The 72,089-nt window shown below is 38.2% G+C and overlaps 4 protein-coding genes and 1 pseudogene across 4 annotated transcripts; 1 reads left to right on the top strand and 4 right to left on the bottom strand.

The window, feature by feature from the left end:
* The first annotated feature begins 11,060 nt into the window (after window positions 1-11,060).
* Window positions 11,061-12,944, top strand: LOC147565178 (uncharacterized). The gene is made up of 2 exons (XM_086666603.1): window positions 11,061-11,159; window positions 11,915-12,944. The coding sequence occupies exon 2, from the start codon at window positions 11,954-11,956 to the stop codon at window positions 12,731-12,733; it is 780 nt and encodes a 259-aa protein (XP_086522729.1). The 5' UTR covers window positions 11,061-11,159; window positions 11,915-11,953; the 3' UTR covers window positions 12,734-12,944.
* Window positions 12,945-18,663: 5,719 nt separating this feature from the next.
* On the bottom strand, window positions 18,664-20,659 carry LOC147565177 (purine permease 3-like). The gene is made up of 2 exons (XM_086651673.1): window positions 19,785-20,659; window positions 18,664-19,437 (listed from the first exon to the last, which is right to left on the bottom strand). The coding sequence occupies exons 1-2, from the start codon at window positions 20,607-20,609 to the stop codon at window positions 19,021-19,023; spliced, it is 1,242 nt and encodes a 413-aa protein (XP_086507799.1). The 5' UTR covers window positions 20,610-20,659; the 3' UTR covers window positions 18,664-19,020.
* An 11,380-nt stretch (window positions 20,660-32,039) lies between these two features.
* Window positions 32,040-49,076, bottom strand: LOC147565176 (purine permease 3-like). Its single transcript, XM_086651671.1, has 2 exons — window positions 45,735-49,076; window positions 32,040-32,649 (listed from the first exon to the last, which is right to left on the bottom strand). Exons 1-2 carry the CDS (start codon window positions 46,512-46,514, stop codon window positions 32,404-32,406), a joined length of 1,026 nt encoding a protein of 341 aa, XP_086507797.1. The 5' UTR covers window positions 46,515-49,076; the 3' UTR covers window positions 32,040-32,403.
* A 12,961-nt stretch (window positions 49,077-62,037) lies between these two features.
* Window positions 62,038-64,637, bottom strand: LOC147565175 (purine permease 3-like). Its single transcript, XM_086651672.1, has 2 exons — window positions 63,477-64,637; window positions 62,038-62,685 (listed from the first exon to the last, which is right to left on the bottom strand). Exons 1-2 carry the CDS (start codon window positions 64,290-64,292, stop codon window positions 62,293-62,295), a joined length of 1,209 nt encoding a protein of 402 aa, XP_086507798.1. The 5' UTR covers window positions 64,293-64,637; the 3' UTR covers window positions 62,038-62,292.
* A 3,270-nt stretch (window positions 64,638-67,907) lies between these two features.
* The window catches only part of LOC147565174 (suppressor of disruption of TFIIS-like), a 6,740-nt pseudogene continuing 2,558 nt past the window's right edge, over window positions 67,908-72,089 (bottom strand).

Here is a 72,089-nt window from a genome sequence, read left to right as displayed (position 1 = left end):
TCGGACATCGGACGGTCTCGGTCCGGATTTTCCCATTCAAATTTTGCAGAAACTTATAAATCATTTTCGTTACCAAACAAAAGTATATTAATAAATAAGTAAACTGTTTGTGATGGATTGTTATTTAAAATAAGTATATCTACATAGGTGACTATATGTTATAGTCGACTTTACATGAAATATTATTTGTCCAACTAGTTACATAAGCCGGCAAATGATAATAATCCTAAAGACTTGTCAACTTTTATTTATACTAGGGTATATCCCGTGCCCTAGGGCACGGACACTTATATCAATCAAATGTTACAAAATTTATTTTATATTTTACTGAGAGAGAGAGAGAGAGATTTTTGTTAGTTATCATTTTTTGGTATTATTTTTTTGTTTCTTTTCTCTTAAATTAGTTATTATTTTATTGAGAGAGAGAGAGATTTTAATTTCTTTCTTTAACCCTTGAAATTTATTTTGTTTCTTTTTTTCTTAAATTAGTTATTTTATTTCTAAGAAGGAAAGGATTATTGTTTTTTAAATAGGTAACTTTTATTCTACGAAGGACTATATTTTAAATATTGAGGAGGGCTTCTAGACAATATGCATAATTAAATAAGGATGTTTGTCCCAGTCATCGTTTTCCCTTCTGTTTTATATAATAGATTACTTGTCTACTGTAGATAATTCTGTATAGAATTATAGCATAGTTTTCTTAAAATAATTCGGTCGGTCATTCGATCATTTGAAACGGTCGGTCAGCGGATGGTCAGCCGACATAAAAATTTGATCATGACCGGCCCACCTAGTTCTCCGGGCCGGTCGGTTAGTGACCGTTTTGAACGTCGGGTGTCCACGGGTCTTTTTTTCCTCGAGCGAACGGATCGGTAGCGGTTTTACGGGTCTTTTTTCCACCCGTGAGCATAACCCCAGGTTGAATCATTATGGACATTTTTTTTTGTTGAAAGAATCATTATGCACTTTCAACAAAAAAAAAAAAAAAAAATCATTATGCACATGGGTGAAGAATAGTTATTTTATGTTAAATGGACAACTACTAAAAGATAAAAGAAACAAATGATTGATTGTTTATGGTGACATGCATGATTGGAGTTTCTATAGATACTTTGTTTCTTTCAGGTGGTCGTGGGTCATTAATTGGATTCTACTAGATTTCCAATTATTTTCATATCCCACGTGATTATGGTGTCAAGATTCCCAAATCCTCGTGCAATTCTGGAGTGAGATGACAGGATTTTCATTCTGCTTTCTCAATAAGACATTTATGTCCTCCCATGCTTAATTAACCAAAAATGAGTTCCTATCATGGTGGATGACAAGTGACAACATCATAAAATTTTGTTATGGTGCTTGTTTTAGCAATAGTAAGGGGGTAGTGGAGCGGGACTTTCACAGACTTTCATAGACAAAATGTCCCGTAGACATTTCAAGACATTTCAGATGAGTTATTATAGACAACATGTGTTCATAGACATTTTCAAGACATTGAGAGTTTGTAGACAAAATGTCTTTATAGACATTTCAAGACATTTGATCCATAGACAAAATGTCCTGGGGACATTTTAAGATCTTGAGTCCATTGACAAAATGTGTAATGCATATTATATTTGTGCTAATCAAAAATATATTTTTCGACTTTTGTAGACATCTGTGAATATTTGTGGACATTGATGGACATTTGGTAGACATTTATTATTTTAATATTATTATTATTATTTAATCACATGAAATAATATATTAATACTAACATTTCAAAAATATATTTTTCGACTTTCGTAAACATCTGTGAATATTTGTGGACATTGATGGACATTTGGTAGATATTTATTATTTTAATATTATTATTATTTTTTAATTACATGAAATAATATATTTATACTAACATTTCAAAAATATATTTTTCGACTTTCGTAGACATCTGTAAATATTGTGGACATTGATGGACATTTGGTAGACATTTACTATTTTAATATTATTATTATTGTTTAATCACATGAAATAATATGTTTATACTAACATTTCAAAAATATATTTTTCGACTTTCGTAGACATCTGTGAATATTTGTGGACATTGATGGACATTTGGTAGACATTTATTATTTTAATATTATTATTATTGTTTAATCACATGAAATAATATATTTATACTAACATTTCAAAAATATATTTTTCGACTTTCGTAAACATCTGTGAATATTTGTGGACATTGATGGACATTTGGTAGACATTTATTATTTTAATATTATTATTGTTGTTTGATCACATGATGGACTTCAAATGTCTCTTGTTTTTTGAAAGACATTTTGGCTTCCAAATTTGTCCCAAATCCTTCACAAATTCATCAAACTATGAAGTCCACCAAAGTCTGGGACATATTTTGTCTACAATCGAATGCCTCGGACTTTCATAGACTCTCAAATGTCTGGATTTGAATGCCTCAGACTTTCGTGGACTCTCAAATGTCTGGATTTGAATGCCTCAGACTTTCGTGGACTCTCAAATGTCTGGATTTGAATGCCTCAGACTTTCGCGGACTCTCAAGAGTCCGCGAAAGTCTTGCTCCACTACCCCCCCTAAATTTTTTATCTACCTATTTAACATTTTTTCCCACTTTCAAGAAAAAAAAAAATTTCAACAATCATCCCTCTTCCTTTTTTATTACTTCCAAAGCTTATAATACTCTAATTTTATCTGTTTGGGTATTTAGGTAACTAATTTTAATTTCTTGGGTAGTTGTTGATTTTGATTGTTTGGTTATTAATTTTGATTAATTCATTGTCTATTAATCTATTATTTAGGTCATCAACTTTGATTGTTTGAACTGTATATTATTTAGATCGTTTTGGTAATTGATTTTGATTGTGTGGATTTCTGATTTTGAATTTTGATTGTTTGGGTCAATTTTAGAGGAGTGAGAGTTCTTTAACAGTGCAAAATTATACTTTAACACCAAAATAATTATTTTTACATGTTAGTTTTTGCCATAATACATTTGCTACAATAACAAATTTGTTATCTAGCAACTTTAGACTAGTTTTTTTTGTTGAGAGAACTTTAGGCTGGTTACATATAGATTCAAGTCTTTTACTCTTCGGAGACTATTTTGGATGCTCTGACGCAACGAACAAACCCAGGACTGTTGTGACTATTAATAAATCCATTATTGTTTTTTCGTGGATGTAGGTCGATATTATGGGGGAAGATTCTCGACTGAACGACATTAAATAATCGTATCGACTATTTCAATTTACATTTTCAATTTTCAAATAATCATGAATTTAACATGGTATTATGAGCATGTTAATCATTCATGTTTCATCGAATTTTTTTTTTCTGCTTCTGTTAATTCCAAATTAAGATTCTCTTTAATCGTTGTGATTATTCACATTTCACTTGGGCATCTATATTGATCGAACTTTTTCTCTTCGATTTCACTTTTACAAGCCACGAGCAATTTCTGCAAGTTTCTATGTTGACGTAACAACTTCGACATCCCATTTAGTTACATCCAAAATTACGGGGTACAATGTGATTTATTAGTTCACAAGAACCGAAATGAGAAGGCAAAGTTCTTCTTATCTTTGGCACGTGTGAGGGTTATTATTTATGTCGTTTAAAAAAAAAAAAAAAAAACCATTACCAACCACGAGCAGGGACCTTCAACAAAAAAAAAAAAACCACCAGCAGGGCCGGCCCCACCACTTATGGGGCCCAAAGCCATTTACAATTTTGGGGCTCTCAAAGTATGTTCTTGTAACGACTTTATAAAAAATTGTTAAAAATATGAACTTGCGAGGACTCGAACCCTGGTCAGTTCTATAAGTATGACTGAATAGTGGGGTTGTATGTGTTAAGGTATATCACTAAGCCCAAGAATACACAAGCCCACCAACATCATGGGATGACCGGCCGACTAGCAAGAGGAAGCCCAACTGGCTATAATTAGGGTTTCCTAATTATTAATAGTTTCCTAACTATTAATTGTTATTTTATGTAATAACTTGTTAAAGGAAGTTTCCATGTTTCCTAGATTTACTTCTATATGTAACCTACATGTCAACCTATAAATACTCATGTAAACTAGATGAATAAACACACAGAGAATTCTTTCTTCCATCTCTCTCTCTCTCCCACACGATTTCTCTCTCTCTCTCTCTCTCTCTCTCTGTGTTCAGTTAATTATAATCTTCTATTATCAAGAGGTGATTTACCTCTTCACATTGTATCAGAGCCAATTTTTTTTGAAAATCAATATCTTCTATCATGACTACTACTGATATCGATTCTGGAGACTATACTCCAAACTCTCCACCTAATCCGATGTTTGATGTTCATCACTCTGATTCACCAACTACTATTCTCATCACTCCATTATTATCCGGAGATAATTATGCCTCTTGGTCAAGAGCCATGAAGATGGCTCTTCGAGCTAAAGATAAATTCGGGTTTGTAGATGGTTCTATTCCCAAACCCACTTCTCCAACTCAATTACACTCATGGGGAAGGTGTAATGATCTCGTTAGTAGTTGGATTATCAACTCTATTGCTCCGGATATTCGTTCTTTTGTTTTATATGATGAAAGTGCCGCCGATATTTGGCGTAATCTTTATGAAAGGTTCTTCCAAACCAATGCTCCCAAAATCTATCAATTAAAACGGGCAATTTCTTCCTTCAAACAAGAAGGACATGATGTATCTTCCTATTTTACTAAACTCAAAACTCTCCAAGATGAGTTACAATCTCTCATGGTGGTCGATCCATGTATCTGTGGTCAAGGAAAATCATTACTTGATCGTACCAATCAAGAACGCGCCATGGAATTCCTTCAAGGACTACATGATAGATTTTCGGCTATTCGAAGTCAAGTTTTGTTAATGGATCCTTTTCCTTCGATCTTGAAAATTCATTCTCTTGTTAAGCAAGAAGAGATCCAACAAAACATCATGGCTGCCACTTCAACTCCACCGGAAGCCGCCGCTCTTGCCACCTACAATGACCAACGACTACCTCGCATGGACAAATCAACCGGTCAACGTCCTAAGCGACCACGTCCGTTTTGCGATCATTGTCAACAACACGGTCATGTACGGGCTACCTGCTTCCAACTCCATGGATACCCGAACCGACAAGGCCAGCAACCTCGCCCACGGCAAAACCGACCAGCCGGTTCGGTGGCAGCCACCGTGACTGCCCCTGCCGATGCCGAGCTGAACACGGGTGTGCCTCTAGCCACCAGCCTCACCAATGAACAGTACCGTGGGCTGCTGTCCATGCTCGATTAGCACCAGAATTCTGCAGGCACCCACCGATCAGCACCTAGTCAAACCGAACCTGGAATTCATCTCACGGGTTCGGACATTAATCTCCCAGGTATTTCTTTTTCATCCTCCCCTTGGGTTATAGATTCCGGCGCTGCCAAACATATTTGTTGTCACTTATCTCGCTTCTCCTATTACACTAATGCCCCATCTAATTACTTTGTCCGTCTTCCGGATGGTTCACGCATTAAAATTCATCATATTGGAACGATTGTTTTCAATAAACAATTTTTACTTCATAATGTTTTACACATTCCAGAATTTAAAATCAATTTAATTTCTGTTTCTCAAATCACTACTTCTCTTCGATGTTTGGTAACATTCGATTCTGGTTCTTGTGTCTTTCAGGACAAATTGACGAAGGCGACGATTGGACTTGGTGATCTCCATGATGACCTTTATTTTCTTCGCACGGACCTTAAGATTTGTTCGTTTTCAGTTCCTAATACTAGTATTAATAAAGATGTTTCCGATATATGGCATTGGCGCCTAGGACATCCCTCTTTTACTTCTTTTAAGTATTTAGTTTCCAAAACTCCATGTATGAAGTTAATTTCTTTTAATAAAATCCCGTGCGAAATTTGTCCTTTGTCCAAATTTACACGTTTACCTTTTCCTTTAAGTCATACATCGACTTCTCGTTCTTTTGAACTCGTTCATGCCGATTTATGGGGACCATTCTCTGTCACCTCTCATTCCGGCTGTCGTTATTTTCTCACTTTAATAGACGACTTTACTCGTTGTACTTGGATATTTTTAATGTCCCACAAATCCGACACCTTTAGACTAATCAAGAATTTTTCCAATTATATATCTACTCAATTCAATTCGTCCATCTCTCAATTCAAATCCGGACAAGGAACGATCCCAGTTCCCAAAATTCAAACCATTCGCTCAGACAATGGTACCGAATTTATGAACAATGACATCCAATCATGGTTCCGCAAAAAGGGAATTCTCCATCAGACTAGTTGTCCTCATACTCCATAACAGAATGGAATCGTCGAGAGAAAACATCGACACATTCTAGAGGTGGCACGTTCTCTTCGCCTTCAGGCTCATCTTCCACTTTCCTTTTGGGGTGAGTGTGTTCTCACGGCAGTTTACCTCATTAATAAATTGCCTACACCCACTTTAAAAGGTCTTTCTCCTCATGAAAAGTTATTGGGATCTCCTCCCACATTTGATCATCTTCGGGTTTTCGGTTGTCTATGTTTTACTAGACGACCATTGGTCAAAACCAAATTCGATTCCCGTGCTTCTCCGGGTATTTTCGTTGGTTACCCCAACAGTCAAAAAGGTTATCGCGTTTTTTATCTCAATTCTCGAAAAATCATCACTTCTCGTGATGTTGTCTTCCATGAAAACAAATTTCCCATGATCACTACCGGTCGGGTCCCTCCTTTGGTTCACACACATCCGATGATCTCCATTTCGGATGATGGCTCATTCATCTTTCCTCCTTCTTCTCCTTCGGACTCAAGCGGTCTACCTATAGGCACACCAACTAGGATCAATGATTCAGCTCATGCCCTTTCCGGCACTCCCGATCCGCCCTCTCCTTCTCGCCCTACGAGCACTCCCGGGCCTCCTCGGTCTCGGTCATCAAGCCCACCATCTTTCGATGACCGGCCGGTCCCTCTAGAGGCACCATCGTCCCTACCTTTAGAGGCACCGTCATCTCCACCTCATTCCCTTCGGCCTTCACGCCTCCGTCGTCCCCCGGCGCACCTAGACGATTATGTTTGTCACTCCCATCCTTCTTCTACTGTTACTTATCCACTCACTAACTATCTTCACTTTAATCAATTTTCAGCCTCTCACCAGGTTTTCCTTAACTCTGTAATCTCTACAGTTGAGCCCACTTCATTCTCTCAGGCGGTCAAATCCCCTCACTGGCGTGAGGCAATGGAAAAAGAAATTGCAGCCTTAGAGGCTAATCAAACATGGACCATTACAGACCTCCCTTCCGGAAAAAGGGCAATTGGTTGTAAATGGGTTTACAAAATCAAATTCAAAGCTGATGGCTCTATTGAACGTTACAAAGCTCGTCTTGTCGCAAAGGGATATACTCAAATAGAGGGCCTTGATTTCCATGACACCTTTGCTCCTGTCGCCAAATTAGTTACAGTTCGCGTCCTGCTATCCATTGCAGCTGTTAAAAAATGGTCCCTACATCAATTAGATGTCAACAATGCCTTTCTCCAAGGCGACCTCGATGAAGAGGTCTTCATAAAACTACCTCCCGGTTTTTCTAAACAGGGGGAGTCTAAAGTTTGTCGTTTACAAAAGTCTCTATATGGCCTAAAACAGGCCTCCCGTCAATGGTTCTCTAAATTCTCTTCAGTCCTTATCAAAAAGGGCTTCACACAGTCCCTTTCCGACTATTCGTTATTTTCTCTCTGCACAGAATCTGTCCATCTCTACGTATTAGTTTATGTAGATGACATCGTTATTACTGGAAATGACGAAATCGCCATCTCTCAACTAAAATCTTTTCTTCACACCACCTTTTCTCTCAAAGATTTAGGTCCTCTTAAATACTTTCTAGGGATCGAGGTCTCTCGCTCCTCTCAAGACATCTTCTTGTGTCAGCGCAAATATGCCCTTGACATTATTACAGATTCAGGTCTTTCTGCCTGTCGTCCCTCTCCATTTCCAATGGAACAGAAACTTCGTCTAAGTCCTTCTGATGGTGACCCTCTTCCGGATCCCACCATCTATAGACGACTGATTGGTCGCCTCCTCTATCTCACTGTCACCCGACCTGACATCAGTTATGCAGTGAATAATCTTAGTCAATTTCTTCAAAAACCTAGCACCACTCATCTCGATGCTGCTCATCGTGTTCTACGATATCTCAAAGGATCTATTGGTCATGGTCTACTCCTATCTTCCACCAGTTCTTTACACATATCTGGATATTGTGACTCCGACTGGGCTGGCTGTCCGTCCACCCGTCGTTCTACAACGGGATATTTCACTATGTTGGGTTCTAGCCCACTCTCCTGGAAATCTAAAAAGCAACCTACCATTGCTAAGTCTTCCGCTGAAGCAGAATATCGTGCCCTAGCACATTTAACTAGTGAACTTCAATGGTTGAAATATCTACTTCGCGATCTTGGTATCGACCGCTCTTCTCCTATGTCAGTTTACTGTGATAATAAAGTAGCACTCCACATAGCTGATAACCCAGTTTTTCATGAACGTACAAAGCATATTGAGATTGATTGTCACTTCGTTCGGAAAAAGATTAAAACCAACGTCATTGCTCCCCGTTTTACACCTACTTCTGAGCAACTAGCGGATATTTTCACGAAGCCACTTGGAGCAGATGCGTTCAAACATATTATTGGCAAGTTGGGCATCACGTCCCTTTCAGCTCCAACTTGAGGGGGGGAGTGTTAAGGTATATCACCAGGCCCAAGAATACACAAGCCCACCAACATCATGGGATGACCGGCCAACTAGCAAGAGGAAGCCCAACTGGCTATAATTAGGGTTTCCTAATTATTAATAGTTTCCTAACTATTAATTGTTATTTTATGTAATAACTTGTTAAAGGAAGTTTCCATGTTTCCTAGATTTACTTCTATATGTAACCTACATGTAAACCTATAAATACTCATGTAAACTAGATGAATAAACACACAGAGAATTCTTTCTTCCATCTCTCTCTCTCCCCCACACGATTTCTCTCTCTCTCTGTGTTCAGTTAATTATAATCTTCTATTATCAAGAGGTGATTTACCTCTTCACAGTATGTGTATCGAGTTGTGAACTTCGATGAGGAAAATCATATGGGTTGTTGAAGGTGTTGGTGGTAACGATAGGTGCTGGTGGTTGTGAAGTTTGATAATGGAGGGTCTGGTGGTCGGTGAAAGAGGTTGGTGGGGTTGATGTTTGTTGGATGGTGAACGGTTGTGGTGTGGGTATAGGAGGAGAAGATTTTTGACTCATACCTTCGAGTTTGAGGTTGAAATATCTGATTGTGTCATTGATTTGACTAAGTTGGCAATCGATGCGGTAAAATTTTTCGGTGTTCTCTCTCTTGTATTCGAAAAACGATTCTTCTAACTTTGAAACCGAGGATAAACCTTCTTTAATGTTGTCCCATTCGAAAACGAAAGTTGGAGTCTTCTCTTTGACGGGAGTAGTTGGAACAGTAAGGTTTACCATTGTAAACAATATATATATAAAAAATTATGGCTCTGAATACCACTTGATGTATACGCAGCGGAAAATAAAGAAGATAAATAACGAAAGCGAAGAACGACTAAAATAACTGAAATACTTAAACTTTGATTCGTTTTTCTCTTCAATATATCTTTAATACGGACAGACTGAACCTTCTTTTATAGGAGTTAAGACTCTTCTAGATAGACTCAAACTAGACTTTCCTAAATAACGAAAATACTTAAACAAATCAACTTCCTAAACCTAGATTCAATAAGAATCTTATTAAACTTGGACTATTTCTAAAACCCTAATAGTTTGGCCGAGTCGCCTAGGTGGTTGAGCCGGCTGTGAGGCCCATTGGCGATTTATCCGTCCCAGTCTTATTTGCATCAAAAGCGTTCTCGATCGAGTTGTTGTTACTTTCCATCCTGATCTGGTCCTTGTAGATAATAATGCAAAGCCACTCTGATTTGGTTAAAGTTATTAAGTTTGAACTTTTGTTAACTACAGTACAATTTATTGTCCTTGAGACCTCTATCGTCTAACTATAAGTCTAAAGGTTTGAATGGTTACTTATAAGTCAGAAAGCTAGGCCAAATGTTCTTACCAACCAATTGATTCTAACCCTTTGATTTTTTAAATTTCGAGAATGCTCAAGACCAATAAATTACTATGAAATGAATATAGATTAAACCTGAAGAAGAGGGTATTCTTGCCCTTGAATCAGGAGTTACAGATTAGTCGGTCGGCTTGGCGCGGTAGGTGATCAATGGGGTGCTGATGCTCAATGGACTTTAGATGGGTCTGCTCCAGCCATTCTTGTTGTTCCTGGTACAGAGGGGGTTGCAGCTCAAGATTGTTTCTTACTTGCCTATTTGCATTTATCTTATTTATATTTTGTTTTTTGTTTATTTATTTATTTATTTATATTTTGTTAATATGTACTTGGTAAATCCCGGGTGAATGGCCCTATTTGTTTTTTGTTTCCAGCTTAAATGGTTTTGGCTCAAAATAGGCGAAAGAAGAGAGGTTAATACAGAAATTTATACAATTCCTTACTCAAACGAAATTTAGGTTGTTTTGATTTCACCTATTTCTATAAAAATAAATGAATTTCCGTGCAAATAGATATTTCCGCCGTTTGTTACAAAGTATATTTCCATAATTTTAATTTTTTAGAGAATCTATTTTCATGAAATACTCTATTTTTATTAATTCCTATCTCCTCTTTACGAATTAGCTTTCATGGAAAGTCAAAAACTAAATAAATAATACTTTTATACATTCAAATACTTGATATATAAGCTACCATCGAAGTGAAAAAAAGGGTTTTTTTGAGGAGAGAGAACGAGAGGAGTGACGTCAGCGACGATATCTCTTCTCCCCCCTCCTTTTTCTCAACCCTAACCCTAAATTCCATAGAGAGAACGTTCATCTAGATGATTAAAACCTTTTCATATCCCACATGCAAATAGGAAAGTGAAATATTAGCTATCACTTATCTCTAGATCCAATAAATTTCGCCCAGAGACTACCCAATCGGCTAGAAATAGAACATTCAAAGAAGGCCAGAAGTCGAAGAGTTTCAACCAATAATCCAAGCCAACTACTTTCGAGAAGAATTATCAAGGCTCAGAAGGTGGAGTATCCAAGTAAGTATATTCTTTAATTTCTAGTTTATCGAGTTTTTTTGTGCATTGCATACATGTGTCATGAGTAATTAAGGGTAGATTAGGCTGTTCATTTCCCGGAGTGAGGCATGCACCGGATATTATTGCTTCCGTTCCCCTTGGTGTTCGTGGATTGGGCTCTAAAGGTTTGAGCAACAGGTGGTGGTCTTGTTCTGGTATCTCGCTCCTTCCCTAGAGCTGAAGAATCTACTATCCATCAAGTGCTATCTTTTTCCAGATTTAGACTCAACCAGTGGAGCTTAATGTATTCTTATCTTCTTAACCCTCTCCTTCATTTACTCATTTCTAGACTCTCGTCCCCCCCATTCATATACCACTACCCCTCCTTTCTTCTCATCTTCTTCTTTCAGAGCTGGTTCATGTCGACCCATTCCCATCATCATAGCATTGAGAGCCTCACCCAACAGATGTCTATCCAAATGAATATATCCGAGTATGGGAATCTTACCATCACCTATCCCAAGCCTTCTGTTAGCAAGGATCTCCAAGAGATATCTTCGGGTTTTATTGCTAGGCTTTGCTGCCCCTATGACTTTGGTATTGGTTTCATTAGGAAACATTTGTCTGGTCAATCTCAGTTCTTCCGAGAATGTGCGATCAACAAAGCTCTTACTGGTCCAAATCACTTTGTTATCAAGCCAAGAAGTCAGATTGTTTTGAATGAGATAAATCAGGGTAGGCCATGGATCATCAGAGGTTGGTTAGTTATCATGCAGGAAGTGGACTTTCCACTAGGAGACGAGGTCCCGGAGTTAATGTCGGAGCCAATGTGGTGCAGTTTTGCAGGGTTACCCTCAGCCATCCAGAACACAAAGGATTTGGAAACTATTTTCTCTTGCATGGGTTATATCATGCAGATACAACCCAAAAACTTTAGTATGGTTCCAAATACTTTGATCAGGATCCAGTTCATGTACGATGTGCGTACCCCTCTCCTGGCTACTTTGAATTCAATTTTCACAGATGGAGGGAAGCCGATAAACTTTAGCTACCTCAGGTTTCCAAAGGCTATTTGTCATAGATGCCGTATCATCGAACATCCTGCTACCCCATGCATCAAGCCGAATAGAAGAGCTTCTGTCTCCCCTTTGAATGCAACTGTGCCTGCTCCCATCTCGCCAGGTAATTGGGCCATCTCAGTCGTACCCTCTCTTACTCATCAAGCAGCTTCCACTAGTTTAGTGGATTCAAATAAGAATAAAGGAAAGAGGAAAGAGGGAGAACGTCTGATGGAAGTCAAAATAGAAGTGGGAGAGTTTGGTCAACAAGGGTTTAAGAAACAGAAGGATTTCAGCAAGGGTAGCAGTTCGTTAATGGAAAATTTGAGAGGTATTCCTTTTCCTGGTAATATGTTAGTGGCTTTGGACAATGAAGAATTCATCCCTCCCAGCTGGTACGTCCCACCTCCGGAATCTCTTGACAGTCCAGAGGAGAGAAGGAGACATCGATTATCAGACTCTTTCCTGGTTTCTCCCAGCCATTCTTCAGGAGCTCATGATGATGGAATGGATGAACAGCCTAATCTAGTAGATTAGATTAGTGGGGTCTCGGTCTTTTGGGTGTTTTTTGTTATTCAGGTGTTTTTATTAGGGTTAGTCTCATGTTTAGTTCTTCTTGTTACTTTTATGTTATGCTTGTTTAGTTTACTTCTTTTTTGGGTTATGTTATATGGTTTCATCTGGTTAGACAGATGAACAGATACTTTTGGGGTTGTTTAAGGTTATGTTAAGCTATGCTGTTAGTTCTTGTTTCTTCTTTCTATTCCTGCTGGTTATCCTCTTAGTCCAGGGTAGTATATTAGTTTGTATAATTCCTACTTCAATCTTCTGTGTGCTTGGTTTCTGTCCTTCTCTCTTTTCTGATTTTGCTTTGTCTTGGTGCTCGTAAGTTCAGTTCAAGGTTTCTCTCCCGGGCAGAGTCTGTTCTGACGCTTTGGCGGGAAGGTGAGTGCCCTTAGATTCTCGTAGTACTCTTGAGGCTTTCACCAGTCTCCTCTTCCCGTGGAGGGATGGCCCCTAACACACCTCATCTAGAGGCACCAGTTATCCTGAGTTGGAATGTGAGAGGTGTATCATCCTTCACCACAAAAAAACATTTAATGAATCTCATAAAAAAACACAACCCGGATATTATATTTCTTTCGGAAACGAAAAATACTTCGACTCAAATTAACAATCACCTCCATATTGGGAAACAATATGCTAGCCACTACATTGAACCTACAAACAAAGCGGGTGGTTTGGCAGTGTTCTGGCAACACCACATAAAAACGAACATCCTATACTCGGACAAAAATATAATTCACATGGAAACCTCGGACAATAACAGTGACAAGCACTATATCTTTACTGGTTTCTATGGTAGCCCTTACCAGAAGGATAAGGTTAAACCTTGGAAAAAGCTCACGGACTTAAATCCCGGGAAAGATATTCCTTGGGTTGTTTTAGGAGATTTAAATGTCATCCTTGACCCTAAAGAAAAGATAGGAGGAAATTCTTCCTCAAATTCGAGAATGCCGAAGATCATGAGTATCATCAATGATCTTGAACTCCTTGACATGGGGTTCAAGGGAAATCCCTTTACTTGGACTAATAAACAATTTGGTGCTAACCTTATACAAGAGAGGCTGGACAGGGCCTTGGCAAACCACCCCTGGCTTCAGAGCTTCAAAACTTCAGGTATTACCCATCTGGATTCAGTAGGCTCTGACCACTTACCGATCCTTCTTTCTAATCATGGAGGAAACAATAACCAAGCAAAACCTTTCAAATTCATCCGTACCTGGATGTCTCATCCGAATTGCCATGAATTTATAGCAAACAAATGGGCTACTCACGAGAGAGAAAATCCTAGACATGATATTCAAAATAACCTCAATAGCTTAAGTAAACATCTCACTAAGTGGAACAAAATAGTGTTCGGAAACATAGATAACAATGTGAATGATATCATCAAATCTATGCAGAGAAGTCAAACTCGGAAAGAGTACAATGATCTAAACATAAAGCTTGAAGAACTCTATAATATTCAAGAGAGTATGTGGAAGGAAAAATCCAGAAATAATTTTATTACTTTAGGCGACAAAAATACGAAATATTTCCACGCTCAGGCTATCCAGAGGAGCAGAACTAATCGCATTATGGCCATCAAAAATGATAAGAACGAGTGGATAGAAGATATTAATGATATTCAAGAAACATTCTCAAAACACATCCTACACATTAGTACCACTACGAATCCGTCAGACCAGGAGGATATAATGAAACACTTCCTCCCGAGCATCTCACAGGTCCAAAACAATTTGCTCATCAGGAATCCGACTCACGAAGAAATAGACAACGCTATCGGTTGGCTAAAGAAAGAGGCAGCTCCTGGGCCGGATGGATACCCGCATTTTTTCTTCCAATCCAACTGGGACACGGTAAGTGATGACATTTACAAGCTGGTTGAAAACTTTTTCCTTTCCGCAGAACTACCCAGCAATACCAACCTTACCCATATTTGTCTCATTCCGAAAACACCAACGCCAACGATTCCTGCAGATTTCCGACCTATTAGTCTGCTAAACACCACTTATAAGATCATTACGAAAATTTTAGCGGACAGGTTTAAATCAACGTTGGTTGATATTATTTCCCCTTTTCAAGCGGCATACGTCCCGGGCAGACAGATTACAGATAACATCATCATAGGTCAAGAGATTATCCACTCCTACAAAAAGATGAAAGGAGGAAAAAGTTACTTCGGACTCAAACTAGACATGTCTAAAGCTTTCGACAGAATAGAATGGTCTTTCATTACCAATATTATGCGGAATCTGGGCTACTCGGATCACTGGATCAACATGATTCAGACTTGTTTGTCGACTTCTTCCATGGCGGTGTTAGTGAACGGTTATCCTGGTAAGACTTTCTACCCCTCTCGGGGTCTTAGACAGGGGGACCCTCTGTCCCCGTTTCTCTTCACACTAGCTATGGAAGGTCTGAGAAGACTTATAAATTCTGATTTTGCAAATGGAAAATTTAAAGGTTTCCCTAGCCATGGAAACATTCTTGAGATAAATCATCTTTTGTTTGCGGACGACTGTATCATCTTCGGTCAGAACTCTCTTGACAATATCGATAGGCTACAACTGATTCTCAATACCTTCGGGAAGGCTTCAGGTCAGGTAATTAATTATTCGAAATCGAATATATTCTATTCAAAAAACTCCCACCCAAAATTCAAGCGAATTATTATGAGGGCTCTTAAAGTTAAATATGCCTCAACTTCGGAGAAATACCTGGGTGCCCAACTTTTCATTGGACCGAATAAAACTAGAGTTTTCAATGATCTGGTCGATAGAACCAGCCAAAAACTCTCGAAATGGAATAATGCGTTCCTCTCTCAGGCCGGGCGAACAGTGGTCATCACTGCGATCGCAGCAGCCGTACCCCGATATCAGATGCAATGTTTCGCCATTCCAAAGGGCGTGAGCAAACGCATTATGACTATTCAAAAGTCTTTCTGGTGGGGTAAGTCAAAAGGAATCTGTACTAAATCGTGGAAGTCGATCTGCCTCCCAAAAGATATGGGAGGACTGGGCATTCATAGTCCTCATATTGATAATATAGCTATGTTGAGCAAACAAGCCTGGAGAATAAAGACTAACCCAGAAGCTGCTTGGGTAAAATTCTTGAATGCTAAATACTATCCAAATACAGTACATCCTGGCACCGCAAAGAATCAGCATTCCTGGATTTGGAAAACTTTATGCAAATCGCTAAACCAAATAAACCCTCTGGGCATATGGGAGGTAAAGAATGGAGAAAGTATAAATATCTGGGAGGATATTTGGATCCCAAATACAAATAGACCTATCACTAACCACCAAAACTCACAACTTACAAAAGTTTCTCAACTTATAGAAAACAACAGATGGAGCGAGAATATAATACGAGACAATTTTGATGAAGTCACCAAAAACCTGATACAAACTATTCCGATCAACCTCGAAGGTAGAGATGAACTGAAATGGAGTTTAACTGAATCTGGAAACTTTACAGTAAAATCGTTATACAATCATCTGAGAAGAGAAAACATGGACCCGACCTCCGACCTTACTGATTGGAAATTTCTTTGGAGCCTTCCTGTCGTGCCCAGAATTAAAATTTTTCTTTGGAAAATTTGTAACGAGGCGCTGCCGGTTAAAGGCAGAATAGGTAAATACATAGGAAACAATATGAACTGCCATATATGCAATGAAACAGAGACTCCGGAACACGCACTTCTTCATAGTCCGATTGCCAGGAATATATGGTTCCACTTCAACATCATTTCAAAAAACATAGTCTCCATCAAAGATTGGATTTTCTCTTGGAATAATTCTACCTATAGATGCAACAATCCAAACCGAACACAATTTGCGACTATACTTTGGATTCTTTGGAAAACTAGATGCAATAGTTGTTTTCAGGGTACAAAAACCGAGACTGGCAGCATCATAAATGCTATACTCTACTACCCGGCTGATACTATCGAGATCATAAAGGAAAAAACTACAGACACGGGAAGATGGTCCCCACCGTCAGCACCATTATTGAAAATCAATGTGGATGCTTCCTTCAAGTCGATCGAACAAATCATAGGCACAGGGCTAATTATCCACGATCACAATGCAAACTTCATTGAAGCAGCGGCTGAATGCAATAGAGCTAGAAACAGTGAAGAGAGTGAAGCTATAGCCATTTGCAAAGGTATGGAATGGGCAATACAAAGAGAGTACAAGCACATTATCATCGAAAGCGACTGCTACAATCTCATTCAACACATAAAAGACAGGAAGCATTCGATTAGATGGCAATCAAGAACTCACATCAAGAACATTACAGAGATGACTAGAAGCTTTGAAGAGATTTCATTCCTATACACAAAAAGATCGTTGAACTCTCAAGCAGACTCTCTAGCAAAGTGGGCAAGGACGAAGAAAACGGGAAAGACATGGAAGCACGTGCCTTATTTTCTTATTAAAAAGTACTGTAAGAATATTTTACTCTAGTAATATATAGCATCCTATTTCAACAAAAAAAAAATACTTGATATAAGTATTTTTACTATTATATGGTCCGAATGACAACAGTGTAAAAATGTCATTTCGTGACATAAAGGTGAAAATTGTTATTTTGACAACATAAGAGTAACATGTCATTTGGTAGCATAAGAGTAACAAAGTCGAAAATTTGACCATACAGGTAACCATCCCCCATGGCAAGCTTTACGATTGGTTCGTGAAATTAAAGATTTATGGGCACAATTCGAAAATTGCAACATTATGCATGTGTACCGTGAGACGAATCAAGCTGCAGACTACCTTTTAAAGATGCGGCAACATATGGGTACATCTGAAATGCTACCGGTAGATTTCCCAGAGGACCTACTCAAAATTGCGAGGGAATACAGACGAGGTGTAATTAGAGTTCGGTATACTTAGGAGAGCTCTTAATGTCGGGTGCTAACCCGCTGACTATTCAAAATAAAAAAGGAGATTTAGTTAGACTCCCATTTATTTAGCGATATTAGGACTGTACCCCTAAAATCATTATCGTTTAGGTGCTAAATCCCAAATGGCAGTTTGTCCTCAAATGTGAGTTATATGAAGAGCATGCGACCCACACATTTTTTTTCTTTGACGAAATTGCCCCTTCTTAATCTCATGGTCATAAAATAACACCCAAAATCAATGGCCCAGACATGTCTTTAGGTTATTGAAATCCCTTCCCAACAAATTGAGTGATTCTATGAAGACCCAACAACTTTGTTTAAGAACAATAACTCAAAAGAGGTTCTAGAGGCTTTACTAAGTTTCTGGTTAATGGGATTTCATCAATGAAAGGGGAAGGTGGAGGGGGTGGTGGAGTTTCAGCAGGGCTATAGCTTAAACACTTAATACCTTCCTCAGCAGTAGAGTTGATAATTAGATGATTACTCAAATTCAATACTTTATAAATCAGGTTGGTAGGATAACCCAATTCCTCAAACCATAGCCAGAAAGCAATTAAGATTCAGATTAAAAAGGTGTACTGTATGGGCCATTGATTTGATGGTATTTTATGACCCTCAGATTAAAAAGGGGTACTTTTGTCCAAGTAGAGATGTGTGGGTCGCACGCCCTTCAGTTAACTTGCATTTAACAGAAAATTGGTCTGGGGGGTTAACGCTTGAACCAATATCATTTTCGGAATGTAGTCCTAATATCGATAAATAAATGGGGTCAATAACTAAATCTTCCAAAAAAAAAGTAACAAAGTCATTTTGACAATATAAGAGTTAAAATATCAATTTGACAACGTAAGAGTAAAATTGTCGTTACGTGTAAATAAAAGCTCTTAATTATACCCAATGTTAAAAATCCTAAACATAATATTATCATCGTGGAAATTTGTTGCCATCCAATTAACAAAATTGGGTAATTTCAAGAAATAACAAATGACAACCAAATAAAAAAATTCTTATTTCAACTGAATATATTCAGTGGGATATTCCATGAAGACTTTCTATGGAATTGTTTCTCTCATATCGACCACAACCTAAATTCCATGGAAGAATTCCTAATTTCACATCCGACTTGCAAAGGTAAATAATATGTAATTTCAGAATACAGGCCGATGCTTTAAAATCTGTGTGCATGATGCTAAAATGTACCTTTAGTATGCTAATAGTGTATGGTTTACCTCAATTACTTTTACAAAGTTGTCATAAATGGTAACAGATAGTACTGGAAACTAAGATTATTCTCATGGCGCATTTATTTATTGACCATATATTCATATTAGACATGCTTTTACTAATGGTTTAACACAGGAGTGAGTTCAATTGTGTTCTTGGAAGGTGAAGGGCACACGATCTCAACATTTACTAAATCACTCGAGGGAGTTGAGTCTGATGAATCTGTTTTGTTCTTCATATTATCCTTCTTACTCTTCCGGTAAACTCCATAAAAGTAAGAAGTAACACCCCAAAGGCACAAGACCAATGACAAACCTTTCTCTCCTGTAAATTTCTCTTTGAATAAGAGAGCACCGAAGACTTCAGTAATAGGCATCGTTGCTGTAGTAAGGATCCCACACAAGAGAGATGATGAACAAAAAATCACACCTAAGGATCCAAATGCAAGTACTTGAGACAGTATGGCACATGTTACAAGCACAATGTAGTACTTCACCTCTCCTAGCCCAAACTCTACAGCTTCTCCAGGCAAAGCCTGCATAATATACAAGGAAAAGATTTTGATTTAGGGCTTGGGAGAGAAATGAATTCAATTTTAGTGAAAGTTTGGGCTTGGTTCGTCGCCAATGGTATATGAGATGAAGACATGTCCAACTCTAAGGGTGGGGATGTGATAACTCGAGATCACTTGGGCAGAGTGACCAAAATGTGGCTATAAAAGAGAGGCCAAGCTTAGCAAGTGAGGTGACCCTTGGGCTAGTCGAGTCCTCAACAAAACCCGATGGACTTCAGACTTTTGGTCCTCGTCAACAAATTAAAACGAGGATAATTTTTTGTGACAACTGGGACTTATGTAATTTATTCTGAAATTTTCTACTTCACCTGAAAGTCGTGATTTATTAGCATCCCGATAATGCTTAATACTGTGGCAGAAAAATTAATTACAATCTGAAATTGGGCAACAATACTGAAGTTGATCTCTTGGCCGCCCTTAAGATAAGCAAGCTCAACCGAAGGTATATAAAACCCCAATAATGCAGCTCCCCCTAATGTCAAGATGAACCCGACTATGTATTGTGTGTCGTTAACATTTGGAGGCCGGTCACCGCCTTTAGCTACCCCTAAAAGGATTGCGCCAAGAATCATCAACAAGACAGCGTTGACTGAATAAGGTGTAAATTTCTGTTTCACTATAAGGAATGAAAATATGGCGGTGAAAGCAAGTTGAGTTGAAAATAAGATGGTAGAAGTTGATACAGGAAGGTAAGATACTCCAGCTGAGTACATAAAATTATCTGCACCGAAGATGAGTCCGATAACAACTGCGAAAGTCATAAGTTTAGGTTTTATAATGGCCATTTTAGGCCGCCCATTAGAACGGTTTCGGAAATGGGAAATAATCAATGGGATGAAAAAGAGAGGAAAAGCAACAGACAACAACAAAGTCGGTAACCATTTTCGACTTCCACTGTGCTTGTAATAAAGCCTCATTGTCAAAGGAACTCCCACTGAACCGACTGTTGTTGCGACACAACTTGCCAACAATATCCACCATTTGATTTGTTTTCTTGATTCTGAAAGGTGGTTTTTCTCCAGCTTTTGTAACTCAACAACTTCTTCCTCTTCAAGGACTACTACTTGGGTCTCTTCTTGTTGCCCCATGGTTTTAAAACTCTTCACAGGGTTTTGAGTGGAAGTGTTTATCATGGATTCTTTGTCGATCACGGAACTTACTTCTTCGGTCGAACTCTTGTAGAGATTATACCTTTTAAATAGAGAAGCTAGAAAATATTATTAGCTTACCAATTACTGAACTAAACAGTCCATCAAACTTCAAGAGAAAGAATGGTAGTTGAATTTTATATGTCATTAGAAAGCATATCACCTTGTCACAATCTGTATGATCTATATGGCCAGTTCGAGAAAGAACACGTTTTTAGTTCTTGTCATTGAATAGGATTTTTTCTTGTGAAACTAGTCAATGAATTAGCACATCCTAGCTAGCCTATGATAATAAGACTTAAATGTGATGAAGAAAGGATATTTCATTACCAACTTCTTTGAGGCATTTATAGGCTTACAAAGGATAAGATATATAATATATTAGAGTATTAAGATCGAGATGTGGATCGAGATATTAGCATTGAAGCATTATTGATCAAGATTACTTCCGTTGAAGAATTTCAAGTTTCGAAACCTATTCAAATTACCAAGCTGCCAATTGTTCGAAATTAAAAAAAAAAAAAATCAAGTTCAAGTTCAAGCTTTGATCCGATCGTATGCGAGCAACATTCACGTTTTCCAAGTTCAATCTTCAAGTTGGATATTTCACAAGTTTCGCATTCCAACTTAGGGGAGTTTTAGAGTATTAGGATCGAGATGGATCGAGATACGAAGATATCAAATATCAGCCGTCCAAGATATATGAAGATTTGGAAGATATTATTTAGTTATCTGTACTTATCCTAGATAGAGTCCTAGGAAACTAAGATACCCAAGTTATTCTATAAATAGTAGTGACTTCTATGTATTTTATTCATTGAGTTACATTGAGTCATCGAGTTGTAACCAATCAATCCCACGATTGTGGAGAATATATTACAACCATTAATGGCTTTCTCCGTGGATGTAGGTCGTGATCCTCCCACCGAACCATGTAAACTATTGTGTTCTTTATTTTAGTTTGTACTCGGGTATATCCCGTGCCCTAGGCCACGACAGTTGTATCAATCAAATGTGACGAAATTTTATTGTTATATTCTGGATACCCTCATTTTTTTTGTATTATTTTTTTTTGTTTCCTTTCCCTTAAATTAGTTATTATTTTATTGAGAGGGAGAGATTTTAATTTGTTTTTTAACTCTTGAAATTTATTTTGTTTCTTTTTTTTTCTTGAATTAGTTATTTTATTTCTAAGAAGGATACGGTTATTATTTTTTAAATATGTAACTTTATCTCTACGAAGGACTTCTAGACAATATCCTTTATTAAAAAAGGGTTTTTGTCTCAATCAGCGTTTTTCCTTATGTTTTATTAGATAGATCTTCCGATCTATCAACTAACATGAACTTTCACATATTACATTCTAAATATATTCTAAATTCCTAATATGTTGCTAATTCCTAATATGTTGCTAATTCCTAAATAACATATCATTCTTATTTTATGTTTAATACTTGATTTTGATATCCTGATTTCATGCGAATTAATTATTCATATGATTACAACCAATATTCCAGAATATGTTGTCATACCAACAATAAGTAGTTCTGTGACAAACCAAGCTTTAGGTACGAAGAAATTTAAGGGGTTAGACACAAAGAATATCGAGGTAATGAAAAGAGCAATGATAAGCAAATGGGTTTGGCGTATGGGACAGGAACCAAACAGTTTCTGGATACGGGTAATCGATGAAAAGTACTGTTAGTACTAAAAATTCGAGGAAGCTACCGAGTCTATCTTAGAAATTGATCCGGTTATGAAAATTAATCTAAAAGCTAAACCAAAACTAAATATGTAAACAGAATTAACGAGGTTTGGCTTAAAGCCTACGTCTTCGGGCGAACAAGAAAACTTTATTGAAGGATAGATGAAGACGACTCACACAACCCGCAAGTTCGTCCCAAGAGGGCACCGTATAAAAATTAACCTTCTATACTAGATCTTCGACGACCGAGAAATTAAACACCGCTCAGAACAATTAATAAAATTTCTCTCTCACTAGCTTTGATGTTCTGTGTTTTTGTGTTGTTACAAGCACAAGCATATCCCATATATAGGTGTTTTATCCACCGACTTCAAGTAGTAGAATTTAGAAACTGCCTATTTAGTTTTCTAAATTGAAACCGCCTCTTCAATTTAGAACCCAATTGAAACCACCCTCTTCAATTTAGAACCCAATTGAAACGCCTCTACCAATTGAAACCGCCTCTTACAATTCTCCACCTCGTACACAATTTGATACACTTCAAATTTTGGACGAACATCAAGATATTCCTTGTAAGATATATTTGATTCTTGTAACTTCATCCGACTGCACCATATGACCATGGCTGCCTTTGTACCCTTTTATAGGATCAAGCCTACCGTAGTTCTACCAACCCTTCACATAAAGTTTACCTTGTCGCCCTTTCGGGCAACTTAACACAAGCCGATTTGTAGCAGTTCCAGGCAATGCTGAAACTTGCTACACGTCACCACTTTAGTCAACATGTCCACGGGATTCTCATCTGTGTGAACCTTCATGAGAGAAACATCTCCTTCCTCTACGACATCTCGTACGAAGTGATACCTGACATCGATATACTTAGTACGAGCACGATGAACCTGATTCTTCGCCAAGTGGATCGCACTTTGACTATCACACCATACATTTACACACTCCTGCTTAATCCCTAGATCCAGAAGACCCCACAACTACAATGCTTCCTTCACACCCTCGGCCATAGCCATATACTCGACCTCTGTAGTAGATAACGCAACTAGAGATTGTAACATCATTCGCTAACTAACTGGAGCACCATGTACCCTAAATACATAACCAGTAGTAGATTGTCTTCTATCTAGATCGCCACCATAATCTGAGTCAATATAACCGCTTACTTGACATGTGTCTCCACCAAAGCACAAACCCGTATCAACAATACCCTTCAAGTACCTCAAGACCCACTTCACAGCTTGCCAATGTGTCTTCCCCGGGTTTACCATAAACCTACTAACCACACTGACCGCCTGTGAAATATCCGGACGAGTACACACCATAGCGTACATCAAACTGCCAACTGCACTAGCATACGGTACACGATCCATATGATCCTTCTCCACCGTAGTAGTGCCAGATTATCTTCCCGAGAGCTTGAAGTGTGGTGGCAAAGGTGTTCACACCGCCTTTGCATTCTTCATCCTGAATCGAGAGACTACTCGTTCGATGTAACCTTTCTGACTCAAGTATAGTTTCTTACTTGACCGCTCTATTTGAATCCCATTCCCTGTATCTTCTTTGCAGCGCTTATGTCTTTCATCTCAAACTCTTGACTGTGTTGAGATTTCAACTTATCTATATCCACCATGCTTCGAGAAGCAATAAGCATGTCATCCACATACAAAAGGAGATAAATAAAGTCACCTTCGCGAAGCTTCTTGATGTATGCACAACAATCATAGTCACTTCTGCGAAAACCATGCTTTAGCATGAAAAAATCAAATCGTTTGTACCATTGTCGAGGGGATTGTTTCAATCCGTAAAGAGACTTCCTCAAACGACATACTCGATTTTCTTTACCCTCAACCTTGTAACCCTCAGGTTGAGCTATATAAATTTCTTCTTCCAGACCTCCGTGCAAGAAGGCAGTTTTAACATCGAGTTGTTCCAGCTCAAGATCACTATGAGCAACAATACTCAATGGCACCCAAATAGAAGTATGTTTCACGACCGGGGAGAAAATCTCATTGTAGTCGACCCCTTCTTTCTATGAATAACCCTTGGCCACTAGTCTTGCCTTATACCTTGTACCCTTGATCTCGGAAGAATCTTCTTTCTTCTTGTACACCCATTTACAACCAATAACAGATTTACCTTCGGGCAATGGGACAACCTCCCTTGTCTTGTTCTTGTGAAGAGACTCTATCTCTTCTTGCATAGCAAACAACCAACTCTCTCTTTCCTCTGCGGTAATAGCTTGTTTGAAAGTAACCAGCTCGTCGTCTTCCACCGAGAGTGCATATTCAACCACATTTGCCTGCCCGTGATGCCTAAGAGGTTTGTCTGACCCTAACCTAGGGCTGGGAAAAAAGACCGTTGACCGTGAACCGCCCGGTGTCCGCCCGAGTCCGGAGAGGTCCCAGATCGCTCGAAATCCGGTCGGGTCAAGCCCGGACCGCACGAGTAGAGTTGTCGGGCCGGTCTCGGTTTAGAAGTTCTGACCGGATGTCATATTACCAAACCGGACCGCCCGAACCGATTTTCTTAGCAACCGTTAGATTAAAACAATTAGTCACATTACCAACCGTTGGATTAAGGGTTTTACCCCTGGGTATAAATAGATTTTTCATTGAAGAAACCTCATAAACCTAAATGCCTCTCTCTCCCATTTCTTGAACTCATCTCATCTCTCTGTCTCCCAGACTCCTCTCTCTGTCTCATCTATCTCTCGTATCCTCGACGCCTCTCTCTGTCTCATCTATCTTTCGTCTCCTCGAAACCTCTCTTTGTCTCATTTCTCTATCTCGTCTCCTTGACTGTCTTGAAGTTCAAGAAAAAGAAAAACGAACTTGAAGATGAACAATCTTGAAGAACGAAGAAGAATGAACAAGAACGAAGTTAAAGAACGGAGAAGAAAAATAACGAATAGATGACAAAGAAGAACAACTAACTTAGATGATGAAGATCTGTTTTTTTTTAGATCTGTGGTTTCTTCTTAAGATTCATGTTGTTTCTTCTTAAGATTTGGTTCTTATTGTGTTTTATTTAGTCTGTTTCTTCTTGTGAGACTCTTAGGAGATGATGAGGATCTATTTGATCTTGTTTTTATTCTCATCTTATTTTTTTTAAAGATGAAATGTTGTTATTCTTCAATTAGGGTTTCAGTTATACCAGATGCCTAAATCTAACCCCTAAACCTTAAATCTGTATTTTTAGATTTGCCCTAATTTGAACCTAAAATTTGCCCTAATTTGAACCTAAAATTTGCCCTAATTTGACTCTAGGACCCGGACCGGTACCCGGGTACCCGAAGAAAAAGACCGGTCTCAGACGGGCTTTGGGCAAGTCAATTTTGGATTTTGACCGGCCCGGACTGGACCAGAAATCCAATCGGACACTCTGTTGTGCGTCCCGGACCGCCCGAGCCCGATGAATTTGTCCCGCGGGCAAGACCGACCGGACCGATTCCCACCCCTACCCTAACCTCTATACCGGCTTATATAACCGTTTTAGCACAGTGTATACCGAAACATCCTGCTACTGTTGTTTTAAAACTTGTGTACCTTCTCCTTGAACTTCCTCATGATCGTGTTCATCAATTTCCTCATCCAGAGTACTATCCTGATGCTCCACCTGATCACGATGATTCCTAGAAACTCGTTGGTCTTCGGCTTCTGCTTCCACTACTTGAGCTTTAGTAGACCCAACATCACCACAACTAGGCACCGTAGCTTTCCCCATAGCTACGATAAATGACTCATCAAACACCACATCTCTGCTGATTACAAACTTCTTGTCTTCCTTACACCATAGCCGATAACCCTCGACTCCTGTAGCATATCATAAGAAAATTGCCTTCTTTGCTCTATTATTAAGTTTGTTACCTTTGACATGGTAATAGGCCGTACAACCGAAAATCCTAAGTCTTCCGTAATCTGCATGTTCACCTGACCACACCTCATAAGGTATGCCGCCATCTAAAGAAGAATGTGGAGACCTGTTCACAATATAACAAGCTGTAGCAACAGATTCTGCCCACCATTCTATGCCTAATCCCGAATTGGAGCGCATACATCTAGCCTTCTCAAGTAGTGTACTGTTCAATCTCTCTGCGACTCCATTCTGCTGAGGCGTGTTTACTACTGTCCAGTGCCTCACAATGCCTTCCTGATTACAAAACTCCTTGAAATGCCCCATCCGTGTACTCGGTCCCATTATCTGATCTTAAAGTCTTTAGCTTTTGACCAGTTTTGTTCTGAACCATTGCTTTCCACACCAGGAATGTGTTGAATAGCTCATTCTTATGCTTCAGAAAATAAAGCCAAACAAATCTCGAATGATCATGAACGAATGTAACAAAATACCTGGAACCACCCTTGGAAGCTAAATTTGCCGGTCTCCAGACATCGGTATGTACGTAGTCTAATACCTCTTTGCTCATGTGCTTGCTTGAAGAAAAGGTTACCCTGTGTGCATTCCCGAACACACAATGCTCACAAAACTCCATGCAAGGCTTCTTCATGTCCTTTAAGAAGCCTTTCCCGCACATCAAAGATAGACCCTTTTTCCGACATATGTCCAAGGCGCATACGCCAAAGCCTTGTACAAACCGTTGGATCCCTTCCTCTGATTCCTACTGCTACATCTCCCATAATTGTTGTCCCCAAAAGTTTGTATAAATTACCGTAACGAGTACCTCTCATCACCACCAAAGAACCCTTGACAATTTTTATGGAGCCATTCTCTATAATTATCTTACAGCCGTTTCGCTCTAACACACCGTGGGAAATCAAATTTTTCCGCAAATCGGGTATGTGTCTTACGTCCGTCAATGTTCTTACCACTCCATCGTGCATCTTGATACGTATTGTTTTGAGTCCCACAGTTTTACATATATTATCATTACCCATTATAACTGTACCACCATCTATCCTCCTATAGGTTGAAAACCACTTCGTATTAGGATACATGTGGTGTGACGCCCCTGAATCAAGCATCCACTTATCAGAGATCTCCTCAGACACCTCTGTCACCGAGAAATATTCGTCAGGGTCTTCTGACACACATCCCGCCTCTTGCATCTCTTGTTTCTCCTTGTAGCTTAGTTTTTTTGCTTCAACTTTCTCTTTGGACAAGCCGCTTTAAAGTGGTCAAACTCACCACAACTAAAACACGTTTTCTTGAAAGAGCCTTTAGATTTGGATATAGATTTCCCGCCATTTCCCTTTCCTCTTTCATTACTCCTCCCCCTCGTTGCAAACAACCCTTGTGCTTGATCATTGTCTACTCCACTCGACGTCATACTGCTAGTAGCAACCTTACGAAGGTCATCTGCTAATAACGAATTTTTCGTCTCTTCCATGCTTAGACTATCACCAACAAGCATCAAAGTTTGAATAAGGTTCTCATAGGATTTAGGCAATGAAAGTAACAATATGAGGGCTTGGTCCTCATCCTCAACCTTAACATCAATATCCTTCAAATCTGAGATAGTCCTGTCAAACCTGTTCACATATTCCTGAATAGAGGAACCCTCTTCCATTCTACACGTGAATAATTTGGATTTTAAGTAGACCCGATTCACTAAAGTTTTCGTCATGAAATTGCTTTCTAGCTTTAACCACACACTCGCCGCTGTTGTTTCTCCGTCTACTAGGAACGCCACGTCCCTCTCAAGACACAACATAATGGTTGCCCGTGCTTCGAGATCTAACTCTTCCCAATCCTCATCTGACATATCTCCTGGTTTCTTTCCCGTCAACGTCTTGTGTAATTTCTGCGAAATTAGCAGATTCTTCATCTGCAACCGCCAATAAAAAAATCATTTTCCCATTGAACTTTTCTATCTCATATTTCCCTGATTTGACCTTACCACTTCTCAGTCCCATCTTCTCTTCGTTCAATCTCAACAAGGCTCTGGTACCAATTGTTAGTACTAAAAATTCGCGGAAGCTATCGAACCTATCTTAGAAACTGATCCCGTTATGAAAATTAATCGAAAAGCTAAACCAAAACTAAATATGTAAACAAAATTAACGAGGTTCGGCTTAAAGCCTAAGTCCTCGGGCGAACAAGAAAACTTTATTGAAGGATAGATGAAGACGACTCACACAATCCGCAAGTTCGTCCCAAGATGGTACCCTATAGAAATTAACCTTCTATACTAGATCTTCGACGACCAAGAACTTAAACACCGCTCAGAACAATTAATAAAATTTCTCTCTTTTGTTGAATTGTTGATGTTGTGTGTTTTTGTGTTGTTACAAGCACAAGCATATCTTATATATAGGTGTTTTATGCACCGACTTCAAGTAGTAGAATTTAGAAACTGCCTATTTAGTTTTCTAAATTGAAACCGCCTCTTCAATTTAGAAACCAATTGAAACGGCCTCTACCAATTGAAACCGCCTCTTACAAGTACAAAAGCCGCCTTTCCTTCTAGTGGTTCCCTAAAGCCCAAAAGACATCAAAGAACTCATGCTCTTGGAAATCAATAACCAAAATTCACATGTATCAAAAAACTTACCAAGCTAGAGATTAGCAGACCTGAGCACCTGAGTTTTGACTTCCACCGTGCCTATAATAAAGGCTCATGGTCATAGGAGTTCCGACTTCCACCGTGCCTATTATAAAGCCTCATGGTCATAGGAGTTCCCACTGATCCGACTGCTACCGCGACACAACTTGCCAATAGTATCCACCATTTGATTTGTTTTCTTGATTCTGAAAGATCAACAACTTGTTCCTCTTCTAGGACTATTATTTGGATCTTTTCTTGTTGCAACATGGTTTGGATACTCTTGTCACTGTTTTGATTAGAAGTGTTTACGATGGATTCTTTGTCAATCACAGAACTTACTGTTAAGGGAATGTGAACCAGCTCTGGAGCACTCATTTATCACTCATGTCTTAATACCATCAATATCTGTTTTAGATGATTTTTTTTTCTCACAGCAACTCCTGCTCGTTGCGCATAATTTTTATAATAACAGTAAAGTTCTTCTACATCATTGAACCTCATCCCAACCTCAGGGTCATTCACATTTGTAATACTGTTCTTTCTGTCTCCGTTATCTAGTACAACCGTATTACTTCTTATTTCCTTATTTGAAAGCTCCCCTTCCATATCTGGATAATACAAAGAAAGTAATAGAAAAATAATACAATACGACAATGAGATTATAGCGTTATGTTACCCAAAAAAAATTTGTTTGTAAAATATGTAGTAGTTTAATATGTAATATACCATTTCTTATAAAAACACTAGGTAAAGAATTTGTAGTGGTTTATCAATCAATTTCTAACCTAATTTATGTAAAATTAGAAATAAGATAAACGACCCTTACCTGAAATTGGTATCAAGTTACAACTCCCTTGTCTCTTAATCAAGAAAAGAACTTAAAAGATCAATAAAATGAAATTTTCTTATATTTTTCTTCCCACTAAGATGAATACCAAGAGTTTCTTTTGTACAAAAGAGTTGTTATGAAGTAATCTTTGATTAAATAATAACAACATTTTCTTTGGCTTAAAACTTTATGTTGGGCAAGAAAACAGATTCATTTCTTATTTGGGATGACTAAAAGTCAATCACCATTAATTAATACAGTAATTAACTTTTCTTCCTTGTTTATGGTGTCAAAGGCAATTGTAGTTTTGGAAGGATTTCCAGTTGGGATGCCCTCTATATCTGGATTAAGATTTAAAGTTGTAAACGTAGCATTTCTCTGAAGAGAAAGAACGTTAGTTGATTTTTATTTCAAGTCATTAGAAATACTATCACCTTACCTGAGTCTGTATATTTCCCTGTTATTAATAGGGAAGAGAAATATGACCTTTTTGGTCCTTCTTTTCCTGCGAGCATTGTTTATTATCTATTTTTAGTTGTTTTTCTTGCAAGCTATTTGGTTTTGATCTTTAAATAATCGATTTGTGGGCTATAGTTTCTTGCCAGAGAAGATAATCGGAGCTTCTCCGGAGATGGAGAGAGGAAGAAAGAGTTTCGCTGGAGAAGACCACCGGAGATGATGAATGGTGCCAGTCAGGTCGATGGAGAAAAAAAGATGTATGGAATGAATTTTTGCACCTCCATTAGTGAAGTCCACTTAAAGAAGAAGGATGAAAAAGAAGATGATGATGATGTAGGAGAAAGAGACAAAAAAAGTTATGAGAAATAAAATTAATCCGATAAGGATTCTAGGAAACATAAGAAACAAGTAGTCAATGAACAGGAAATTCCAAAAGGGGGTCATCTGATATTTCTCTAAATGTAAGGTGTTAGGCAAGAATCTGGACTTAAAGAGACAAAAAAGAAGATGACGATGATGTAGAAGAAAGAGACAAAGAAGTTATGAGAAATAAAATAAATCTGATAAGGGTATTCTAGGAAACATAAGAAATAAATAGTCAATGAACGAAAAATTCCAAAAGGGGGTCATTTTTTTTTTTTTTTTATGAAAAAAAGAGGTCATCTAAGTATTTCTCTAAATGTAGGGCGTTAGGCAGGAATCCGGTCTTAAACTATGTGGTCATACGGGAAATAACCCATTTATTTTTCTTCATAATTACCCCCATCCTAATGAGTTCTATTTTCACGTCTAATTCGCTGATCGATTGAATGATCTTTCTAATCAGATCAAATCAAATTTTATCCTTGTTATTTATGTAAAATTAGTTTAGAACGGTGCACACTATATTTTCTTTCTTTTTTTTTTTGTCGATTCTACTCTTTTGGTGATGAAGATGGAAAAACAGTGATGGAGATGGTATAGTTCAGGAAAGAGAGAGAACAAGAAAGAGAGGGAGAGCGGGTTAGAGCATCTCCAACGGGACACTCTAAGAAAAACTCTAAAGTCTCAGTTGTCAAGTGTCAATGAAGTTTCTCTTTCCTAAATAGCGAAATAGAGACACTCTAAACTTTATTTGTATCCAACAGAGATCTCTAAAATACCTCTATGTCACTCTTAAATTCAATAGGGAAAAAATAGTTAAAAAGCAACGGTTTCTATTGGTTTCAATTTTAGAGTGACACTTAGAGAGTCTCAAGAAGACACTCTAATTTTACAGTGTCTCTCTTCAGAGTCCCTGTAATAAATACTCCACATCATCATGGAGTGTCAAATAAGGTGTTCTATTAAAGAAGGTTTTTTATTGTAATTTCTAAAAATCATAGTGGCACTCTAAGTTTTAGAGTTTGATTGTCCTATTAGAAATGCTATTAGGTCGCCCAAAAGTCTAAGAGAGGTTGAACATTACCATCATTGAAACCCCTAACTAGCGACGATTTGAGAAAATAACGTCAGTAATTAGATAATTCATTGACAAAAAAATTAATAACCGTTGCTAAAGCTCCTTATTCATGGCGGTTTAAGGAAAACAGTTGGTAATCACGCGCCCCTAAGTATTTCTTTTTTGTTGTGCCAATACAAGAGTGTTTTTTTATCTTCTCTTTAATTTCACCTCTCTCTCTCTCTCTCTCTCTCTCCATTTCTAGGCTGCACTCTCTCTCTCTCTCTCCATCTCTCGGCTGCACTCTCTCTCTCCCAATCTCTACTCATCTTCCATAATGTCCGTCTTTTTTTACGTGATTTCACAATCCTCCATTTTGATTGATCTTGTACATTATTATATTCTTGTGTATATGACATTGTTTTCTTAACAATTACGACTAAGGATCACGATGGTGTACTTAATAAGTTTTTTGAATATTGGTAAACTGGTTGTTGCAAACAATTTTTTAATAACATTTCCTTCATCATTACATTCAATTCGAAATAACCAAAACAATCATAAAAATCCAAATCTTGATTAATCAAATACATATAAGTATGAGTATCCACCTTAATTTTTTTTTCACTAAAACAAATACCTAGGATAATGATATCCCAAGAATTGCATGAGAGGGGTAACTTCTTAGGTCCTGAAGGAGTAAGTTCAATGGTGTTCTTTGGAAGGTGAAGGGCACACAATCTCAACATTTGCTAAATCACACAAGGGATTTGAGTCTGGTGAATCTGTTTTGTTCTTCATATTATCCTTCTTACTCTTCCGGTAAGCTCCATAAAAGTAAGAACTAATACCTCAAAGGCACAAAACCAATGACAAACCTTTCTCTCCTGTAAATTTCTCTTTGAATAAGAGAGCACCGAAGATTTCGGTAATAGGCACCGTTGCTGTAGTAAGGATCCCACACAACAGAGATGATGAACAAAAAATCACACCTAAGGATCCAAATGCAAGTATTTGAGTCAGGATGGCACATGCTACAAGCACAATGTAGTACTTCACCTCTCCTAGCCCAAATGCTGCAGCTTCTCTATGCAAAGCCTGCATAATATATAACAAAAAGATTTTAATCCTAAAATTGAAGAAAGCAATTATTTTTTTGAAATGATTAATTATGTCAGTCTGACGTTGTTTGCGAAAGGATCCAGAGTGTAGACTATATGTAGGAGCTCAAGCTTAGTTATAGGAGTACAAAATTTGTCTTCATTCGTCTAGGACTTGGGAGAAAAGATTGATTCAATATTAGTGAAAATTTGGGCTTGGGTCTTCTCCGATGTTATACGAGGTGAAGACAAGTCCTACTCCTAGGGTAATGATGTGATAAATCAAGATCACTTGGGGAGTGTCCAGAGTCTAGCTATGTTGTTTCTCTGGTTATCAAATCGATAAGTCGATTTCTGTCTTGGCTTGATTTAGACAGAGTTTCCTTTCTCTAACTTATAGAGAAATAAATAATTACAAAATAATGATATATCAATATTCCTTTTTTCTAAATATGTAGTCGAGGCGAGAATAGATTCTCTTTCCTTAAGACATTTTACACCCCCGTAACAGTACCAAACGTTAGGGTGAATGCCTTCGGGATACAACGACTAACCTTTCAGAATTTTAAGATGGTACTTCTATATTCTGAAAGCGGACGAACCTTTGTCAGTATTATGAGCTCTTGGACTAATGCGGATGAACTTCTAGATGCTTCTGAAATTCAAATTTCACTCGAGACTTCTTTCTTCCTTTTCTAGATATTCTAGTCTATCCAGAACCTCTAGAAAATACTTCTTTAATTAGATATTCTAGGCTAACCAGAACCTCTAATTGTTAGAAGGGAAGAGAAGAAGAGAATGAATTGAATTGATGAAAAATGAAGTGAGTTTGGGTGGTATTTATAGGAATTGAATAGGTATAAGCTTTTGGGACACATCTCTAGAGTTTTGGGGACAAAACTCTTGGTTTTTAGGGACACAACTCTTTGGGAAGAGTTGGTTATATAACTGGGATTTTCGGGTGAATTTTTGGCCATCAGATCTGGCTCAAAAACTCGGGTGAAACAGCAGCCGCTAGATGGGCGTGATCTGTCCCGAAATTGTCCCACAGTTGATCCAAACGACCGTTAGATCGTAGCCAGACGCGTGCCCGCGCGCGGAGCGAACGCCAGCTGCCGGATCGCGCGAAATCCCGCGCGATGAACGCTGACCGTCCAGATTGGCGCGCGTCCTCTTCGCGCAAATGCCCCTCAACTTGACTTGTCCTCTTTGACGCTTTAGTACCTATTTCAACCGATTTTTCGTTCAAACTTTAACCTTGAATTTCTCATTCATCCGGAATCGGATTTGAGTGATTCTTGGCTCTAAATTGTAGAGCTCGACGAGACGAACGCAATGGCGCGTTCCGTTTCTGAGTTTGACGAGTCGGCTCGAGCCAAAATAGGCTCCGATTCCAACAATCCCCCACATGAATGAAAATTTGAGGTTTTATGCTATGATATATGCAGACATACTATACTGACAGACTGCCACTGACAGAGCTCATAAGCGGAAGTTCGCTGCATCGGAAGAAGGTAGTCTTTCGACTTTGAACCTTTCCTAGTGAATAACTACAAGGTCTACAAGGACGGCAATGAACTTTACGTCTTGAACTGAGTCCTGAGAATTGTAATCCAAAATAGCTATCACACAGCTAATCCCTTACTAACTTAGGTTCTCGGTTGTGTTCATTTCGGCCCTGAACATTCCCGATTTCGTGTGTGCTTTAGAGAAGTCGGCCTAGACGACCTTCCCATAGAACCGGCATCAATTCACACACATATAGGTTATCCGTAATAAGGTATCCTGCTATACCTCACGTTAGAATCAAGTTCTAAGTTTTCGGATTCATTAAAAGCTTAATGCTTAACCTCTCAATGCAGGTAACACTGTTGTCATCCTAGGAATGGGTAAGAGATAGAGATCTCTTACAGTGTTACTGTCGAGTCAGGATATAGCTTCAGTTACCCTTTGAACCTAGATCGTGGGATCTCCAGTCATCTAGGTAGGGTTTCACCATGCCTTTACTCATTTACTTTAGGCGTTAGCCCCATTCCCCTTGATGATGCAACTACTAACTCTCTAGATAACCCTTTTGTAAATGGATCCGCTAGGTTATCTTTGGATCTTATATAATTTATAGTTATGATCCCTTCAGAGAGAAGTTGCTTAACGGTATTATGTCTCCGACGAATATGTCGAGACTTACCGTTGTACATCTTGCTTTGTGCCAGTGCAATCGCTGCTTGGTTATCGCAGTGTATGTTGATTGCAGGCACCGGCTTTGGCCATATTGGAATATCTTCAAGGAATTGTCGCAGCCATTCTGCTTCTTCCCCTGCTTTATCTAGAGCAATGAATTCTGAATCCATTGTTGATCGAGCAATGCACGTTTGCTTCGAAGATTTCCAAGATATGGCAGCCCCTCCCAGTGTAAACACATATCCACTGGTTGACTTAGTGTCGTCGGTATCTGATATCCAATTTGCATCTGCATATCCCTCTAAAACTGCGGGATATGTGGTATAATGGAGTCCGTACTCCTTCGTCTTTCTTAGATACCGTAACACTCTCGTTATGGCGTTCCAATGTGTGTTATTCGGGTTACTCGTAAATCTACTTAGCTTACTGACTGAGTAGGCTATGTCTGGTCGAGTACAGTTCATTAGGTACATCAGACTTCCAATAATCCGAGAGTACTCTAATTGTCTTACTGCGTTCCCTGTATTCTTCATTAAGTGAATACTTGGATCTATCGGAGTATTCGCCACTTTTAGGTCATCTTTGCTGAATTTTTCTAAGATTTTCTCAACGTAATGCGTTTGAGATAAACTTATCCCTTCAGTCGTCTTGGAAACCTTAATTCCAAGAATGACCTCCGCTTTCCCTAAATCTTTCATGTCGAAAGTTTTCGAAAGCATCTTTTTAGTTGTATTGATGACATCTAAATTATTTCCCATAATTAGCATGTCATCCACATACAAACATAGAATAACACATCCTTTAGCAGTTACCTTTGTATAGACACATTTATCACATTCGTTGATCTTAAATCCGTTTGATAATAATGTGTCATCAAATTTTAAGTGCCACTGCTTTGGAGCTTGCTTTAGCCCATATAGTGATTTCACTAATCTACACACTTTCTTTTCTTGTCCCGGAGCTATGAACCCTTCTGGTTGGTTCATATAAATCTCTTCTTCGAGTTGTCCGTTTAAGAAAGCGGTTTTCACATCCATCTGATGAATTTCTAGATTATATAAGGATGCTATAGCTACTAACACTCTTATTGAGGTGATTCGACTAACTGGAGAATAGGTGTCGAAATAATCTAACCCTTCTTTTTGTCGGAATCCCTTTGCGACAAGTCTTGCTTTATACTTGTCTATAGATCCATCTGTTTTCAATTTTCTTTTGAAAATCCATTTGCAGCCTAGAGGCTTGCAACCCGGTGGGAGGTCTACTAGCTCCCATGTATGATTTTGCATGATGGATTCTATTTCACTATTAACAGCTTCTTTCCAGAATGGAGCTTCTGGAGTAGCCATTGCTTCTGTGAAAGTTTGAGGTTCATTTTCTACCATATAGGTTAGAAAATCAGGACCAAATGTCTTAGCTTTCTTTGTCCTTTTGCCTCTTCGAGGTTCGAGTGTTGTTTCCTCGATTTCCATATCATCTTCTTTAGATGTTTCTACATTTTCCTCTTCCTCATCTCTTACACGTTTTCTACTTTCAGATGAGACTTCGGAATTCTGTTTGAAAGGAAAGATGTGTTCAAAGAACTTAGCATCTCTCGATTCCAGAATGGTGTTTACGTGTATATCTTCGATTTCAGACTTCTGTACTAGAAATCTATAGGCGCCACTATTTATTGCAGGCCCTATGTATACACAGTCCACAGTTTTAGGTCCTATCTTGACCCGTTTAGGAGGAGTAACTAATACCTTTGCCAGACACCCCCACACTTTCGTGTATTTAAAGGATGACATCCTTCCTTTCCATAATTCATATGGAATTTTACCGGTTTTTCTATGGGGTAACTTATTTAATAAGTGATTCGCCGATAATATCGCCTCCCCCCACAAGTTCTGAGGTAAACCAGAACTTATTAAGAAAGCGTTCATCATTTCTTTTAACGTTCTGTTTTTCCGTTCTGCTACACCATTTTGTTGAGGTGTATAAGGAGCCGTTGTTTGATGAACTATGCCATTCTTCGTACATATCTCGGCGAACGGAGATTCATACTCTCCTCCTCGATCGCTTCTCAAAGCCTTAATCTTTTTATTAAGTTGAGTTTCCACTTCGGTTTTATAAAGCTCGAACTTATCGATTGCTTCATCCTTACTCCTTAGTAAGTAAACATAACAAAACCGAGTGGAGTCATCGATAAAAGTGATGAAGTACTTTTTACCACCTCTGGTTTGAACCATCTTTAAGTCACAAATATCACTGTGAATTAAATCTAGGGGTTCTGTGTCTCGTTCTATTGATTTGAACGATGTCTTAGTCATCTTTGATTCTACACATGTTTGACATGTTTGTTTTGAATCAATTTCGACTTTCGGAATTAACTCTAAGTTCATTAATTTCTTTAATGACTTGTTATTCACATGTCCTAATCTTTCATGCCAAATATTAAAGGACTCAGCAATATAAACGGAATTATTAATTTTATTAATAATAATAGACGCCTTTGGCGTTACAGAGGTTACATTTAGTTTAAATAACCCCCCACATAAGTAGCCCTTCCCAATATACATCCCGTTCTTAGACAAGACGAAGTTGTTTGACTCAAAGACTAGTTTGAACCCATTCTTACTTAGAAGAGAACCAGAAACCAGATTCTTTCGGATATCTGGAGCATGAAGTACATCGTTCAAAGTTACTTCCTTTCCTGAAGTGAACTTTAGTATGATCTTCCCTTTTCCTCTGACCTGGGTGGTTGAGTGGTTTCCCATGAACAGGGTTTCTCCTTCACCTATTTCGGTATAAGAGGAGAAGAGGCCTTTGTCACCACAAATGTGACGAGTTGCTCCGGTGTCGACCCACCACTCTCTCTGGTTGTTAACCAGGTTGACTTCAGATACCACTGCACAGAGGTTCAAGTTCTGAAGTTTCTCAGTCACTTCTTCGGCTTCAGTAACCATAGCACATAGGTTCTGAGTTTCGGTATCTTCTATCAGCGAGGCTTGGTCATTCGACTTCTTATGTCTTTTGCCGGTTTTGGAACGACAATCCTTTGCCATATGGCCTCGTTTGCCACAGTTGTAGCATAGGCCGAACCTCGTCTTTTTCTTCGGCTTTCCTCCGTCTTTAGACAGATGCTTACGCTTCTTACTTGGACCAGTCTCTACTACGTTCACATTCGAGAGTCTTTCAGAGTTCTTCTCGGCAGTGCGACTGTCCTCTTCGATTCGAAGCTTTAGGATGAGTTCTTCAAGGCTCATATCCTTATTCTTGTGGCGGAGATAATTTTTGAAGTCTTTCCACCCCGTGGGTAATTTTTCAATCAGAGCTCGGACCTGGAAAGGTTCATTCGTTATCATGTTCTCTGCCTGTAGTTCCTGTAAGAGACTCTGCAGTTCCTGGACTTGGGTCATAACTGGTTTTGAATCAGTCATCTTGTAGTCCAAGAATCGTCCTACGATGAACTTTTTGACACCCGCCTTTTCAGTCTTATACTTATTGATAAGGGTGTCCCACAGTTGTTTAGATGTTTCTATAACTGAATATAGATTATAGAGCCCGTCATCTAAACTATTCAGGATATAGTTCTTGCACAAGAAGTGTTCTTGTTTCCACGCCTCTATTTCAGCGGTACGCTGTGCTTCATCCTCTATTTCTGCATAGGTGGGTTTCTCTTCGGTTAAATATTTAACCAGGCCCAATGTTGTGAGGTAGAACATCATCTTCAATTTCCAACGATTGAAGTCAGTTCCCTTGAACTTCTCTGGTTTTTCCCCATTCGTGGTGTTAGGCGGAATAACCCGTAGAGTGGTTCTTGTTCTTGCCATTTCTGAAACACACAGAAATTAAAACAAATCAATTTCTTATAACTAGAGAAATAATTTAAAATGTCTTAAGATTGTTGTTTCTCTGGTTATCAAATCGATAAGTCGATTTCTGTCTTGGCTTGATTTAGACAGAGTTTCCTTTCTCTAACTTATAGAGAAATAAATAATTACAGAATAATGATATATCAATATTCCTTTTTTCTAAATATGTAGTCGAGGCGAGAATAGATTCTCTTTCCTTAAGACATTTTACACCCCCGTAACAGTACCAAACGTTAGGGTGAATGCCTTCGGGATACAACGACTAACCTTTCAGAATTTTAAGATGGTACTTCTATATTCTGAAAGCGGACGAACCTTTGTCAGTATTATGAGCTCTTGGATTAATGCGGATGAACTTCTAGATGCTTCTGAAATTCAAATTTCACTCGAGACTTCTTTCTTCCTTTTCTAGATATTCTAGTCTATCCAGAACCTCTAGAAAATACTTCTTTAATTAGATATTCTAGGCTAACCAGAACCTCTAATTGTTAGAAGGGAAGAGAAGAAGAGAATGAATTGAATTGATGAAAAATGAAGTGAGTTTGGGTGGTATTTATAGGAATTGAATAGGTATAAGCTTTTGGTTTTGGGACACATCTCTAGAGTTTTGGGGACAAAACTCTTGGTTTTTAGGGACACAACTCTTTGGGAAGAGTTGGTTATATAACTGGGATTTTCGGGTGAATTTTTGGCCATCAGATCTGGCTCAAAAACTCGGGTGAAACAGCAGCCGCTAGATGGGCGTGATCTGTCCCGAAATTGTCCCACAGTTGATCCAAACGACCGTTAGATCGTAGCCAGACGCGTGCCCGCGCGCGGAGCGAACGCCAGCTGTCGGATCGCGCGAAATCCCGCGCGATGAACGCTGACCGTCCAGATTGGCGCGCGTCCTCTTCGCGCAAATGCCCCTCAACTTGACTTGTCCTCTTTGACGCTTTAGTACCTATTTCAACCGATTTTTCGTTCAAACTTTAACCTTGAATTTCTCATTCATCCGGAATCGGATTTGAGTGATTCTTGGCTCTAAATTGTAGAGCTCGACGAGACGAACGCAATGGCGCGTTCCGTTTCTGAGTTTGACGAGTCGGCTCGAGCCAAAATAGGCTCCGATTCCAACAATCCCCCACATGAATGAAAATTTGAGGTTTTATGCTATGATATATGCAGACATACTATACTGACAGACTGACACTGACAGAGCTCATAAGCGGAAGTTCGCTGCATCGGAAGAAGGTAGTCTTTCGACTTTGAACCTTTCCTAGTGAATAACTACAAGGTCTACAAGGACGGCAATGAACTTTACGTCTTGAACTGAGTCCTGAGAATTGTAATCCAAAATAGCTATCACACAGCTAATCCCTTACTAACTTAGGTTCTCGGTTGTGTTCATTTCGGCCCTGAACATTCCCGATTTCGTGTGTGCTTTAGAGAAGTCGGCCTAGACGACCTTCCCATAGAACCGGCATCAATTCACACACATATAGGTTATCCGTAATAAGGTATCCTGCTATACCTCACGTTAGAATCAAGTTCTAAGTTTTCGGATTCATTAAAAGCTTAATGCTTAACCTCTCAATGCAGGTAACACTGTTGTCATCCTAGGAATGGGTAAGAGATAGAGATCTCTTACAGTGTTACTGTCGAGTCAGGATATAGCTTCAGTTGCCCTTTGAACCTAGATCGTGGGATCTCCAGTCATCTAGGTAGGGTTTCACCATGCCTTTACTCATTTACTTTAGGCGTTAGCCCCATTCCCCTTGATGATGCAACTACTAACTCTCTAGATAACCCTTTTGTAAATGGATCCGCTAGGTTATCTTTGGATCTTATATAATTTATAGTTATGATCCCTTCAGAGAGAAGTTGCTTAACGGTATTATGTCTCCGACGAATATGTCGAGACTTACCGTTGTACATCTTGCTTTGTGCCAGTGCAATCGCTGCTTGGTTATCGCAGTGTATGTTGATTGCAGGCACCGGCTTTGGCCATATTGGAATATCTTCAAGGAATTGTCGCAGCCATTCTGCTTCTTCCCCTGCTTTATCTAGAGCAATGAATTCTGAATCCATTGTTGATCGAGCAATGCACGTTTGCTTCGAAGATTTCCAAGATATGGCAGCCCCTCCCAGTGTAAACACATATCCACTGGTTGACTTAGTGTCGTCGGTATCTGATATCCAATTTGCATCTGCATATCCCTCTAAAACTGCGGGATATGTGGTATAATGGAGTCCGTACTCCTTCGTCTTTCTTAGATACCGTAACACTCTCGTTATGGCGTTCCAATGTGTGTTATTCGGGTTACTCGTAAATCTACTTAGCTTACTGACTGAGTAGGCTATGTCTGGTCGAGTACAGTTCATTAGGTACATCAGACTTCCAATAATCCGAGAGTACTCTAATTGTCTTACTGCGTTCCCTGTATTCTTCATTAAGTGAATACTTGGATCTATCGGAGTATTCGCCACTTTTAGGTCATCTTTGCTGAATTTTTCTAAGATTTTCTCAACGTAATGCGTTTGAGATAAACTTATCCCTTCAGTCGTCTTGGAAACCTTAATTCCAAGAATGACCTCCGCTTTCCCTAAATCTTTCATGTCGAAAGTTTTCGAAAGCATCTTTTTAGTTGTATTGATGACATCTAAATTATTTCCCATAATTAGCATGTCATCCACATACAAACATAGAATAACACATCCTTTAGCAGTTACCTTTGTATAGACACATTTATCACATTCGTTGATCTTAAATCCGTTTGATAATAATGTGTCATCAAATTTTAAGTGCCACTGCTTTGGAGCTTGCTTTAGCCCATATAGTGATTTCACTAATCTACACACTTTCTTTTCTTGTCCCGGAGCTATGAACCCTTCTGGTTGGTTCATATAAATCTCTTCTTCGAGTTGTCCGTTTAAGAAAGCGGTTTTCACATCCATCTGATGAATTTCTAGATTATATAAGGATGCTATAGCTACTAACACTCTTATTGAGGTGATTCGACTAACTGGAGAATAGGTGTCGAAATAATCTAACCCTTCTTTTTGTCGGAATCCCTTTGCGACAAGTCTTGCTTTATACTTGTCTATAGATCCATCTGTTTTCAATTTTCTTTTGAAAATCCATTTGCAGCCTAGAGGCTTGCAACCCGGTGGGAGGTCTACTAGCTCCCATGTATGATTTTGCATGATGGATTCTATTTCACTATTAACAGCTTCTTTCCAGAATGGAGCTTCTGGAGTAGCCATTGCTTCTGTGAAAGTTTGAGGTTCATTTTCTACCATATAGGTTAGAAAATCAGGACCAAATGTCTTAGCTTTCTTTGTCCTTTTGCCTCTTCGAGGTTCGAGTGTTGTTTCCTCGATTTCCATATCATCTTCTTTAGATGTTTCTACATTTTCCTCTTCCTCATCTCTTACACGTTTTCTACTTTCAGATGAGACTTCGGAATTCTGTTTGAAAGGAAAGATGTGTTCAAAGAACTTAGCATCTCTCGATTCCAGAATGGTGTTTACGTGTATATCTTCGATTTCAGACTTCTGTACTAGAAATCTATAGGCGCCACTATTTATTGCAGGCCCTATGTATACACAGTCCACAGTTTTAGGTCCTATCTTGACCCGTTTAGGAGGAGTAACTAATACCTTTGCCAGACACCCCCACACTTTCGTGTATTTAAAGGATGACATCCTTCCTTTCCATAATTCATATGGAATTTTACCGGTTTTTCTATGGGGTAACTTATTTAATAAGTGATTCGCCGATAATATCGCCTCCCCCCACAAGTTCTGAGGTAAACCAGAACTTATTAAGAAAGCGTTCATCATTTCTTTTAACGTTCTGTTTTTCCGTTCTGCTACACCATTTTGTTGAGGTGTATAAGGAGCCGTTGTTTGATGAACTATGCCATTCTTCGTACATATCTCGGCGAACGGAGATTCATACTCTCCTCCTCGATCGCTTCTCAAAGCCTTAATCTTTTTATTAAGTTGAGTTTCCACTTCGGTTTTATAAAGCTCGAACTTATCGATTGCTTCATCCTTACTCCTTAGTAAGTAAACATAACAAAACCGAGTGGAGTCATCGATAAAAGTGATGAAGTACTTTTTACCACCTCTGGTTTGAACCATCTTTAAGTCACAAATATCACTGTGAATTAAATCTAGGGGTTCTGTGTCTCGTTCTATTGATTTGAACGATGTCTTAGTCATCTTTGATTCTACACATGTTTGACATGTTTGTTTTGAATCAATTTCGACTTTCGGAATTAACTCTAAGTTCATTAATTTCTTTAATGACTTGTTATTCACATGTCCTAATCTTTCATGCCAAATATTAAAGGACTCAGCAATATAAACGGAATTATTAATTTTATTAATAATAATAGACGCCTTTGGCGTTACAGAGGTTACATTTAGTTTAAATAACCCCCCACATAAGTAGCCCTTCCCAATATACATCCCGTTCTTAGACAAGACGAAGTTGTTTGACTCAAAGACTAGTTTGAACCCATTCTTACTTAGAAGAGAACCAGAAACCAGATTCTTTCGGATATCTGGAGCATGAAGTACATCGTTCAAAGTTACTTCCTTTCCTGAAGTGAACTTTAGTATGATCTTCCCTTTTCCTCTGACCTGGGTGGTTGAGTGGTTTCCCATGAACAGGGTTTCTCCTTCACCTATTTCGGTATAAGAGGAGAAGAGGCCTTTGTCACCACAAATGTGACGAGTTGCTCCGGTGTCGACCCACCACTCTCTCTGGTTGTTAACCAGGTTGACTTCAGATACCACTGCACAGAGGTTCAAGTTCTGAAGTTTCTCAGTCACTTCTTCGGCTTCAGTAACCATAGCACATAGGTTCTGAGTTTCGGTATCTTCTATCAGCGAGGCTTGGTCATTCGACTTCTTATGTCTTTTGCCGGTTTTGGAACGACAATCCTTTGCCATATGGCCTCGTTTGCCACAGTTGTAGCATAGGCCGAACCTCGTCTTTTTCTTCGGCTTTCCTCCGTCTTTAGACAGATGCTTACGCTTCTTACTTGGACCAGTCTCTACTACGTTCACATTCGAGAGTCTTTCAGAGTTCTTCTCGGCAGTGCGACTGTCCTCTTCGATTCGAAGCTTTAGGATGAGTTCTTCAAGGCTCATATCCTTATTCTTGTGGCGGAGATAATTTTTGAAGTCTTTCCACCCCGTGGGTAATTTTTCAATCAGAGCTCGGACCTGGAAAGGTTCATTCGTTATCATGTTCTCTGCCTGTAGTTCCTGTAAGAGACTCTGCAGTTCCTGGACTTGGGTCATAACTGGTTTTGAATCAGTCATCTTGTAGTCCAAGAATCGTCCTACGATGAACTTTTTGACACCCGCCTTTTCAGTCTTATACTTATTGATAAGGGTGTCCCACAGTTGTTTAGATGTTTCTATAACTGAATATAGATTATAGAGCCCGTCATCTAAACTATTCAGGATATAGTTCTTGCACAAGAAGTGTTCTTGTTTCCACGCCTCTATTTCAGCGGTACGCTGTGCTTCATCCTCTATTTCTGCATAGGTGGGTTTCTCTTCGGTTAAATATTTAACCAGGCCCAATGTTGTGAGGTAGAACATCATCTTCAATTTCCAACGATTGAAGTCAGTTCCCTTGAACTTCTCTGGTTTTTCCCCATTCGTGGTGTTAGGCGGAATAACCCGTAGAGTGGTTCTTGTTCTTGCCATTTCTGAAACACACAGAAATTAAAACAAATCAATTTCTTATAACTAGAGAAATAATTTAAAATGTCTTAAGATTGTTGTTTCTCTGGTTATCAAATCGATAAGTCGATTTCTGTCTTGGCTTGATTTAGACAGAGTTTCCTTTCTCTAACTTATAGAGAAATAAATAATTACAGAATAATGATATATCAATATTCCTTTTTTCTAAATATGTAGTCGAGGCGAGAATAGATTCTCTTTCCTTAAGACATTTTACACCCCCGTAACAGTACCAAACGTTAGGGTGAATGCCTTCGGGATACAACGACTAACCTTTCAGAATTTTAAGATGGTACTTCTATATTCTGAAAGCGGACGAACCTTTGTCAGTATTATGAGCTCTTGGATTAATGCGGATGAACTTCTAGATGCTTCTGAAATTCAAATTTCACTCGAGACTTCTTTCTTCCTTTTCTAGATATTCTAGTCTATCCAGAACCTCTAGAAAATACTTCTTTAATTAGATATTCTAGGCTAACCAGAACCTCTAATTGTTAGAAGGGAAGAGAAGAAGAGAATGAATTGAATTGATGAAAAATGAAGTGAGTTTGGGTGGTATTTATAGGAATTGAATAGGTATAAGCTTTTGGTTTTGGGACACATCTCTAGAGTTTTGGGGACAAAACTCTTGGTTTTTAGGGACACAACTCTTTGGGAAGAGTTGGTTATATAACTGGGATTTTCGGGTGAATTTTTGGCCATCAGATCTGGCTCAAAAACTCGGGTGAAACAGCAGCCGCTAGATGGGCGTGATCTGTCCCGAAATTGTCCCACAGTTGATCCAAACGACCGTTAGATCGTAGCCAGACGCGTGCCCGCGCGCGGAGCGAACGCCAGCTGTCGGATCGCGCGAAATCCCGTGCGATGAACGCTGACCGTCCAGATTGGCGCGCGTCCTCTTCGCGCAAATGCCCCTCAACTTGACTTGTCCTCTTTGACTCTCTAGTACCTATTTCAACCGATTTTTCGTTCAAACTTTAACCTTGAATTTCTCATTCATCCGGAATCGGATTTGAGTGATTCTTGGCTCTAAATTGTAGAGCTCGACGAGACGAACGCAATGGCGCGTTCCGTTTCTGAGTTTGACGAGTCGGCTCGAGCCAAAATAGGCTCCGATTCCAACAAGCTATAAATAAGAGACCAAGCTTAGGAAGACTAGCGACCCTTGGGTTAGTTGAGTCCTAGACGCGATCAAAACCTTATGGCCTTTGGACTGTTGGTTCTGCACCGCAAAAACGAGGACAACTTTTAGGTGACAACTGGGACTTATGTAATTTATTCATGAAATTTACTACTCCACCTGAAAGTCATGATTTATCAGCATCCCGATCGTACTAAATATTGTTGCAGTAAAATTAATTACAATTTGAAACTGGGCAACAATACTGAAGTTGATCTCTTGCCCAGCTTTAAGATAAGCGAGCTCAACAAAAGATATATAAAGACCCAATGTTGCGGCTCCCCCTAGTGTCAAGATGAACCCGACCATGTATTGTTTGTCGTTAACATTTGGAGGCCTGTCACCGCCTTTAGCTACTCCTAAAAGGATTGCTCCAATAGTCATCAACAATACAGCATTGATTGAATAAGGTGTAAATTTCTGTTTCACTATAAGGAATGCAAATATGGCAGTGAAAGCAAGTTGAGTTGAAAATAAGATGGTAGAAGTTGATAGAGGAAGGTAAGATATTCCAGCTGAGTACATAAAACTATCTACACCAGAGATGAGTCCGATAACAACTGCAAAAATAATAAATTTAGGTTTCATAATCGCCATTTTAGGGTGACCATTAAAACGGTTACGAAAATGGGAAAATATTAATGGGATGAAAAAGAGAGGAAAAGCAATAGTTTGTAACCAAGTCGGTAACCATTTTCGACTTCCACCATGCTTATAATAAAGCCTCATGGTGATAGGAGTTCCCACTGATCCAACTGCTGTGGCGACACAACTTGCCAACAATATCCACCATTTGATTTGTTTTCTTGATGCTGAAAGGTGATTTTTCTCCGGCTTTTTCAACTCGACAACTTCTCCCTCTTCTAGGACCACTACTTGGGTCTTTTCATGTTGGACCATGGTTTCGATACTCTTCTTACTATTAGAAGTGTTTGTGATGGATTCTTTGTCGATCACCAAACTTACTTCTTGGGTCAAACTCTTGTTGAGATTCTACCTTTTAAACAGAGAAGCTAGAAAATACTATTAGCATCCTTAATGACTGAACTGGACAGTCCATCAAACAATAAGAGAAAGAATGTTAGTTGAGTTTTATATCAAGTCACCCCTTGTCACAGTCCGAGGGGGGGGGGGGGGGGGGCACATTTTGATTTTATGGGTACCTGATCCCACAACCCAAAGTGGGTTTTCTTTAGGATTTCTAAAGACGTCCCTGTTCATGACCACAGGCAGTCCATTCTTTTTAAAGGTAAACCCCTAGACGCTGCTTCATACTTCCGTTCTCTGCGATCCAATCCCAAATCACAAAGCAGAATAACAACTCCCAAGCAGAGAGAAAAGGAAACTGAACATCTTCAAAAGAAAATAACTAAGTTCCAAAGTTCATAATCATCAGACTTCAGGGTTACCCTCCAGACTTCTCTCAATAGAGAAATAATATCTAACTGTGCGCCAAAAGAAGAAAAATTGAATACCTTGTGTTTAGGGTTGCTGATCAGAGTCAAGTCGAAAGACCCGACTAAATTAGGAAGAAGGGGTAGCGAAGCTACTAAAGGTGGAGAGAGTGTTAACAAATTTGTATCCAATGACAAGTAAAGAACCAATCCATTTCGAAGAGCAACTAAAGAGACGTATCCAGCTCCAGAGGAGAAGCGACCAGCTTTAGAAGTAGCTTGAGAAGTAAAGCTGAACAATTTACCAAGGTCGAATGGGCTACCTAATAAGAATAAGGCCCACGCTCGAGTATATACTCCAGGATCAAAAGGGTGTCCCAAACAGTAACATATATATATAAGCCCACAAAATTAAATTGGGCCCAGGACATGAAGTGAAACTGTTGTAATAGGAAGAACCCAAGATTGAATATGTGTCAGCTAGAGAAGCAGGGAGAGGTTTTAAAATGACACGCGTGGAGACCACCGGAACCTTCATCCTTCCCTCGCCGGAGAAACAAAAATAGTGACCGGGACTTCCTAATAGTGGGGTCAAAAGGCATGGAGATGGATTATGATTCATGACACTAAATCAAAGTGAAGCTTAGAAAGCTAAGGAAACCACCCACTCAGAAGAGATGAAAGTCATTTCAAGGCATGACTAGCCATTGCTGCCGTCTAAACGAAGTTGGATAAATGAATGAAAGAAAAAAAGAAGATCTGATGCCCTTTAGTTCAAAACGATGTATGATCGTTAGGGTTCTCTAACTAATCCCCAAGAAACGAAAAGGATCAACGTAGGTTCAGTCTGTCCCTTCTAATGTTAAACTCGGTGCTTGATAGAAAACTAGATCTACTTTCTCTTTCTAAGAGATAGAAAGAAGCTCAACCGCTGGATCTCTAACAAAACCTCAAAGAACAGAGAGGATCGAACTAGATAAATTCTGTTCTTGATGGGAAAAACGAGATCTACTTTCCCTCTCTCCAATGTTGAAAACTTTAATGGATCTAAATTAAGGGTCGATTCATTTTGTCCCTAACTTGTGATCAGCAAATCTAGGCCCTAATTGCTAACTAAGTAAATAATTTGTCTCCATATTTGTCCACATAACAATTTTGGTTAAAAAATAGTAAATTTAAAGTGTTAAATTTATTTTGGGTTATTTTTCGGCGTGGCCCCTAGTTGGATTCCTGTCCCCTCTACGTTTAGAGAAATATCTAGATGACTCCATTTTGAAATTTTCCGTTCATTGACTATACATTGACTGTTTTCTCTTCTTATATTTTCTAAAATATCCTTGTCTAACTTATTTTATTTCACATGATTTTTTGACTCTTTATCATCATCTTGATCCTTCTTTACAATGGATTAACTTCACAAATCTTGATATAAAACCCAAATTCATAAATCTTGTTCTTGGGTTATGTGGTCTCTTAGTGTTGGTAACGAAATCTCAGACATCCAATATGTCTAACACTAGTATCCCCAGGATCTTATGCATAAGCTAATAATGAACTAAGAGTTGGAGATTACCTTAATCGCTAGTTTTCCCTCGGACCTTTCCAATCGCTTTTGAGAAGACCAAGACCTTCAATTGTAACTCCTCTACTTGGGACACCGAACAATCACCTTGATCTCCCACCTTGTTGTTAGCTAGAACTCCAATGGTGGTTAGATGGAAGAACACTTCTTCTTTGACTAGGTAGAAAGTTGGGACCAATTCTCCTTTTCTTACTCCACTTGATGTTATAGAATAAGAGATCTCCTTGAGAATCTTCCACACCTTATTCAAGTCTTATGGATCCTAGTATGACCCCTAGTCCTAAAAGATCTAATCTTCTTAGGGTTCTTCTTGCTTTCGCCTTGTTCGCGTGGAGCACCATCCTCGAACCTCCATTGATTTCTCCTTCTCGAATCAAGATCCTGTCCTTGAGTTTCTTCAAAGGACTCAAAGACCCTAAACTCTAATTACAAGACTCTAACAATTCCAAGATCGTATAAAACTTGAAATTAAAATTATTACAACTTGCACCCATCCGTGCTTACAACAAGAATGAAAGAAAACAACTTTCGATAGTCATACTAGTTTCCACATTCACATCAAATGCATTCATATAGTATTCAAGGCTAGCAATTATATATGCATGATTATCTAGGAGATACTTTTTTCGGCATCTTTATGTCACATAGGGACTTTAAGTCTATATTCGAAGAATTTGACTAGTGGTGCGTTTTGGTTTTGTCTTTAATGATTTCCAAAATCAATTTTAAGAAAAACTTTGTTCAGGTTTTTGGAGGGCCCGGGTCAATTTTGGAAAAAATTGGTTTTGTCTTTTAACGATTTCCAAAATCAATTTTAAGAAAAACTCATTTTGGGCCTTCGGGTGGCCGGAAACAATTTCGGTAAAATTTAGGTAGAACGGGAGAAAAAACGGACTTTCGTCAAAAAACTCCTACTCGGGTCAAGACCTAAAAAAATTTCGGCCCATGATCCTAGACCGAACTCGGAATGGCACGGGACAACCATTGGTCAAAAACCAAAACCCTAAGGTCAAGGGGCAATGACATGTGCTGGCCAATGGCCTAGGTGGTGCATAGGTCCGGCCCAAGCATGGTTTGGCTCTAGGCCAATAGCTTGGGTCGTGCCTAAGCACGGTCTAACTGAGACAAGACGCGTCTAGGCATAGGCCAGACGCATCTGAGTCTCGGACTAGGGCTTTGGACGCGTCCTAGGCCTATGCCAGGACGCTAGTCTATGGTCCAGACGCGTTCTAGACTTGTATGGGCCAAGGCCGAGCCTATCTGGCCATCTTGGCCCAAACCGAGACGTCCTAGGGCTTCCCAGACACGTCTTGAACACACTGGCCCATGACCGAGGACCTTAGGCCATCTCAGTCTAAAATCGAGATGCCTAGGGCATCCCAAACACGTCTAGTGGAAGCTTCCATGAGTCTCGGACAAGTCCGAGACGCACTCAGGTTACCTGTGGCGCACCCTAGACGCACCCTTAACCCGAGACGTGTCTACGTCTGGTTAGGACGCGTCCAACACGCGTCCTGGCCAGTAGGTTGGAAACTTCTAAAAAACATGTTTGATATTTTTTTTTCTTTTGCTTCTTTAAAATGATGTCCCATCAATTTAGGATACTTCTAAAACCCAAATTTTGATTTTCAAACTATTTCTAAAATCATTGAAAATCAATTATTTTGAAAACACTTTTAAAAACCGAAATCAATCAAAACTGAATCTTTTGAAAACTCTTTTCAATCATAAACTTTGAAAAAACTATTTGAATAACTTTAAATCACATTCAAGCTAAACAAATTGATGTCTAAAATAATTTTAGACATAACTACCTATCGGAACAAGCATAAATTAGTTTGAAACTTAGCTACGTGCAAGATGCTCTAATGTCACTGTTGGGTTATGTGGTCTCCTAGTGTTGGTAGCGGAATCTCAGACATCTATATAGATGTCTAACATTAGTATTCGCAGGATCTCATGCATAAGCAATTAATAAATTAAGAGTTAGAGATTACCTTATTCGCTAGTTTTTCCTCGAACCTTTCTAATCGCTTTTGCGAAGATGAAGAGTTCCAATTGTAGCTCCTCTACTTGGGACACCGAGCAATCACCTTGATTTCCCACCTCGTTCTTAGCTAGAACTCCAATGGTGGTTAGATTGAAGAACACTTCTTCTTTGACTAGATAGATAGTTGAGACCAATTCTCTTTTTCTTACTCTACTTGATGTTGTAGAATAAGAGAGCTCATTGAGAATTTTCCACTCCTTATTTAAGTATTAAGAGACCTTATATAAAACCCTAAGTTAGAGTAAAATCCTAATTAGGTTTCCAAAAAACCCCTTTCAAATAAGATTAAGGAAATAGTCGAAAGGAGAAACTAGTTTCTATTTTCCTTTTCCCTTGCTTTAGGTCGGCCAAGATATGCCCTAAAAGGGCAGATCAGGTTGGTCCCCTTAGACAAGTCGGCCAAGCAAGGTGACCCCTATAATAGGCCCAAATGGAATTTTTAGCTGCCCGACGCAAATAACTCTTATTTGGTCCTTTTGTACTATCTTTGCCCAAACTTCCTTTAGGCCTTAGGAACATATTTATGAGTCTTACCCACGCATTTATGTCTCATCCCTCAAGTCATATCTTCCGATCACGTTGACACTCTTTGTGTAACCCGATGTATGATCCGGACGAAGTTAGCCCCGAATCGCTTCGTGATTCGACGATCATAGTCGGTTTCTAGCTAAACACTACGACTCCTAAATCATCCAGACTTGCTGATCTTCTTCATCAATTGTCTTATCCGACAAATTACTCGTATTACATCTTTGGTCGAAGGACATCTCCTTCACTTGCTTCACAGAAAACGTGTTTTGTTGCATATACGGTTAATCTAGCAACGATTTTTACATCGTCGGATAATTATACTTGTGTGCTCGATACAATTTACAGTAATTCTAGTAATGCACTTCCTGTGGTAAAATTTTGATGAAGTTTGATGGGTTTCTTTGGTATCTTTCGAATTTGGTGTAAAATTGTACAATGCAATTAGGTTAATTATTGTTCAGAAAACATCTACTTGTGATAAGGGTGTACTCGAGTCGAGCATTTTAACGAGTTGTTCGAGCTTGGTTCGACTATTGCTCGTGCTCGACTCTTAACACGAGCACAAAATCATGCTCGTTTATGTAAACAAGTCGAGCTTGGTCATTCTTTAGTGTCTCTCGAGCTCCTCGTGAACAACTCGTTTAACATACTATCTATAAGTGTGTAGTACATAATTGTGTGTTTCTATTGAAACTTGTACATGAAATATCAATCATTAAAAGATTATTGGAATATGAATCATTAGTCTTTATTGTTGCATGTGATAAATGATTATTGAAGTATTTTGATAATTTAGGAAGTTGTTTTAATTTGAAGTATTTTGATAAACGAGCTTAAAACAATGCAAGCTCGAGTTGTTTCAAACATATACGAGTCGAGCTCGAGAATGTGGATATTTACTCGACCGAGCTCGAGCAAGCATTCAAAGACACTATCCGAGTTTGAACATCTTACTACTCGCATAGGCTCGACTCGAGTACACCCCTACCTGTGAAAGTTATGTTAAAATAATTGGAAGCTTCCTAAGAATCATCCTTTACGCGAGGTAACCTTTTGGTCTTTCTTTTTCTTGTCGACATTTTTTAATATTTATTTTTAACTATTTTTGTTGCCTGCTATTTTGTTATGATCTTTGAATAATAAATTTTGTGGGGGAGATTTTTTTGCCAAAAAAGATGATCGCAGTTTTCCCGAAGATGGGGAGTGGAAGAGAGAAAAGGTAGAGAGAGTTTGGTTGGGGAAGACCACCGGAGAAGATGAACGGTGCCACCAATAAAATACGGAGACTTACTTCACATTTGGAATTGCACAAAAAAGACTATTTATCTCAGAGAGGTCTACGGAAAACTCTGGGAAAACGTCAACGTAGAGTCAGGGCATCCCAATTGGATTGAGTGGGATGACAGTTTCTTAGTCCCAATCTGTAAAATAATAATTTTGATCAAATCACACATCGCAGTATGCTAGGCCTTCTAATTCTTTTAGAGGTTTATCTAAAAGATTCGCGATATAACTAGGAAGCCCATAGGTCCCATTCTTCTACCCTTTCCCGGGAGTCAGATGACTATTCATAGCTATTACCTTGACACCAAAGAAGAGTTCGACCCAATGTTTTATTTCTGTCCTAGTTGATCCTGATTCGACATTAAAAGTATATTGATTGTTCTCCAATAACCGAATACTTTTGTCTGTAAATACTGCATATTTGATTCCATCCATAAATCCATTTTCTTCCATATGAGTTCCAGTATTGATAAGAATTCTAGTTCTTAGTCCGACACTGACACTGAGAGACGAAAGCTAGGGGAGCGAATGGGATTAGATACCCCAGTAGTCCTAGCTGTAAACGATGGATACTAGGCGCTGTGCGTATCGACCCGTGCTAGGAACTAGAATTCCATTTCGACCCCAGTAGTCATCTGAGGAGTTAATTTACCTACTAAAATATCACCCGTTTCGACCCAAGATCCCAGCATCACAATTCCATTTCTGTCTAAATTGCGGAGTAATTGGGCTTCTAAATGGGGTATTTCATTGGTGATCCTTTCAGGGCCTTGGCTTGTCACATGAGTCTGAATTTCATATTTCCGTATGTGAAAAGAAGTATAAATATCTCCATATACTAGACGTTCGGTGATGAGTACCCGTGCTATTTTAAAATGGATCAGCAGATGTAGAAAATGGAAACTCAATGTATCTATTTGTGTGTAGACTTAGGTTAATGGAGAAATATAAAAAGAAATTGTGGAATGAATATTTGGACCTCCATTAATTGAGGTCAATTGGAGGATGAAAAGGAAGATGATGATGATGTACAAGAAAGAGAAAAAAAGGTTAGAAGAAATAAAATAAGTTAGACAACGGTATTTTAGAAAAAATAAGAAAGAAAAAACAGTCAATGAACGGAAAATTTGAAAAGGGGGTCATCTAGGTATTTCTCTAAAAGTAGAGGCTCAGACAAGAACCCCTTCAAAAACTAGGGGGTCATACGAAAAATAACCCCATTATTTTTTTCATCCATATTTACCCCCCATCCTTCTATTTTCACGTTTAATTAGGGCCACGACTTTGGGGCATAAAGAATAATCTCTGAAGAATAAATTCTCTAGGAATCCATGTTTTTCTGTACATTTTCAGAAGAATATTATTTTTTAACCCAAAAATTAACATGATCAAACATAGCCCCCTAATCTTCATCTTCCCTATCACCATCACCACCACAACTTCCAACTACCACTATTTGACTACCATTGCCTCATCTTCTCTCTCCTTTCTTCTCCTCTCTCACTTACTGTTACCCTCTCTTTCGATCTCTCTGATGGGCCTAAAAAGTTTCCTAAATAGGTCTACACCCGCAAGTGCACGGGTGTCAAGTTGTAATAAATTCCGGTAAGACCGGTTCGTTCCTCAAATACTAAGTGAAACCTATTCTAAGACTTGGAAGTAAGACGGTTTTGAAAATGGTTTTGGTTTTGGTGATAAAATAATGATCAAATAATGAAACACTTAAAGAGACTAATGATACACTCAAATCGATGGGGGAGAAACCTAGGATTTTAGAAATTCACCACATAAAATCACCTTTAGAAACAAATACTTAAAATGGTTAATTCTCTTTTTTTTATAACTCAGAATTTCGGATAATGAACTATCCTAATTCCGGGAGAAGTTTTCGTTAAAACCGAATAAAACATAACAATGTAATCATTTTATTTTAAATAAATAAATCTCTAAACTACTATTTATCAATTAATAAGTATGAACCGTCAAATGATTTAGCATAAGCACGATGCATCAAATCGAAAAGTATAAATAGTGAAAAGAAAATCTATTTATCAAACTAAAACGAATTAAACTATTAAGCATTAATCAAGAGTTAATCAATAAAAATTATATCTCTAAAAGATCAAAAATGGGTTTCATCGTAAAACCCTAGATGGAGAGAGTTAGCCATTCATGAAATTAAACTAATTAAGTATTAAGAGAAAAGAGGAAAAAAGATTTAACTTTTCTTTCTGATTTTCTCTGTTGCAGCCAAACGCTCCCCTAAGGAAATTGATTTTCTCGTCTTCTCGGAAACAATTTCTCTCTGAGAAAATTATTTTCTAACCAGTTTTCTCATCTTCTCTACTGTTTTCTCTCTTCCTTTCTTTTCTTTTCTTTTCTTTTCTTTCCAACAAGTAGTTCCCTGTTTCTTTTAACACTAATATGGAATGGAAATTGCTAAAGAAAATGAAGAAAGATTAAACAGCATAAATTGAGTGTACTGATTTCTTTCTCTCTGACAATCTCTCTCTCTGTTTCTTTCTCTCTCTACAATCACTCCTTTCTCTCACAAAAAGGAATAAAATACAAAGTAAATAACAGAAGAAGAAGATTAAGATGATGATGAACCAAAAATCTGTTTTTCCTTCTCTCTCTTTCTCTAATTTTTCTATTTTTAGTTGAGCTTTTGATCCCCAAAGATGAGATGATTTGTTATCTCAAATCCTTCTATCTTTATAGAAAATTCAATCACTTCTGTCCCCATCAATTTCTCGGTCAAAAGTCCAGCCGATTAGCTACCAAAAACTCTCTTTGAAATATCTCTTGAATCAATCAAATCCAATCTTCTTATCTCTCCACTGTATACTTACATAAAACAGCCAAGAGATCCAATCCTCTTCTCTATTCAGCCATATTTAGTGTAGTAGTTGTTGAACATGTTGTCTTCGGATATACAAATAAGAGGGATGGAGATTAGAGGCTTGAAACGTGTACTAGGTACACTTTCCTTAAAGCAATATTTGCCCCCTCTCATCGAGATTACTTGAAGGTTACTAGGCAAATTGCTTCCCAAGATATGACAAGCCTTTGTGAAATTGCATCAAGTAATTAATGAAGATTTCACGATAGGAGCATAAGAACATTAAGATATGGCAAAGATATTTGTTGACACAAAAACTAATATAATAGTTTCTTCTCTCTCAAATTCTCTACACTTTGATGTATGTTGATTTCTAAATCAGATTTGATAAACACTTATTTATAGAAATCAAAAGACATCTATAATGAAAAGTTGTATCTTCTCCAAAAGATAATTATTAGTTATTAAACTTGAATTCAACTATTAATGTGAATAGTCACAATTATTTACAAAACCCTTTCAACTTTGAATTCAAACTATTGTTGTCAATAGTCACAATTATTTACTTTTAACTTATAATTAGTATAGTAGTAATTTTATTAATATTGTCCAAAAATTCCAACAGTAGTCTCTTCATAAAGAGAAAGAAAAGATCAACCGAATCCCTCTCTGTCTTAGCTGTTAGTTTTAGAGAAGATCTTCATGATTCTCTCTCTCTCAGAAATCCTTCCTTCTTGAATGCTTACTGAATATCTCACGCCCTCTATATAGATCTTGTTCCAGCCTAGCTTTCTTTCTCTCTCTGATTTGTATCCCAAATTTCCATGTTTTCCAAATTTCTCTTACTAATGTAATAGTATATTTCCTATTTTTTAAGGGAAGAGATAAGAGATGAGAGAAAGAGATGGAATCCCCCAATTAGAAATACCCTAAAAAGAATTCCTCAAAGTTTGGCATCAAAGAGCAGTTGTCACGTAAATTAGTTGGCTGGTAAGGGACCTGATTCGGTGCTTCGCGACTATAGGATAAGCGGTGCAACACTTATGTTAGATGATGCCATGTGATCAGGAAAAGCAGCTGCCGTTGGATCTTGTGTCTCCTGTGCAGGATCAGCGTGGCATCTTGTCTCGCGCCACACGAAATCAGCGTGAGAAGCTGATCCCGCATATAACTCGTCTGCCCACCAGCGTACCGAGAATGCATCCCTCTTCGTCTGGTTGGTCGCCACGTGTCTAATTGCTGACTTGGTCAAATGATTTTTATCCGAACTTTGACTCGCTCTATCTCACACATACGACCTCCGATTTCGCTTCCGTTTTCGCCTACGAACTCGTCATTGACTCCAGTTTCATCCGAGTATCAATATTGACCAAAATACCAGAAAACCCTTGTCACCAAATGACCGAAATACCCCTTGTGTGCCTTTCTCTCGATTTTAACCGTTTTTCACATTAAACTCCGTAAGAAGCACCTGAGAAAAAGAAACACACAATTCATCAGAGTAACGGCTCGATATGGACTAACTAGCTCCAGTTAAGAGATTCAAATGGGACAGTTTCATGTCTCATCATTCTCCCTCTCTCTCACCGTCTCTCTCAATTGTTCTCCCTATCTTTGTCTCTCGATCTCTCTCTGTTTCTCTCTCAATCTTTCATTGTTTCTTGATCGATCTCGCATTGTTTTTCTCTCTCACACACAGACACTGTTCCGGCGAAGGGATGTGTTCCCTTCGCCAGAACCAGACCTCGATGAGGGTTTTTGGCGAAACCCTTCGAGTATTTCGTAGTCGCGAAACATTTTGTGGACACAAAATGTTTTTTGACCCCGACCATTTCGTGGCTGCAAAACGTGTCGTGACCACGAACTCTGTGACCTCCAAAGAGAGATCTATACATACTACAAGAGAGAGGACGAGATAGAGGCCGTGAGAAAGAAAGAGGACGAGATAGAGGCTGCGAGAAAGAGAGATAAAGACTGCGAGAGAAAAAAAAAACTAATCTACAAAGAGATGGGAGTGATCTACAATGAAAGAGTGAGAGATCTAGAGTGAGAAAGACAAAGAGATAGTCAACGAGAGTGAAAAAGATGGAGAGAGAGAGAGGACCCAAAAATTCTTCTTTGTGGGGACACATTTAATTATATTAAATAGTAAAAAACGAATACCATCCCAAATGATGAATTATTGAGCTTCATTACGAAACTCTACCAAAACGAGTTATAAGTATGGATTGCAAAATAAATAAATAATGGGCATTCAAACCAATGATCTCTATATGTGATGACAACACTCATCGAATTAGATTACCACTAACCCTGAGTTGATTTGACTACAATCTAATTACAAATAATTAGTATGCGCAATTAATTTATACAAAAATCAATAAATACAAGTTATATGTTAAAAGAATAACAAGACATTTTATCTTGAAAAAAATCTTCATAATCCATATTTCGTACAGAATAAGGAAACGAAAAAAAGACATATGAGAGTAATTTAAAATAATATTGTCAGAAAATATACATAAATATGAATGGTGAAGAGGATATAAAGGTAATATGAAGACGTAAATAAATCTACCGGAGATTGGATGAATTTTAGCATAAAGGAAAAGTCAATCTCGAATTTGCAAAAGAACAAAAGTACAAAAATACAAAATCTTATCAGAAAAAAAGAGTATTCGAAGTGCCAAAAGCTAACTTCAAAGAAAGTTGGGACAAAAACAAATTACCGAAAAAATGGTGATGGTTAAAAGAGTATTCGGGGTGCCAAAAGCTAACATCAAAGAAAGTTGGGACAAAAATAAATTACCAAAAGAAAAGTCAATAACTCTACTGGACATTGGATGAATTTTAGCATAAAGGAAAAGTCAATCTCGAATTTGCAAAACAAAAGTACAAAATCTTATCAGCAAAAAGGAGTATTCCAAGTGCCAAAAACTAACTTCAAAGAAAGTTGGGACAAAAACAAATTACCCAAAAAAATGGTGATGGTTAAAAGAGTATTCAGGGTGCCAAAAGCTAACATCAAAGAAAGTTGGAACAAAAATAAATTACCAAAGAAATGGTGATGGTAATGGGATTTGAAACCGTGACCTTTGTAGTAGAAAACTACTACCTCATCATCCAGCCAATTTCGGTTTCATGTTAAGATTTAACAACAACTACTCGGATTTTATTTAGAACTGACGTTAGGAAATTTCGGAATCACATCAACTCGGAATCCACTCGGAGCCGTGGGGGCGCGTGTCCCCATAGGCCCCAACGTGGGTCCGCCCCTACCCGAGAGCAATTACTAACATTAAACAAGAGTATTTTGACATCACATCTAACCATGTAGTTGTGGTCATGGTAAATCTATCTTTGACCGAACAAATAGATCGTGTTATGAATATTATAAGGGTATTATGATTGATTGTCTGCTATCAAATACTTTTGATGGATCCATTCCTAAACATTCAATGTATTCATAGTTTAGTAAAGCAAGAGGATGCCCAGCCAAATTTGCTCAAACCCCTTCCACTGGAATGGGCCGCTTTAGCCGTCACATGCCATTCGTCCATTAACAACATTCGGCCAGACCGAGAGGACCACCCTTGGACTAAGAGGGCTCGACCATTTTGTGATCATTTATGCCTATCCATTGAAAAACCGTGGACCGCCAATCAACACCGCCATCTTCGATCAAGGATCACTTGCTACAAGATTTTTGGCTATCCATCGGAAAATCGCGAACCACCGATTAACGCCACAATCTTCGAATCCATTAATAGAATTTTTAACAAAGACGGAAACGAATCCATTAATAGAATTTGGGTACGAATAACCGAGAATCGATCATGAAGTCCTTGAAGAAACTCCATAGCTCGATCTTGATTAGTTCGATCGAGAAGAGACTTTCCTTGACCACGGAGACAAGGATATAACCAAGAGAGATTGTAGTTCGTCTTGAAGTGATTTGAGCTTGGTAAAATAAGCGGAGACATCAAGACCTTGTTTTAAAGATGAAATAACACGCTTTAATTGAAAAATCTTAGGTACATTAGTTGGATGAAAGCATTCATATAGATTAAGCCATATATCAGCTGCAGTTTCATTATAGAAAGAATGGACTCACGGATATCCGGAGTGACCGAATTTACTAGGCAACTAGCTACTAAATCGTTACAACGACCCCAAGCATGTAAGTCAGAAGAAGGCGATGGTTTTGAGATTGTACCATCAATAAAACCATATTTATCTTTACCTCGTAGAGCCATCTTCATCCCACGAGACCAGGAGGCACAGTTATCTCCGCTTAAAAGTGGGGTATTCAAGACAGTAGTCGGAGAATCCGAGTGATGAACATCAAAACCTGGAGTTGAACCAGTAGTGGATTGAGGAGGAATAGTTTCAGAAGAACGATCAAAAGAAGAAGCCATAACTGAAAAAAAAATCAAGAATATATGAAACCTTGCTCTTATACCATGTGAATTATGTGATCCCACAAGGTGGATTGAGAGAGATGGAGATAGAATGAGAGCTAGGGAGAGGGAGAGCATTCTTGGTAAATTATTTCATATATATTATTTATAAGAACTTTACATGTATATATACACAAAATAGAAATCCTAATTGTATACAAACTTGGATACATACAAAATACTTGATAGTTATCTAATAACTATCCTAACACCCTAACACTAACCGACCGGGTTGGTGAGTCCCAATGGTCGGGTAACCCATACGGCTACCCATAATACTACTCTATTCCCACTGACAGAGTAGCTCACCCTTTCGGGTGATTCTCTGCCCGCCGGGACAGTGCAGTCTGCCCCTTCAACATACCTTCTCTCAGGGGCAACAAGGTATGCCGATGAGGCAAACTCTTCTCTGTTACTTCCAACGACTTCCACTCGTCCTCCACGATTTTGTCGACCAACCCCTCATTTATTTGATTAGGTTGGTAATAGCATTTCGTCTCATCTTCTGGTTGTGCCTCCACGGCACCTTATTCGCTCTGCGATTCTTTGAACACCTTTCATTTCTCGCCAACTCAACTTTATTTAGCTCATGTTTTCTCAATTTCTGGGCCTTCTTATTAGCCAAGGCCATGAAATTTTTCCATTGGCTGGAAGCTATGGCTAGAGAAAACAATCGGATTAGGTCTCGTTACCCATTTGCCCCCAAATAATAAAGGGTGCTTCTAAAGGCACCGGACCAAAAGGCAGTTAGCATCCGGAAATTTTATTGACTCGGGTCAATGGTTATTGACCTAAGTTCTCTATAAGCACCGATTTTTAATGTGAGTGACGTTCACCTTTGTTTGCTTCTTCCACCTTCTTCTTCTTCGAAAACAAAAAGAATTAAAGCCCTAATTTGTGTATGGATTTTTTTTATGCCATTTCATCTACATTCACGGTTACTATGTATGCCCATTTCAAATATGGATCTTCCTGTTCAGTATCTTCTTGTTAAATCAAAACCTATATGATTTAAAAACAAACCTTTATAGGAATTGAGACAATCTACCTACCTTAAATCTTTAAGCAAATCAAAACCCGTACACTCTGGTAAGTTGAAATCTACATATAGAATGTAGTATCGTTTCGCCTATTGTAGATAACAGAAAGAAGATCAAAGAACAAGCAATACCCATTATCACAATGAACAAGAAGATTTGGAAATTGAAAAAAACAAGCAAAACCCATTAGCAGAAAGATCAAGAAGAGGTTCTGAAGATAAAATAACAAGCAATACCCATGATTTGAGCTCGAAAAAAAAATAACCACTGGAAAGATGAGGAAAAAAAAACCTTAGGGTTTATACCTTTCCTTCTTTTTGCATTTTTATTTTTTTTCCTTCCAATGTCTGAATTGTACTTCAGCATTACGAACAGAGAATTGAAGCAGTCTAAATGGAGGAAGAGAGATTGACATGTATCTCTGTTATCTGTGGATTGAAATACTCACGGATTGACCAATCCATGAGTATGTGAAGATAAACGGATTAGCCAATCCGTGAGTATGTGAAGACTAACGGATTGGCTAATCCGTGATTTAATGGAAACGGGTAGTAAAATCATGGTTTCAATCTACCCTTCCCTTCATAATCTGTAGAAACAAGAGACGAGAGAGAGAGAAGGAGGTGAAATCATGGTTAAAAAATTCAACACAGTATTATAATCTGTAAAAACAAGAGACGAGTGAGAGAAGGAGGTGAAATCATGGTTTCAAAAATTCAACACAGTATTATAATCTGTAAAAACAAGAGACGAGTGAGAGAAGGAGGTGAAATCATGGTTTCTATCTACCCTTCCCTTCATAGTAATCATATAATTTGTGTGAATGGTAGGTAAAAGAGAAGGTAACCTGAATAAAAAATCACCAATGGGGGCGATATCTTGCAGGAAATACTTTCAGTTGATGGTGGAGAATCTAAGAGGTATAGGAATGTCAAGCAAAGATTTAGAGAAGGTATGAATAATCTTAGAGAGAGGAAGTTTGGAATTCCCAATTTGGTTAGATTTTGTGAGAGATGGATGGAGGGGTTAGGGTTAACTCTACTTTCACCGGTGCCTACATAGTTGGACAGTGCTAACAGAGAAAAGAGCAGTTGGGCTTGGTGCTAATAGAGATGGATGCTAACAGTATTTTGGTCCGGTGCCTTTAGAGCCACCCAATAATAAAACCCATCAGGTGAAAATGAGTATATAAGGTTAAATATGACATTCTTTTCTTAACAATTACGACCTTGGATCAAGATAGTGCAATTATAAGTTTTTTGAATAATGCTGAAGTAGTTGTTGACAAACAATTCTGATAAAAATTCCTTTACCATTACATCAAACTCCAAATAACCAGAACAATCATAAAAAACCAAATCTCGATTATTCTGATACATATATATATATGTATATCCACCATTTTATTTTCACAAAAACAAATTCCTAGGATAACGATATCCCAAGAATTTACCTAAAGAGTAGGTCGTGAAGGAGTATATCCACCATATGAAGTTCAATGGGGTTCTTTGGAAGGTGAAGGGCACACAATCTCAACATTTGCTAAATCACACAAGGGATTTGAGTCTGGTGAATCTGTTTTGTTCTTCATATTATCCTTCTTACTCTTCAGGTAAGCTCCATAAAAGTAAGAAGTAATACCCCAAAGGCACAAGACCAATGACAAACCTTTCTCTCCTGTAAATTTCTCTTTGAATAAGAGAGCACCGAAGATTTCGGTAATAGGCACCATAGCTGCACCAAGGATCCCGCACAAAAGAGATGATGAACAAAAAATCACACCTAAGGATCCAAATACAAGTAATTGAGACGCTAAGGCACATGTTACAATCACGATGTAGTACTTCGCCTCTCCTAGCCCAAACTCTGCAGCTTCTCTAGGCACAGCCTGCATAATATGTAGCAAAAAGACTTTGATCATCTAACTGAAGAAAGAAATACTTTTTCTCGAGAAGTGATCAATTATGACAGTCTGACGTTATTTGCGAAAGTATCCATAGACCATAGTCTAGAATATGTGTACAAGTTCAAGCTTAGTTATAGGAGTACAAAATTTGTCTTCATAAGTGGTCTTAGGCTTGGAAAAAAATAGGTTCAATATTAGTGAAAGTTTGGGCTGGGGTCGTCGCCGATGGTATATGAGATTAAGACAAATCGTGCGCTAAGGGTAGGGATGTGATAACTCAAGATCACTTGGGGATTGTCCAAAAGTCTGGCTATAAATAAAAGACCAAGCTTAGAAGTGTGGCAGTCCTTAGGCTCGGAGTCCTTGCCGCAAGCAAAACTTTATGCCTTTTTAACTTTTCGTCCCAGAGAGGAGAGCAAAAACGAGGACTACTTTGGTTAAAAAGGGAAATGATAGAGTGACTTAGAATTTGGTACTTAGAGGATGACATGTTTCCTCATTTGGAAAGAAAAGCGGTCTCCGCCGTGGTCAAACTTTGAAAAAATCTTGTTTTTTAGTGAATTCCACGTCATTATGTCATCCTCTAAGTCACTCTAGCATCTCCCGGTTAAAAAATGGCGCTTGGGTGGTCATATAATAGTGGTTGTTATCATGTTTAGGTATATGAGGTTTTCATGCAGGTCATGGGTTATATGCCCCACCATATATACCTTTCCTCCAAGCGACTACACTTTCAAACTTACATAATTTAGTCATGAGATTTACTACTTCACCTGAAAGTCGTGGTTTATCAGCATTCCTATAGTGCTGAATATCGAGGCAGCCAAACCAGCAACAATTTGGAATTGGGCAACAATACTGAAATTGATCTCTTGCCCACCCTTAAGATAGGCAAGCTCAACCAAAGGCATATAAACACCCACTAATGCAGCTCCCCCTAGTGTCAAGATGAACCCGACCATGTATTGTGTGTCGTTAACATTTGGAGGTCGGTCACCACTTTTACCTACCCCTAAAAGGATAGCTCCAAGAATCATTAACAAGACAGCATTGATGGAATAAGGTGTAAATTTTTGTCTCACTAGAAGGAATGCGAATATGGCAGTGAAAGCGATTTGAGTTGAAAATAAGATGGTAGAAGTTGATACAGGAAGGTAAGCTATTCCAATTGAGTACATAAAATTATCTACACCTAAGATGGTTCCCACAACAACTGCGGAAATCATTAATTTAGGTTTCAAAATCGTCATTTTAGGCCGACCATTAAAATGATTCCGGAAATGGGAAAATATTAATGGGATAAAAAAGAGAGGAAAGGCAACAGATTGTAACAAAGTAGGTAACCATTTTCGACTTCCACCGTGCTTATAATAAAGCCTCATCAACATAGGACCTCCCACTGATCCGACTGCTGTCGAGACACAACTTGCCAATAATACCCACCATTTGATTTGTTTTCTTGATTCTGAAAGGTGGTTTTTCTCCAACTTTTGTAACACGACAACTTCTTCCTCTTCTAGAACTACTACTTGGGTCTTTTCTTGTTGCTCCATGGTTTCAAAACACTTCTTACTGGAAGTGTTTATCATAGATTCTTTGTCAATCACGGAACTTACTTCTTCGACAAACTGTTGTAGAGATTCTACCTTTTAAATAGAGAAGCTACAAAACATTATTAGCTTTGAATTGTCCATCAAATTTTAAGAGAAAGAATGGTAGTTGATTTTCGTATCAAGGCATTAGATATAATATCACCTTGTCACAATCTGTGTATTTCCCTATGACCGTCTTTTGGAAATAACACCATCAACATTTAAGGGGTACTATTTCTTCTACCAGCAATTCTTGTCATTGCTTAGGACTTTTTTCTTGTGAAACTGATCAATGAGTTAGCACAGAGCTATGACAGTCTTGTGACAAACCATTAGTTATCCATATTTTCAATGGGGGCACCCAAATTAATCCCAACAATTATCTTCATCCTTGAGCTAAATTGTCAAATATGGTCCAGATCCACAAGTTGTGCTATGCATATGCTTGAGGTCCCACATATAGCCAAGTTATAGACGTTACTTGTACAATATGTGGGACTATCAATTACAAACTCTCAAACGGAGTGATTAAGAGTTGGTGTCGGTATGGTTTGATGATTGAATTCAAACCTACCATTCATTCAGCAGGACAAATAAAAGTTTGTTGGTTGAAAATCAACTGTGAAGTGAATGACACTAGCTAGTTATTGAGGGTTGAAAGTAGGAACACTTCTTCGGTTGTCCTTAGTGCTCTGGCTTGCTTCTATTTTCGTTTCAACCAATGGCGTGGCCAATAACTTGGGGGGCCGGTACGGAAGGTTTTGGGGCCTTTCACCGAGAATATAAACAGTAATTATTTTTAACTCTCTAATGTATTTAGTAAAAATCCAAAATGAAAAATGTTACGTAAGAAAGATTATATTTAGATGAATGTATGTTGTGCATTGTTTCCCTAACATTTCTAAGCAAGAATCATCCCCACTGAACTACACTCTTTCCATTCAAAAACAACAATAAGTATGGAACTTTATAACTAGCCTTTAATAAGTATCGAACTTTGTAACTTTATTTCATGTAATCTGGTTTCATAAAAAGAAAAAAAAACTAGTCTGTAAGCGGCCAAAAACGGCTTGCCAATTGTTTTTTTTGTTGAAACGCTTGCCAATTGGTTGGGCATCTATTTCGAAAATCCGGAGGTCATGGGTTTGATTCACGATGAAAGTAGAATCCATCGGTTATTAACTTGTGTTAAAGATTTAAATAACGTAAAGGCAAAAATAAACTTTCATATCCCTACGATAGCTTTAAGAGTTTTTATATAGCCTTTAAAGCTCAAGATGTCTTTAATGATAGCAGTTACTAGGCTTGTTTAATTCATGTATTTATTCACGATGTATCAATACCATTTTGAATGTAATGACTCTTAGAATCCATTTAAAAACATCTACTCTTTAGCATAAATCCAAATTAATTGATTATTTGTAATTAATAGTAGTTGTTGTCAGGCCGGTGCTTTGGAGAATTAAGAAAAAATTTCAAGGTGCACAGAATTTGTCAATTTTAGTTCTTTTTTTTATGAGATTTGTCAATTTTAGTGGACCAATTTATCTTCTTATTGTTATAGAGAGCTAATTTTGAGTGGAATTTTCTTAGCTCTTTCTTTTTGTTTCTCCGATCTCACCCTCACGTTTTCTCCACTTTGGTAATGGTTGTCGACAAACAACTTTTAACTTTTTTCTAGGAATCTTTCTTTTCGTCCGTCCACCACCTTCGACTACCATCACCACCATTATTTCTCCTTCTCCTCCTTCCTCTCCCATCACTGTCTTCTCCTCCCCCTTTATCTTCTCCTTCCTCTCATTGTCATCTAGGTTTCATTACTTTTTTTGAAGCTACTAATAGTTAAATCACTTTTATACGGGGTAGCACCTGACATATTAGTTTAGTTAGGTCACATGTTTCTTAGATTTACTATGATTCACTACCTAACATTTTAAATTAGAGATTTTAACCAAATAGGTCAAAATAATATTGAAAATATGTAGGAAAAAAAACACCATAACGTTTTAAAATTATTATTTAGGTCAAAAGAAATACAAACAGTAAAATACCTTTTTATCATTTTGTGTAACTAATTTCTTTCTTTTAAACTTTAAATGTATAAAACTTTTTTTTGAGATGTCGAATTTCTATGAAACCAAATATACGAAGATCTTCGTATATTTGCACATATACACTAAATTAGTACTTTTGGCGTTTAGCCAGGAGCCTAAAACATCGTGTGCATCCTCAGGCAGATTGTGATAGCCCAATGTCTCTATGATCTCGTTGAGAACGTTCTCGATGCCGCCTTGAAGTAGATAAGCGACGGCGAGAGATTCTGAAGGTTCTACGAACATAATACTGTTTGAATCTTAACTACTTGGATCTCCATCATCTGACTACTGTGAGGTTTGTTCTTCCTCAATATGTGATGTCGAGGAAGCTGGAGATCAAATTAAGAAAGGCTTTTTCATTAGCTTTCTAACAAGATCCACTTTCTATATATTATTTTTCAAAAAACAACTTAGAAATTTTTTTTTTCATTTTTTCTTTAAACTTGATTTGCAAATTGTAAATTGCAAACTGGATTTGCAAGCTTTGAAGAATGTAATCTCGGGTTTGCAGATCTTGGAAACTCGATTTGCAAATCGATAACAAAAAAAAAATTCTTCTTTATCATTAAATAAATTAGGGTTTTCAGATGTGGGTGCACAAAATCATCAATATCGAATTCATCATCAACATTAGATTAATCATCATCATCGTCATTAAAATTAGGGTGTCGGTTTTAAGAGAAAGAGAGTGAATAAAAACAGAGATTTCTTCATATTCATCATCAGCACAAACACAATTATAGGTGTGATTACAAAACCACCGATCTGAACAAAAAGAAAACATCTTGCCCAAAACAACATCTGAACCAATGAAGCAATTAAAAGAATGAAGATCCAAACACTAATCAACAACTTTCTTTCTCTCTCTTGAACAGATGGGAGAACATCTCGGCCAAAACAACATTCGAAATCAAGAAATGGTAAAATGGGAGAACGTAATACATGACCATGTTGATATACTGACTAAAGAAGAAAGCGAAACAAATAGGTTGAACGACTGAACCAGTTGCCATTCCTTCGATTTCAAAACCCATGATATCAGTTTTGTGTGGACAAGAAGAAGAAGAAAAACCAAAAGACAACCAGATCACGTACCCTTAATCTTCTGCACTAGTAACATTTAGGTTTTATCTCTTCCACGGTTTCAATTGATAAGACTAAGAAGTAGAACTCAGAGAAGACATTTTTGGGTTTCTTGAGAGAGAAAATGATTTCTAATAGAAAAGAGTAGGCTTCTTCTAAAGGCACCGGGCCAAACGGCTGTTAGCATCCGGAAATTTTAGTGACTCGGGTAAAGAGCCATTGACCCGAGTTCTCTATAAGCACAGGTTTTTAATGTGGGTGAGGTTCACAACCAAGCACCAACCTTGACCCTTTATTAACCGTTTTTTTCATGAAAGGTTACTTTTAGGAGCATATATTAAAACTAAATAAGACTAGCATACAGACAGTGAATTGGATTAAACCTATAATCCAGACTTTGTGTTAACTATCGTCATTGTTGTTTCAATTGTCGCTAAGCTTTCATTGTTGTCTCAATTACGACTTCTCTGGAGTACTTTACCTGATCTGTCTTCTCATCAACTTCCCATAGTTCAGGAAATGCTTCTCTGATGTTGTGAATGCTTTCCAAAGCAAAATCTGCACCTTTGGTGCGTTGGGGAGTGCCAACGAGTACAGTGTGAAGACCAACACGTTTTCCGGATTGAATGTTGCGAATACTGTCATCAAAGAACATTGTTTTTTTTTTTTTTTTTTTTTTGAATAACAGCCATTTAACAATTCAAGATTACAAAGTTAGACCCAAAAAAAATACAACAAAACACGGGGGTTAACGAGTAATCCACTCTAACAACGAGGGCTCAAATGTAATTAATAATTAGGGGATAAAACCGACGCGGCTAAATTGTGGGCTTCTTGATTCTGAACCCTAGGGCAGTAAAGAAGCTCAATCCGGCGGCCAGCTATCCTCTCGCGAATACTTTCAATCTGATCCGTTAATCTCCATGGAGGGACCAAATCTACGTCTCTAATCAGCTCAAGTAAAACCCTAGCATCCCCTTCTAGAGTATAAGAGGGGAGACTCATTTCGTCTGCTAGGGTTATACCTAACTTCATGGCTGCAATCTCACTATGCATCGGTGAAATAGCCTCGATCAATCTTGTTCGAGAGTGAAGAATTTCACCCTTTGAGTTCCTCACGATCGCTGCACATGAAGCAGATGTTGCCCTAAAAGCACCATCGAAGTTTATTTTTATTGTTCCTTCTGGTGGTGGACACCAAAGTAATTCCTGCATCGAATCGTTAGTAATCGAAGTAAAATTGGTTGAAGGAACATACCTCAAAGCTTCTGTAACCGACCACCAGCATCTCTGCAAATTTGGTGGTTTATTTTGGAAGATCTTTTCATTTCTTAGCTTCCACCAACTCCACAAAAGATAAGTAACCTTGTACCAATGCTCTTGCCTATTCTCTTTATCTTTTAATATATTTGAGAGATTTTTAATAGGATCTGTTCTAAGATCGTTTAGATCTGTAATACCTGCTATGTTAATCAGTTGACCAAACACAGAACACTCACCAAAAAGATGTTCTATACTTTCCAGATGACCCGAGTTGCACATCTTGCATGTTTGATCAACTTGAGGAATCCTGATTCCTATATTGGTAAGAGTTGGGAGTCCTTTATGAATTAATTTCCATACAAACATTTGTATTTTGGGTAGCATTTGATTCATCTTCCAAAATTTGTTCCACGGAAATTCTTGTGCCTCTGTTGGTAGTACTGGATTCGTCTTTATTGCCGTATAGTATGATTTTGCAGAGAACTTACCACTGTCTATGGGACACCAGATCAATCTGTCACTTTGAAAATTGACATGAATATGTATGTTAAGAATGATGTTAGCTTCCATATCATTAAAATACCTGCGAATAAGGTCTGAGTCCCATTCTTTAGTTTCCTGTTTAATAAGTTGAGACACAAATATTATATTGTGAGGTAAAGTATTAGTGTTAGAAGGTCTGTTCTCACTCAAATCAGGAATCCATGGGTCATTCCTGATATTTATCGATCTTCCATTAGCCACCTGATAGATTGTGTTTGTCCTGATAATATCTTTAGTATGGTTCATAGCTTTCCAAAAATTTGATGATCTAGCAGTAGGAATATGATACCAAAATGATTCACTTTTGAGATACTTTGCATGAAGTAGTTTCACCCATACCTCATTAGGATTAGTTAGGAACTTCCATGTCATTTTAGCTATAAGAGATTGATTGACCTCATTAATTGTCCTGATGCCTAATCCACCTATATGTTTGGGACTAGATATTATATCCCAATTGATGAAGTGAAGTTTTCTCGTACTAACCTCATGCCCCCACCAGAAACACCTCTCAATTTTGTCAAGGTGTTTAGCAACTCCTTTAGGCATAATTTGATAACAACAATTGTAAGTACAAAAAGAAGCCAGGATCGATTTAATTAATGTTGTCCTACCGGCCTGAGTTATATATTTTTGCTTCCATCCTGCTAAAGAACTCTGAAATTTATCTATTAGCCACTTGTAACTATCTATTCTATTGTCTTTTTTGAGAACAAGGGCTCCTAGATATTTCTCTCTATCTGTCATAAGAGGAGCATGAAGCTTGTGGACAAATTGGCTAGATATATTGGTGGGCACTCCTTTGCTGAAATACAAGGAAGATTTCGAGTAATTTACCTGTTGACCTGAAAAGCTGCCATAATGCTCCATAATCCGAACAACAGTATCTAGATTTTTAATATTAGCTTCACCAAAAATGATAAGATCATCAGCAAATAGTAAATGTGTAATAGTAGGAGCTGACTGATTGATCTTATATCCTGTAAACCAACCCTGATTTTCATAATAATTAAACAGGAGGGAGAGTGACTGTGAGGATAAGATAAAAAGATAGGGCGATAATGGACAGCCCTGTCTAAGGCCTCTAGTGGCCTGAAAATCCCCAACAGTAGTGCCATTGATCTGAATATTAAATCTCGCAGTCGTAATACACGACATAATGAGATCTAGAATTCGACCATTTAAACCCGTTGCCTTAAGTACCAATTTTAGAAAGTCCCAGTTCACTCTATCATAGGCTTTCGCCATGTCCATTTTAAGAGAGAAAAAACCTTTCTTGGCTTTTGACCCATACATCGAATGAAGGAGTTCCTTAGTTATTATAATATTGTCCATTATCTGTCTATTGGGCACAAATGCATTCTGAGTCCACATTATTCCGTCCTCAAGATAAGGTCTGATTCTATTGGCTATAATTTTGGTGATGAATTTATAGACCGAATTGCAAAGGGATATCGGTCTATACTCCGAGGCTGTACTCGGGTTCCTAGTTTTAGGGATTAAGGCAATAGTAGTAAAATTTAAATGAGGGTCGATCAAACCTGTTGAGAAAGCTGATTGAATGTAAGCAATTAGTTCCTGGCTAATAGCCTCCCAATTATGTTGAAAAAAGAAACAAGGTAAGCCATCTGGTCCCGTACTTTTGATCGAACCCATTTCCATTACTACTGACTTAATTTCCTCAACCGAAGGGATCCTAGAGATATCAGCCAGTTGTTCGACCGAGAACACCTTATATGCATTAATAACTTCGGCCGGCGGTTCTATTACTTGATCAGCCGTAAATAAATTCTGAAAAAAGCCAATGAATTCCTGTGAGATTTCTTCTATCTTATTCGTGGATTGACCATTGCTTAGTGTAAGTTGGTGAATTTTGTTTCTCTGTTTTCTGACTGACATGGCAATGTGGAAAGCCTTTGTGTTCCTGTCCCCGTTTTGGACCCACTTTGATCTCGTCCTCTGTTCTGCTTGAGTTTTTTGAATATTTTCCAACCACACAATTTCTTCCTGAATTTTACCTTCTATGTGTAATATAGCCGAAGTAGACTGTAGTGATTGGATATCCAGAAGTCTTTTTCTCAAAATGCTAAGCCTATTTTTTATTACCCCAAAAGCTTTTTTACTCCAATGTTTGATTGAATTCTTGACCTGATCTACTTTTTCTAGGAAATTTCCTTCTGAACTTAACCATTTGTCTTCAAAGATCTTTTTGTAGTCATCATGTTTTGTCCAAAATATTTCGAACCTTGAAATGGTATTGATAGAATGTCCTTCCACAATAAATTTAAGTAAAATTGGTGCATGATCGCTATTATAGCGAGGTAAATGAAAGACTCCTGCCTCCGGATATCTAGTTAACCATTGACCATCACAAAGAACTCTATCCAGTCTTTCTTTTGTTAAATGATGTAACGCTTTGTTATTCGTCCATGTGAAAGTCGGTCCATTAAAACCCAGGTCCAACAGATTAGCATTAAGGATGAACTGCTTAAAATTAGACATAAAAGGGATATTAGAATTACCACCCCATTTCTCGTTACTACTACATATAGCATTTAAGTCACCGATACAACAATAAGGATTCGAAATATTCTGAATACGAGTAAGTAGACCATTCCAGAAATTAGGTCTATCTCTTAAATTAGGCGGTCCATAAATACACAAGATATCCCACGACTCAGAATAGGGCAATTTAACCGTAGCATGAATAAGATTATTAGAGGTATAGTGGATGTCCATGTGAATGTCATCCTGCCAATATAGGAGAAGACCTCCACTGCGACCAATCGACGGAACAGAAATATATTTA

Source organism: Eschscholzia californica, unplaced genomic scaffold (assembly GCF_041429995.1).
Source record: "Eschscholzia californica isolate CP2 unplaced genomic scaffold, dmEscCali1.0.p SCAF_1, whole genome shotgun sequence".
Lineage (NCBI taxonomy): Eukaryota > Viridiplantae > Streptophyta > Magnoliopsida > Ranunculales > Papaveraceae > Eschscholzia > Eschscholzia californica.
Note: the sequence above shows the minus strand (reverse complement) of the source record. Positions and strands in the feature narration are given on the sequence as shown.

Excerpts from the sequence above, each read along its gene's own strand:
- LOC147565178 (XM_086666603.1), top strand. The coding sequence starts at position 11,954 with ATGTCGGAGCCAATGTGGTGCAGTTTTGCAGGGTTACCCTCAGCCATC.
- LOC147565177 (XM_086651673.1), bottom strand. The coding sequence starts at position 20,609 with ATGATAAACACTTCCACTCAAAACCCTGTGAAGAGTTTTAAAACCATG. Across the intron at positions 19,438-19,784 it reads TAATAAATCACGACTTTCAG|GCTTTGCCTGGAGAAGCTGT; the intron begins GTGAAGTAGAAA and ends TATATTATGCAG.
- LOC147565176 (XM_086651671.1), bottom strand. The coding sequence starts at position 46,514 with ATGGTCCAACATGAAAAGACCCAAGTAGTGGTCCTAGAAGAGGGAGAA. Across the intron at positions 32,650-45,734 it reads TGATAAATCATGACTTTCAG|GCTTTGCATAGAGAAGCTGC; the intron begins GTGGAGTAGTAA and ends TATATTATGCAG.
- LOC147565175 (XM_086651672.1), bottom strand. The coding sequence starts at position 64,292 with ATGATAAACACTTCCAGTAAGAAGTGTTTTGAAACCATGGAGCAACAA. Across the intron at positions 62,686-63,476 it reads TGATAAACCACGACTTTCAG|GCTGTGCCTAGAGAAGCTGC; the intron begins GTGAAGTAGTAA and ends CATATTATGCAG.